A 72,089-nucleotide genomic window follows, 5' to 3' on the forward strand; every position below is an offset into this window, starting at 1 on the left:
TTCGGAATGGAGATTTAGTAGAGGAGACCAACATGAGCCCCCCACCTGGCTTTGAAGCCCAGTTTGGTCAACAGGTTTATAAACTCCAGAAATCCTTATATGATTTGAAATAGTCACTCAGATCATGGTTTGACAGATTCACTACTTTTTTCAAGTCTCAACGATACAGTTAGGGACACTCTAATCATACTTTATTCACAAAAGTTTCCGAGATAGGAAAGATTATAGTTTTGATAGTTTATGTGGATGACATCGTCTCGTCTAGAGATGATCAGGTAGAAATCAATCAACTTAAGCAAAAAATGGATAATGAATTTGAAATCAAGGATTTGGAAAATTTGAAATATTTCCTTGGGATGGAGGTGGCCAGATCTAAAGAAGGCATCTCTGTGTCTTAAAGAAAATACACCCTTGATTTGCTAACCGAGACAGGTATGTTGGGATGTCGTTCGTTGACACTCCTATTAAATTCAACTGTAAACTAGGAAACTCTGATGATCAAGTTTAGGTTGATAAAGAACAATATCAGCGCCTTGTAGGTAAATTGATTTACTTATCTCATACTCATCCTGATATTTCCTTTGTTGTGAGTGTTGTCAGCTAGTTTATGCAGGCTCCCTATGAGGAACACATGGAAGCTGTCAAAAGAATTCTAAAATACTTAAAAACGACACCTGGTAAAGGGTTGATGTATAGAAAGACAGACATAAAGACTATTGAGGCATATACTGGCTCGGATTGGACAGGATCTGTTGTTGACAGAAAGTCTACCTCCGGTTATTGTGCCTTTGTTTGGGGCAATCTTGTAACTTGGAGGAATAAGAAGAGAAGTTGTTTGACCAGGAGCAGTACTGAGGCCGAATATAGAGCTATGATTTTGGGAATATGTGAGGAAATTTGGCTCCAGAAAGTCTTGTCTGATCTTCATTAGGAATGTGATACTTCATTAAAGCTCTTTTATGATAATAAAGCTGCTTTAGTATTGCTAACAACCCAACTCAACATGATAGAAATAAACATACTACTACAAAACTGGGTTTACTTTACGCTTTTATAATGGATATACTTGACAGTTTTAATAAAAACTGTCAAGTAACATAAAAAAGCATCAAGAATAAGAAAAAGTGAAAAAACCCATATTTTTGTTTTTTTTTGTTTTAAATACTTAACATGTTAAAAGCGTCAAGATTTATTTTAATTCCTTGACATTTTTTAAATGTCAAGTAATATATATTTTTCAATAACTTTTCCCTCTTTTAATTTAACTTTCTTAAATTTCCCCTTTTCCCCCAAATTTTATAAAAAAGCCCTAACTTTTTTCCCCTCATATTTTTATTTCACGATCGAAGACACAGCAGTCGCACGCAATACCCAATTGTTTTCACGATCGAAGACAACAGCCGCGCGCAACATTCATCGTCTCTTCCGTCTGCCTGTTCGTTCGTCGTTTCTTTTGTCTGCCCGATGCATCATCGTCTCTTCTGTCTACTCGTTGTGTTTGTCGTCGCTTGCAAGCCGCCACCTTTGTGTTTGTCTTCCATCTGCCCATTGTGTTCGTCGTCTACTCGTTGCATTCGTCCACCGCCTTTCACAAGCTGTCGCCGCCACCACCGTTTCTACCTTTTTCAATCAATTTATGATCTTTTTCAGTCCAGTCTGCCGTCATCAATAGGTTATTAGCTCATTATTTATTTCTTTATTGTTTTAATCTACACAATTAACACAATCTACACTTTTTTTGTTGGGAAATTCATAAATTAGTTAAAATCATTCTAGTAATGGTCATAATGTGGACTTTTTTGTTTTCTCATTACTGTTTAGTTATTCACTATTTTTTTAGTCTACAAATTTAACATAATATGCAATTCATAAAAACGTTTGTTTTCTCATACTTTTTGCTTAGCAGTTTAAATCATTCCCGTAATAGTATCTCATTGGTTGAAATAAGATCTCCTTTTAGTTTTTCTAAAATATAGAATAATACATTTAATATTATGAAACGATCATATATTTCTTAGTATTTATTACGTTTTCTTTTTAGTTCTTTAATTCAACCCATAGTGAGAGTGAAGAAGAACCAAACTTATTTTTTATGTATAGATAAAAGTACAAGTTGGGTTTATATATATATATATATATATATATATATATATATATATATATATATATATATATATATATATATATATATATTTGTAGTTAGAAAAGAAAATCTTCATGTATGTCGCTATTTTTTTTTTTGTATTAATGGTACCAATAATGTTATGAATTTGGTTATGGCCTATAGTAACTTGTATTCTTTTGTTAGTAGGAGTTCGTAATATTTTGTTAGTAGGAGTTGCTAAAATTTTGCATTTCTTGTATTCTTCCATATGAATTTCTTGTATTCTTTCATATATTATAATTCAAATTGATAACCATTACTCAATAAATTCTCTTAGGACTTATACTTATGGATAGATCATGGATGCACAAGAGTAGGTTATCCAAAGATTATGAGTTGGGTATAGAAAACTTAATCAATTTTGGATTTTCTAATATGAAAGATGTCTCTAATCATTGTCCTTGTTTGAAATGTGGGAATTGTGAAAAACAAAGTCGTACTACTATTAGAGATCACTTATATGTCAATGGAATAGATGAAAGTTATAAAATTTGGTTTTGACAGGGTGAACAACTACCTAAGTCATCCTTATACAGAAAATCTTCTAAGTTTGACACCTATATGTATGAAGAGAATGATGCTGGAAGTATAAATGAAATGATTGAAGTTGCTCATGAGGAGTATTCAAAAGATCCAAATGAATTTGAGAAATTGCTTAATGATGCCGAAAAACCACTATATGAAGGATGCAAACATTCACCAAGTTGTCCACATTAGTCAAGTTGTATAATTTAAAAGTTAGGTATGGATGAAGTGATATTAGCTTTTCAGAACTACTAAAAACTTTAAAGGAAATTTTTCCTACTACCAATAAGATCCCAATATCCATGTATGAAGCGAAGAAAACTCTAGGTGCACTAGGAATGAATTATGAAAAGATTCATGCATCCCCTAATGATTGTTGTTTGTATAGAAGAGAATATGCTAATGCAACTGAATGTCCTGAATGTGGTGAATCAAGGTAGAGGTATGCTAATAATACAAACGGAGGTAAAAAAAACAGATTCCTAAAAAGTTGTATGGTATTTTCCACTGATTCCACGTTTCAAAAGATTGTTTCGAAGTATTGACAATGCTAAAAATTTGATTTGGCATGCTAATGAGCGAGTATTTGATGCTAATTCATGCATGCCCTAATCATGTTGTGTTTAAATGATTGTTTGAATTATTTTATACAATTCAAGTAATCAAAGTAAATATTTTGGGTTTCATATCAGATTGATACAAGGACCTCATACAATCAACTCGAGTTGGATGAAGTATGAATGGAGCTTGCTGAATTTTTGGGTGGCCACATGTGATTATGGTGGATGCTAAGTTCTTTTGTGTTAGATAGACAAATTTTGTTGATACTGGATATAAGTGAACTAGTTTTGTTGTTATTTTGTTGATACTGAATATAGGTAAACTAGTTTTGTTGATAGTGGATATAGGTGAAACTAGTTTTGATATGGTACACCTTTAGACTACAAATATTTTTGTTTATATCGACATTGATGGAAAGTTTAGACTATTGTTAGAAGTTTGGACTGCACATATATATGTTGTAATTAAGTATGTAATCACCTACTTATATATGTGGTTCATTGATATATATATGCAATTTTTTTTATGGAAAGTTTGAGTTAATTTCAATTGTTCAATTAATGTGTATTTTAATATTGTTGAACTTCAAAACATGTGCATGATAAAATATATGGGTATTTTAAAATATATATAATTTTTTATTTGAAAAAAGAACTGGACATGCAAAGTGTCAGGGACATAATTGTCCAACGTATTATTTACCGTTGGCCGTATGCCCGAATACCCCCAAATCACTTTATCTTTATGTCTTGAAAGTAGTTTAGGTTAATTCTTTCGTTTAGGTGTTGCCGAGTCACAGTGTGACATTTCGGCTTTTTCATATGCAAGCCTGCCAAGGCCAAAATTCTCAATATGTACTATAGGGGGTACATGAACAGTCCGACCCCCGCCCAAGCTTTGTCGCACTCTTTGCATGCTGAGTTATTTTCCTTGCAATTGACAGTCTTCAATGCTTTCTTTATGACGTTTTCAACTATTTACTTTCTCTATCCCGTTTTATAAAAACATTTTCCCAAGAACGGGGAGGGAGGCTACGTCATACCGTGAGTTTGTCCACGGATTCCGATTATCGAACGGCTGACTTGCTGATTGAGCTAAGCAAGTGCCGCACAATCGTGTTGAGAAGTTACGATTGTGACAAGTGGTATCAGAGCCAAATTGGCTAATTGACGATTACACAGAAACATGTCGTCGTCGAATCCATCGGGCAAGGCCCAAAGAGACCGACTAGTAGAGATAGAAGAGCAGATGCTCTACCTAGTCGAAGTTCCCGACTCCATCCGCTACTTGGAGTCTCGTGTCAATGAAATTTCTGAGAAAGCTGACACGATCGATGTGGTAGCTGGCCGTGTCGAAGGGTTGCCAATACAAGAGTTGTTGGCAAGGGTTGACGCCCTAGAAGAAAACACCAACGCCAGAAGAACTATTAACTACGAGCGTGGAGAGAGTTCCTCAGGCTTTGCTGCCCACATGGAAGAACGTGTCAGCGAGCTTGATAGCGCTCAGAAGACACTATTAGAGATGATAAACGGCATGTCGGAGGATTTTAGAGTCACCCTCGATGTCGTTAGAAATGAAATCGCAGACGTAAACGCAAGACTGAGTCTCACGATGCGAGCAATGGCAAACCAAGCTCCAGCTGGAGGAGCAATTTTGGTTAGTAAAGTAAAAGTCCCAGAACCAAAGCCCTTCTGTGGGGTAAGAGATGCAAAGGCCCTGGAGAACTACATTTTCGACCTTGAATAGTACTTCAAGGCTACAAACACTGTCACCGAAGAAGGCAAAGTGACATTGGCAACGATGCATCTATCTGAAGATGCAAAGCTATGGTGGAGGTCCGGATACGCAGACATACAGGAAGGACGTTGCACTGTAGATACTTGGGACGCCCTGAAGAGAGAACTTTGCTCGCAATTTTTCCCCGAGAATGTGGAAATCCTGGCTCGGCGAAAATTGCGCGATCTAAGACACACTGGCGAGATTCGAGAGTACGTGAAACAGTTCGCAGGGTTGATGCTAGACATTCGGGATATGTCCGAGAAAGACAAAGTTTTCTATTTTGTCGAAGGGCTGAAACCGTGGGCGAAGGCCAAGCTGTATGAACAAAGGGTCCAAGACCTCACGTCAGCGTATGCAGCAGCCGAACGGTTGTTTGATTTGATCGGTGACTCTCAAGATGTGAAACGTCACCAAAGTTCCTCACCTGGGAGGAATAGAAATAGTTGCCCGAGCTCTTCCAAAGCTGTCGGGAGAGACAAACGTTCTGGTAAGGACCGCAAACCTTACCAGTCAACCACCGAAAATACATGGCGAAGGCCGAATGATCGAAGCCCAACCAAGCGTCCTCTCAGTTGTTTCATATGTCAGGGGCCCCATTTGGCAAGAGAATGCCCGAATAAAGTCGACTTCCATGCATTTCAGGCCTTACTAATTGCAGATTCAGACAATAAGTCAAATCGTGCTGAGGACGAAGCGGACCTGGTAGATGGAGGCGAGAAGACTCGGATTGGGGCCATAAAGTACATGTCGTCTCTCCAGAAAAAGTCAGGGGAGAGACACGTACCAACAAAAGGGGGCCTAATGTATGTTGACACCTGGATCAACCAAAAACAGACTAAGAGCACAATGGTTGATTCTGGTGCAACCTACAACTTCATAACGGAGGCGGAAGCTAGACGTCTAAAGCTCCGTTGGGAGAGGGATTCCGGAAGGATGAAGGCCGTGAATTCCATTGCCCTACCTATCGTCGGATTGGTGAAGCGAACGACGATGAAGTTGGGAGGATGGAAAGGCCCCGTAGACTTTGTGGTGGTAAAGATGGATGACTTTGATGTAGTACTGGGGATGGAGTTCCTCCTTGAACATCAAGTCATTCCAATGCCCTCAGCCATTTGTCTAGCGATTACCGGATCTTTCCCCACGGTAGTACCAGCAAAAATTTGTCAGCCTAACGGGTTTAAAATGATATCGGCCATGCAACTAGACGAGAGTCGCGCCCAAGAGGAACCACCACCTGTGGAGATCCTGCTTGGGGCGTTGGAAAAGCCGGGGGAGACAGTCCCCAAGGACACTCTGGGTGTCCCAGAGAAGTGCCATGGTGTGATGCCAAGTAGTTGGCCCAAGTCCTCGTCGAGGCGAAGGAGGACCGACCATGGGATAGAGCCGCCGTCAGAGGCAAAAGCGCATGCGAAGAATGCTTATCACATGGCGCCTCCGGAGTTAGCTAGACTTCGGAAACCATCAAAGATGCTGTGGAATACAGGATTTTGTAGATCTGTACAAGCTCCTTATGGAGCCCATGTCCCTGCCCTGAAGAAGAGGGACAGAAGCCCACAATAGCATATTGACCGTCGTACCCAGAGTAAGCTCACGGTCCGGCATAAATGTCCACTCCCCATGCTCACGAGGCGGGGGGACTGCCCACGTGGAGTGAAGCATCTCTCAAAGTCAGACGACCGACCGAAGCAATGTCGAGTAAGAACAACGAAGGCAAAGGGACTCGAGAAACATTATGTCTCTAGGCATGAAGAATACGAGTTCCCCGTGGTGCCGCTTAGTCTTACTGATGCCAAGGGAGGAAAGTGTTGTTCTGTGCAGGGTCAGATGAGCATGCTGAGTCATGTAGGGGAGTGCCACCAAGGTGGGTCGTCGAGAGAAGAAGACACTCAGTGGAGCGTGAACCTCGAGTGTCAGGTCGCCTTCAATGGTTCAAAGCAAGCCATGGTCGAGGGGCCAAGTCTTGGGTTCGTCGATGCGACCAAGACTCCTGAAGTTGAAGCTGAGCAATTCAATTGTGTGCTCGGAGAATACCTGCATCATTGTGTTGATGGCAGACAAAAGAATTGGGTTCAACTGCTGAAGGTAGCCCAATTCGGTCATAGTGCTCAGACAGACTCGCCGAGCAAGAGAAGTCCGTTTGAGATTAAAGATAAGAGGCATCCTGTATTACCGCCTCTCGCTGATGATCCTTACGTAGGGGACCACCCTCAAGTTCACAGAGTTGAGGAGGAATGGGAACAGATGGCCGACATCGCTCGAGTGTGTCTAGAAAAGCTTCAAGGCCGATGGAGGAGGGGGTAGATCGAGAGCGATGCCCTCTTGAGTCCGAGTGGAAGACCAAGCTCCCATTTAATGGTGCAACAATGTCGTACGATCATCTGTCAACCTGGACCTGGGGGAAGACAGAGAAGTCGAGCAAGCCCTTGCTGACAGAGTAAGGATTGGTAGAAGGCCCACGAGGGAGGTACATAAATTCCTGGTGCAGCGGGAGAAGCCCCTCGTGGAGGTAACCAGTGGAAGACCTATCGAAGATTTTGAAGCGTGGATGCAGAAGACCGAAGAGCTCCAGCTTCGCCAGTTGACGAGGACATCAACCGTTTAAGTAGAGGAGAATGTCAAGAGCATAATTGTCCAACGTATTATTTACCGTTGGTCGTATGCCCGAATACCCCCAAATCACTTTATCTTTATGTCTTGAAAGTAGTTTAGGTTAATTCTTTCGTTTAGGTGTCGCCGAGTCACAGTGTGACATTTCGGCTTTTTCATATGCAAGCCTGCCAAGGCCAAAATTCTCAATATGTACTATAGGGGGTACATGAACAGTCCACCCCCGCCCAAGCCTTGTCGCACTCTTTGCATGCTGAGTTATTTTCCTTGCAATTGACAGTCTTCAATGCTTTCTTTATGACGTTTTCAACTATTTACTTTCTCTCTCCCGTTTTATAAAAACATTTTCCCAAGAACGGGGAGGGAGGCTACGTCATACCGCGAGTTTGTCCGCGGATTCCGATTATCGAACGGCTGACTTGCTGATTGAGCTAAGCAAGTGCCGCACAATCGTGTTGAGAAGTTACGATTGTGACACAAAGCATGTCAAGAGTAAACAAATTCTTGACATGTAGAAAATGTCAACAAACATTATATACTTGATACCTATAAACTGTCAAGTATAATCACTTGACGCATAAACACTGTAAAAAATAATGCCCCCTATTTTTGACACTGGATTAGTTGACGCATAAAAATTGTCAAGTACAATTATATACTTGACGATTTTTACCTGTCAAGTATAATTGTATTTGACACTTAAAAACTGTCAAGTAAACTTCCCTTATTCTTGACACTGGATTACTTGACACATTGAAAAGCGTCAAGTAAACCAATACTTGACAGGTAAAAAGCGTCAAGTAAACTTAGTTTTGTAGTAGTGACATGTTGAGATTAATCGGCATTTCATCAAAGAAAGACTTGACAATGAGAGCATATGCATTCCATACATCCCTTCGAGTTGACAGGTTGTTGATGTCCTCACCAAGGGGCTTATCAAACCAAACTTCGACTTTTGTGTTAGCAAGTTGGGTCTCATTGATATTTACGTCCCAACTTGAGGAAGAGTGTTAGAATTGTTAGAATTAGTGAGCTTAGCCCATTAGGAAGATTTACCCTAAATATTCTTTCCTTTTTTATCTCTTTGTACTTTTCTATTTATTCCCTCTTGTACCTATTGTATGATTATCAGAAAATAATGAAACTAAAAGCATCGTGGTTTTTCTCTTGGTTCTCGAGTTTCACGTAAGCTAGTTTCGTGTTTGTTGCTTTCAATAATATATATATGCCCTATATATATATATTCACGAAGATATAAATGTAAGATTTCTAAAATAAAGAAAAATCTTTTTATCTTTTAGAAATTAATTATCTTATCTTAAAAATATAATCTTATAATATTTGTCAGACAAAAACCCAACAAAGTATAGTCATACGCCACCCATACACCCACGAATTTATGAAAATTTTCCCTTTTTTTTTTCGATAAAAAATAGTTTTAATAAATTAAAAGTATTTTACAAATTATACCTACCATCTACCGTTTTCAACGCTACTTTTGATTATTTGTTATTTTAATTATTTTTGTTTTTAAAAAAGAAACTACTTTTACAATTTCATCTAAATTATAGGTTTTGATTCTCATCAAATAATTATCTGTCTACGAGAAAATACAAATATTTTGTCGGTTCAGAGAGCTTATATCACCATTATTATTTGGATTGTACATGTATATATATACCAAACTCGCATCTACTTAAAAAAAATGTATTCAAATACTATTTTGATTCCTAAAATACAAGAGATAAATTAAACCTTTTCAAAATATAGGAATAAAAATAAATAAGAAAACCTTCCTACATACAAAAGTAAACCAAATTAAAAGAAACGGATCATAGCAAATTATGTATAACTTATTAACCCTTTTTCAAAATTATTCAAAATTGAAAGCTGGAATAAAATTTCACTTCATGAAAATAATATAATTTTTTTGAAAAGACGAAAAAATAAATTTTTATCTCAAAGGATGATATAATGATTTTTTTTTTTTAAAAAAAAGAAAATAGAAAGGACGTTTCTAAAGCAATAAGCATGCATGAGGTGCTAAATTCATAGTTAGGTTAGATCTGAACTGAAACAAAAGCAATATCCGAATCTTAAATTCTAACTCTCAAACAGATTTCATCTTCCCACGGGTGTGGATCAATAAATTAAATTCAAACAATAAAAAAATCACAAACCAAAACAAACACAACAAGAATCGCATCAATAAATAAAGAAGTTTAATTTTTCTAAATTACAATTTTCAGTAGCAATTCATTGTTACTTAATGGTCGGAATTGGAAACGAAAACGATGGGCGGTTCCTCCTTGGCACCGTTACAGTGAGGGGAAGCGGAGACGGTAGAGACTAATTGAGGTTGGAATTCCTTGTGGTCAAGCTTCACCGAGTGGATCTGGGAATGTTTATAGAAATGTCCGGTACTACCATTCTCTCCAAAAACAACTAACAATTTTCCAAATCCAAGTATGAAAAGTACGATAATGTATAATTATAGCTTAGGAAAAGGTAGATTTCTTAGGAAAACAGAAGAAAAAACTAACCTGATGAAACATTGCCAATGGCAGGTGACAAGTTCCAGGGAAGGACGATGGGCAATGATTGCTGGTAATAGACGGCATTTGGAGATGGTCGGCGGCGTTTACCGTCAAGGTTGAGGGTGGAGTTCGACAATTTGATGGTACAGAGGATGGACGGTAGCATGAGGTTGTAAGATTTCTTTTGCATGAGGTTCTTTTTATACAAGGGTTTAAGTAGTTTTATTAAAAGATATTTTTAATAAATTTGAATAAAATTTATTTGAATAAATTATTTTATGAATTTACCTTTTATGACAGCAAATAATTGTCATGAATACTCCGAAAATAACATTTTTTTTCTCGCTAAAAACGTGAATTTTGACATTTTATGATAGTCTTTTTCTTCTCTAATTTCAATTTGGGATGTATACAACTGTCATAATATGTCAGTTTTCTTGTAGTGCGAAACTAGTTTGGGATGCCTTGTAGAAAAAATGATGACACCGAGGAGGTTGGATCAAAGAAATATGTTGTCAGCTGTTACCTGAGGTTCCAAATAATGATTGATGACTGATCAATGGAGGTCCAGTCCTATGCGAAGGTATATCCCTTGATGAACATTTTCAAACTGTTGTTATTGACAAGTTGTCTTCTTTGTGGGAGGATTTTAAAAGCATACTCTAACCTGTCCTAGCTACTCTAAAATCTTTGTGGAAGGATTTGAAAGAAGAACCATAAGGAGAAGGTAAACTTTGTACCAAGAAAACCTGTCCTAGCTACTCTAAAACGTGAACAAAAGCTTAAGGGAAAAAAAAGGAAAGGCAAGAATCGAGGATCCAACATCCAACAGGATTAGAAGAAACATAAACACCCCTCAAGAGAAATGATACAGTTTCTTTTTTATAATTGTAATAAACTTGAACATATATAACTAAAAACTATAGCAACAAGAATCATCCTACCGGTTAGCCAAACTTGTTAGAAGGACCATTAATTGTCATGTCACAAAAATAAATGTGATCGATGGTTCTAAAGGGTGGTGGATAGAAACTAGAGTCACATGCCATGTCTTTTCATAACCTTAGTCGTTTTCAAAACTTATAATGAGATTAAGGATAAAAATATTCTGTTGGAGATCACCACTTGATGAAGGTTGCTGATATCAAAGAAGTAGAGCTCAAGTTTACCTCTAGGATGAAACTCACACTAAAGAAAGTCCTGCATATTCTAGAGATAAGGAAAATTTTAATCTTGAGCTATCTCCACAATAAAGTTAGCTTCACTCAGACTATATGGACAAATCTCTTTATTGATAAAAAATAATGTTTTTGTGGGAAAGGATTATGTCACTGATGGTCATGTTCAAACTGAATCTTGAAATGAATAAATTCAAATCTTCTGTGTATATATTATTCATTTAATGTTTGACATGTTAAACTTGGTCATGCTAATAAATGAATAATTACTAACATGGATAGATTAGAAATGATTCCTAAGTTACCCATGAATGAATTTGAGAAATACCAGTATTGTCGTTAGGCAAAAATAACAAAAACTTCACATAAATCCGTACTTAGGGAATCAAAGTCTTGAGATTTAATTTATTCTGATTTATTTGAATTTGATGGAATCCTCACTAGGAGTAGTAAAAGATCTTTTATTCCTTTCATTGATGATTGTTCTGACTTCACATTTATTTACTTGCTAAAAAATAAAAATGATGCTTTAGATGCTTTCAAATCATTTGTGACGCATAACCTAAAAAATTAGCATGATAGATAGGTTAAAAAGACTTTATACTTATAGGAAAACTAAGTATGACTGAAGCAGTTTTCACACTTTCTATAAATCACATGGAATAATACATGAAAAGATTGTGCCTTACTCTCCTGAGATGAACGATGAAGTCGAGAGAAAAAATAGGACTCTAGTAGTCTAACTCTAGTTAGAAATCTTATCTCAATCGAGGAAGCTAACCTAGAACCTAAAAGAAGCAAAAGAACTAGAAATGTTAAGGACTTTGGGATGAACATTTCTAGACCTTTAATGTAGAAAAAGACCCTAAAAACCTAAAAGAAGTTCTTGTCCTCTATAAATGTCAACTTCTGGCAAGAAGCTATAGATGATGAGATTAACTCTTTTGAGTCGAACAAGATTTGACATGTAGTAGACCTACCTTTAGGTTGTAAAGCCGTAGGTTGTAAGTGGATTGTAAATAAGAAATTCAAATCTCATCAGACAATATATAAGTTTAAAGCTAGGTTAGTAGCCAAAAGGTTTAGAGAATCAGAAAACATAGACTTCTTTAACACCTTATCCCCAGTCACTAGGGTAACCTCGATCCATGTACTATTTTCTTTTGTTATCCTAAACAACCTCTTAGTATATCAGACGAATGTTAAGACCCTCTTTCTCAATTGGAAACTTGAGGAAGAGATTTATATGGAACAACCCGAAAGCTTTATTATACATGGTTAAGAAAACAAAGTATGTAAGTTAGATAAACCTCTTTATGTTATAAAATAAGCTCCTAAGCAATGGGATGGAATTTTTTATGACCTAATTTTGTTTAAACGCTTTAAAGTTAAAGAAAGTGACAAACACATCTATCATAAGTTTGAAAATAATCTGTTGACCATCTTATGTTTGTTTATGGATGATTTGTTAATTCTTGGGTTGAACTTGCATGTCATTAATGATGTAAAACTATATTGAGTGCGAATTTGCCAATTTAAACTTCAACTTGAAAAACTTAGGAGAAGCTAGTGTAATCTTAGGGATAAAAGTAACTAGGCCAGAGATGGAATTTCTTTGGATCAATCTCATTATACGCAGAAAAAATTCTAAAAAAATATAATTACTTCAAATGTAAACCAACTTGTACTCCTTATGATCCTAGTGTAAAGTTGTTCAAAAACACTGGTGACAGTGTTAACCAGTCTAAGTATGCGAGCATAGTATGCAATCTCATATATGTTGTTGATTGCACTAGGCCTAATAAAGCTTATGCTGCAGGATTGCTCTCTAGGTTTACAAGCAAATATAATAAAAACTTACTGAAAGATGTGTTCAAAGAAACAAAAACTTCAATGAAATGGAAGTCATGGTAATGGTTATTTTCATCTCATCTATTTTTGAACAAAACTCTTAAATGTTTAACATCCATGACAAGAGATTGTTCAATAAAGGGGATAAAGGGGATAAAGAAACATGTACTACGAGTTTAAAATTCAAAATTATATTTGAAAATTAAAATCTACTATAAAACTCAATTTAATTTTCAAAATATTAACTCTCGAGATTCATGGCAACTCAAACTTATCAGTTGGAACAACAATTTTATTTAACATTGAAATTTAGCTGAGTTATATATTTTAACCAACTAATTACAACTCTTGATTATTGTTAATAATAACTACATTCATCACAAATAGATATGATAATTAAAATAATATGTTATTTTAAAATTAAAACAACTTTTTAAAATTGCAATTTGTCTGAGATTTGAACATTAAAAAGAACTACTAAACTTTTTTAAATATTCAAATAAACGGTTAAATTTCAAGATCTTATGAAAAAGTTATGATTAGAAAGATGTTATAAAATTAGAAATTAATTACAGTCTCATAAGAGCATAAATCGAATTAATTACACTACAGTGATAAATGGGATACATATCCAAGCAATTAATTAAAGTATCATAAGCGCAAATATTGAAATAATTACATTGCAATGAGAATAAGGATATTTTAGTACTTAAGAATGTATGGTACACGTGACATATATAGATTTTGCTAAAAATCAAAAGAAGACTATTTTGCCATATACCAAAATGAAACTTAAATGGATGTTATATACCTAATTTTCCATTCAAAGTACTTTTCTATTTTATAATTAGAGATAATTGCCTAAATAGTAAAATAGTAAATAACAAACTGAAAATTAGTAAATCCAAAAAATCTTTTGATTTATAGCAAAATCGTCGACTGCAGATTTTTTTGAATTTTTTATACTCGATTATACCCCTTTATATAGGACAATTAGATACACTTTATATGTATAGGTTAAAAAAGGAGACAGAATATCACAGATCGTGAATACAATGTATTTATAAACAACAAGTTTTGGTAAATCTTAACTAAACACGATATTTTCTTGCTAGAGAAGATTGCACAACCGTAATTTCTACCAGATTTTGGGATTCTTAGGATTTAAATCAATTAATTAATAATTTATTTCTATAATTCATAATAGATACGTTTAATAATAATTTGAATTCAATTTTTAGATAATACCCCTAAAATAATGGCAAATATAAATTCAATAAGTTTGAATTCTTTATATTTCATAATATTTATCAAAACTTTATTAAATAATATATAACATATACTTTTAATAACAATTTAAATTTAGATTTTATATCATTCCATAAAATCGTCAATTTGAATTCAAATCGTAAATAATATCCCTAAAATAATGGCAAAGATATGTTAGAATTTATGTTTTAAAACTCGTAGTTTGAAGTTAAAATTATATTCTTTTCAATAAAGTGGTTATTGAGGATTTGTTAGTGAAAATAAAATACTATAATCTTGAATTCAATTAACTAAGGTCCTGAGGCTATCTAGTGTATACTTGAACTTTATGTAGAGACATAAATGTGGATCAACTTCGAGTTTATAGCCCATACGGTCTATAGTGTATGAATAAGGTTGGGCGCCTTAATCCAGAAACACTATGGATGTGACCCGCTCTGAAGTTAGAACAAACGGTGTGATCATGAATTTGCATAAGATTGGAATCATGAAATAGTCGCTTTTAATTTATAACACCGTTGACTATATAAACTGTCTATTTCAATTATGATGACATATGTAACTTAATCTTAATCTTGAGTTAACTATGAACTTCTGTTCAAACAGTATTATCCTTAGATCTGTATAGGTGAGGGTAGCTCAACGGAGCTGGCCTAATAAGCCTCCCATTTCAAGGGTAAGACCGGGTGGATGGCTAAGGACATAGGGTGTAAGACAAAATTCACTTCTACCTGCTTTAAGGTTAGTAGATAGGTTGTTTCCTTAAGGACTGAATCCAAGTCTTGAACAAAGGATCCTGCCCTCTCATTGGCTCGAGAGGGATTTGATTTATAGGTTGGACCTTAAACCGCAAATGTTCAATAGTGGAACAGTGAGAATTAAGGAACAAGATGTAGTCTCGAGGGTATAGCGGTAATTTCATCCAACTGAGGTTACGAAAAACCTGTGAAGGATTAACTTAATGATCATGATTATATCACTTGGACACAAATATATCTATAGTGAGGGAAGTGCAACTACAGGACTTTAGTGGAATGACTCATTAGTTAACAAATGTTGATTAGCTCGATCTAAAAGAGTTCAGCCAGTTAATCTCGGATCGTTGGAGCCTATGATATATAGGTCCATTCGGCTCCCATGCTAGCTCATATGGAATTAACTTAGAACAATATGATGGAATAATTCGGATTGTTCGAATTAGGTAAAAAGAGAGAAAATGACGAATATATGTGATCTAAACGTCGATTATCAATTTGTTATAGAACTTTATGTTTAAATGTGATTTAAATATTAAAAATATGAATACAGATTCATATTCAGAAGCTTGAAATTGATGAAAATAGTCAAAGTTATAAAAGGTGAAAATATTGACTTTTGACTTTGAAAAGTCAAACTTTGACTCGCTTTATATTCAAATATGATTTGAATTTTGGAAAAATGAATGCAGATTGATACTTGGGAGGTCGAAATTAGTCAAGATGGATAAAATGGTAAAAAGTCAAAATTTGACTTTGACTTTAATGGTCAAATGACCAAAATGCCCTTGGATTAAGTTAAGGAAAATTCCAACATTTTGTTGGATAATCTCACTAACACTTAGTGGGATAGGTGGCTACATGAGATGTAAATACCAAGCCACTAAGTTTCATTAATGGTTAGTGGATTATTAAGTATTGAGATTTAATAAACTAATTACATGCAATTTTGTATGTAATTAGTCTATTTAAGGGGCAATTTTAAAATTGAATAACATTTTTTTGCAATTTTTTTTTGTAATTTGAATTACAAAATTAATTTTTTTCCTCTCTCAAATCTTAACCTAATTCCCTCCTCCAATGTCCATTCCTCTCTCTCTCTCATTTTTTTCCTTAACTTAACGGGTCCCATAACCCGATTCTAAGTTCGAAAAATAGTAGGTCAACTCTAGTGGTGATCTCGGATTCGTGATCATGAGGAGATTTCGAGGATTGGGGAGCTTCAAAGGTAAGAATTTCTTTTAATCCTAATTAATGTAATTAGGGCTTTTTTAGCATGTTAATCACTAAGTGTTTAGTTGCATATAGAGTAATTTTTCGATCCTTATTTCGTTGTGTTTGTATGCTATCCATCAAGATAAATTCTTAATAGCAATTTGAATTTAAAAATTTAAAATTAAATTGTTATAGTTTAAAATTTAATAACTTATATTCCAAAATATTTATAAAGAATTTATTAAATAATAATTATACAAATTTTTAATAGGTAAATTTTTATAAATATAACAAACTACTAAAATAATATTTACTTCCCGTGTAATAAAGCCCATAAAGTTAGCCATTTCTTTTAAATATTTCAGGTTTTCCCTTCCGTCTTTATTCTCCCATTCACTACGATTTTTTCTATCGTATTTCTTTTTTTTTTCTTTTTTTTTTCCACTGCGATCGATCTCTTTTCATCGTCTTTCTTCTTTTCTTTTCTTTTCTTTTTTTTTACGTCATTTAGATTTAGGTAACCAAATCTGATTTCTTTCTATCGTCTTTCTTCTTTTTCTCTCTTTTTTTTGTATAAAGAATCTTAAAAAAATATCGTTTAGACTTAAGTAGCATAATCTAAATGATCATGTAAAAATAAATAAATGATCTTGTACCAAAAGAATTTAAAAAATCGTTTAGTTAAATCTAAATGATCGTGTACCAAAGAATCTTGAAAAAATAAACAATCGTGTAAACAAATCTAAACGATTGTGTACCAAAAGAATCTTGAAAGTTTTTGTTTAGCCAAATCTAAACGATCGTTTACCAAATTTTGAAAAAAAAAATCGTGTAGATCTCCAAATCTAAACGATCTATAACTAAATTAAACAATAGAATTGAAAAAATAAATCGTTTAGATATGGCTACCCAATCTAAACAACCAAATCTAAACGATCGTGTACCAAATATATTACGTGCGTTGTTGACGATGTGGTTGACGGGACATTTTTGATATTTTTCATTGCAGGTCTATGATCTTTTTCCATTTTCGGAATTGTTCTATACGGTGTAAATATTTTGCCGCTTTGCTATATTTTTTACAAGACTCCTTTTTAATAACAATTTGCATTTAAGATTTATTAATTAATTTTTTAGATCGACTATATTTTAAATAATTTATTAAATAATACACAATATATATTTTCAATAACAATTTGAATTTAAATTTTAGATCCTCCCCTAAAAAAATGTCAAATGTAAATACAAGATTTTCAGTGTTTTTTAATATTTTAAACAATTTATTAAATAATTCATAATATATAATTTTAATAACAATTTGAATTTAAATTTTAGAATTGTAATTATGCCTCAATGAAATTTTTGTAATTATTTGGATATTCTTCTTTTAGGTTTTATTTGAGAAAAGAAAAGAAGGAGATTGAGAAAGATGGGGCAGTCGATGCAAGAGACAAACACAGTGAGAGAGAAAAAGTTTTTCTTGCAAACAAGAGAGGAGAAAAGTGTGGTCGACGAAGAGGAAGACGTCGGAGTTTCGACATAAGCAATGACGAGCTTTTTTTAGCAGCGTTTATGACATCCGATGTTGGTCGTGGGTTTGCAGCGAATTTTGATGTTTCGGTGTTTGTTGGAGTCGGATTTAGTCGACTTTCACGAGTATAGCCGCAAGCAAGAGGATAGAAGAGTCGAGCGGCGTTTTTGACGAGTTTCACGGTGAGTTTCATCGTGGGTGTTCTGTTTTTCAGTCGTGGTTCTTCTTGGGGTTTACAGTGGGTTGTTTGACACATGAGTCTCTAGTCGGAGGAGCCGACAAGAAGAAAATCCCTTGAATGAAGACTTTAAAGGGTTTGAAGGGGACAAAATTGTGAGGTAGCTCCAATCGTTTCTACCTTAACGTTTGAATGTCTGAACGCGTACGATTTGAATAAGATATGAAACAGTTGTAGAAATTATGTGAAGCTTTGATAGTGATAGGTGTTAAATGTGTGTTGGGAGTTTGATTTTAATTATAGGGTATTTGTGGTTTCTTGAATAATTGTATTTAGGATTCGATTTTTTTACTTAGTAAGAGCATTTAAAGATATTGTTCCAGTAATTTTCTTTCTATATTTTTCAATTTTTGCTATTTTATTAATTTAAATAAAAGTTTGTCATTTATCTAAAATAAATTTCTATTTTTCTTGAGTCCTTATAATCATGGGTCAAAAGCCCAAAGTGATTCCCAACTTGAACTTAGACTTCAAAACTTAAGTAAACACTCCAAACAAGTACTTAAGATCTAAAATTGCTATTTCAAAACCATACCAAACTCAAACCTTTTTTCCTGTTTAACTTTGTCTAATAGTCTTACGTATTAAAGAAAACATAAGATTTTCAAAATAAAAGCCTTGTAAGCTTTTCAACAACTTTTGAACGGTAGAATTCAATATGAAATTACATTTTAAAACTGTACCACCAAACCAAACTATTAAACATATGTATGCCACCCAATTCCTAAATTATTAGATTATAATATATATCAACAAACGTAGAGGGAGAGGTGAAGAATTGGAAACAAAGATATAATATAATATATGTTAAGATCAACATTGTTCCTTTTTTAAACATTTGACTTTGCAATCAACAACCATGGAAGCATTGATGCAGAGGGCAAACGACAAAATAATGAAACAAATTTGCTTTTTCTTTTCCTTTAAAGCATCATTTGGGTTCCACAGAAAGAAAATAAAAAGAAAGAAAGAAAGAAAGAAAGAAAGAAAGAAACATATGCAATCATCTAAAAGCAAATATGTGATAAATGGAAAACGAGAAAACAAAAACTAATGTATTAAACTTCTAGAAGCTTTAGCTATTTACTATGTGTATATTTTACTTTTTCAAAAGTTTAAGGCAATTAGTAGAACAAAGTTAAATTCAATTATATTATATAGTTAATTTTGTTTCCAAACATTCTAGAAACAGGTCAAACAGGCTCTCTTTTCAAACTCGTATTATTTGTTAAATTTAATGAAGGAAAAGAATCAACTTTTATCTCTACATTTGAAAATGATATCAATTTTTCAAAAATACTTTTGTGTGTAAAATTTATATAATACAATTAAAACTTAAGTAGGTCATGAATTAAATTTATTATTTGGCCTCTTAATTTTTTTAACAGATCATATCTCAATTAATTTCTATTTATTACTGTACCAAATAATAATCGATTAAAACTCGTTTCATTATATCGAATTTTAATAAATTATGGTTATTTGTTTTTTAATACTCTTTTATAATTTTTAACACAGATAGTTATAGTAATGCAACCTATCCTTCTAATATAAGAGGAAGCACTACTACAACTTTGGGTTTCAACGACGCAAAATATGTGTCATAAAGAGTTTCAACGACACACTTTTCGCGTCATTGAAGCCACTGTCAAGAAAAGCTCTTTAACGACACTTTGGAAAATGTGTCGTTAAATATGATTCGATGACACTAAAATTGTGTCATTAATACCTTCACCTTGACGCAATAAATATGTCGCTGTCATCTATAAAACGACACCAATATAGTGTCATTAATACTCTTACATTGACGCAAATTATGTGTCACCGTTATCTATACCTTGACAAAAATATATTGTCATTAATACACTTACATTGACGCAAATCAAATGTCGCCGTTATCTATACCTCGACACTAATATACTGTCATTAATACTCTTACATTGACGCTGTAATTGTGTCATCGTTATCTATACATTGACACAAATATATTGTCATTAATACACTTACATTGACGTAAATCAAGTGTCACCGTTATCTATATCTCGACACTAATATACTGTCATTAATACTCTTACATTGACGCTTTAATTGTGTCACCGTTATCTATACCTCGACACGAATATATTGTCATTAATACCATTTTATTGACGCTTTAAATGTGTCATCGTTATCTATACCTCGACACGAATATATTGTCATTAATACCCTTATATTGACACTTCAAATGTGTCACCGTTATCTATACCTCGACCCGAATATATTATCATTAATACCTTTATAACGACACTAATATATTGTCATTGTAAATGTTTCGTTACACATAGTTTTTGCCAAGAAATGTGCTTTGACGACACTGTTGCTGTTTACTAAAGGCTTATATGTCGACACATGTTTGGTGTCGTTATTATTCTTTTTCGCAGCACGTATTTCCTGTCATATATTTCTTCCTTCAAAATAATTAATTACTACATTTTAACATTATGCACATTTGTTTGGAAAGATATTTATATTGATAATAAAAAATGTAAATTACATTGTCGGTAAAGGTTTTCCAATAATCCAAAAGATAAATTAACTGTAATATATGTACGACCTAATCTAATCAAACTAATGTAGGAATGAACTTGATCGATACCATGATCCATCTATTCTTCAATTACCTACAAAGTTGAAGAAAATGAACCTTAGTCAACTTTCATTACGGAAAATGCATAAGCATAAGCATAAACATTAAGTACATTCCAAATAGGAACTTTTTAACATAAACGTCCAAAGTTCATACAACCAAGGTTCTTTATAAAAGACCCATAAAGAACACAAAAGATAAAAGAAAAACACCGACTACATAAGCATAAGCATAAGCATAAACAGAGAATCAAATAAATATGTTTCAATTCAATCTTTAAAGACCTAACAATATTCTGATTTAAATTTAAAACTTAAGCATACACGTATCCTTAGCCCCCCTTCAAAGTCATTTATAAACTTAAACATTAACTTAGCATCTCACTCACTCCTTCCAAGGTCATTATCAAAAATAAATGTATCACTCCCCTCCCACCCAAGTCATACAACCAAGTTTCTTAGTAAAAGATTCATAAGGGAAGCAAAAGAGAAATAAAAACACCAACTTCATAAGCATAAGCATAATATATAAGTAATGCAATAATTTGTTTTGATTCATTCTTTACAGACCCAACAATGTTTCAGTTTGCATCAAAGAACAACTTAAGCATAAACGTACCCCTAGTCCCAACCCCCCGCCCCCCCCAAGTCATTTCTAACCTTAGCAACTCACTCCCTCCTTCCAAGGTCATTATTAAACATAAATGTATCTCCCCCCCCCCCCCCCCCCAATTTCCCACTCCCTCACCCCTTCTAAAGTCAAAGTTGAGCTTAAACATGAACTTAGCACTCCCACCGTCCCGCTCCCCACTTCCAAGGTCATTAATAAACCTAAACTTACAACATGCCTCCTCCATTCCACAAACACCTATGCTACGAATAAAACTACATTTTATTCGTAAAACATGTGTAAGCAGAACCAACAAAATAGCTAGCTTATCAATGACTACCATAACTGCAGGATAGTCAACACAACTATGAACAGAGATCCAGAGTACATGTCAACATGATTCCTCAAACATATGTCTAAAAATCAACAAAATAGCATTTCAATGACTACCATAACTGCAGGATAGTCGACGCAACAACACGTGTTGTAATAAAATCCACACAAAAATTCATATAAAGTTGTCTCGTTTACAAATTTTACCTTTGAGATTGGGAACAGAAAATATATTTGTTAACGAATTCAGCCCACTCCGTTCTTACGACATCTAAATCGTCCTGTGAGTATGTTGAGGTTGATCCTTCCATCTATTCATCATTTAAAAATGATTTAATATGCAACAATTGTACATAACATAAGTAGTTCAAAAAGGTAAAATGAAATACTTACTACTTCAATGATTGTCCTGTTGCTTGACAATATTATATCCCGCATGAATCGCATCACATAATACCCGCACTCCACAATGCCACCTTGCTTCGGACACTATCCATCAGAGAAAAAGAACAAAATACCCATGATACAGTTGCAAAACATAAAGTATGTTTACCTATTTCTTCTACTAAATCCCCATTCCTCATACCTTGATTATCCTCCAAACAGGCTTCTTCTTGTTCGAAATGTCGAAAGCCCTAAGAATGCATATCAAACAACGTAAGTTACACAATCATTGTCTCATATGCATATCAAAGAGTACGGTTCTTGAAAGGTTAAAGAGAAATTATATTTTTCACAGAAAAGAACAGTACATTTATTAAAATCAAGTGTAATTATCATTCAGCTTCCACATTAGATAATAAAGAAACTCAAAACTCGAGATTGAGTTTCCAAAAACAAATTCTTTGAGAGCACAATGACAAAAAAAAAACCTCTTTTGACTTTCAACCATCTCAAATCAATCATAAATCATAAACTTAAATCGATACCCACGTCTAAGACCCAATAACATTTTCTAAGTTACACAAAACAATGCTCAAAGAGTTTACCGGAGCTATCATTTACTCTGAAACCATCTCAAACCTCATTCTTATAATACGAACCTAAACACAACAAAAGTTTAAAAGTTGGACCGAAAACCACATCAACAATAAACTCGAAAGGGATCAAAGTCTCGATACTCACCGAGAATTTACTAATTGAACCTTAACCAGGACAATATACTAACACCATTCAAAACTCGATAACTCGAATCTTAAGACACAGTACCATATGTAAATAAAACGAGTCAAATGGACTGTAGGTAACAAGAAAATAGCGAGAATAATGCTGAAACGCCACAACACGAGCTGGACATGGAAGATTAAATGAGATTATGAAGCGCGAGGAAGTTAAAAGATAGCAATTATACATTTACATATTGCCATCTTACTTTTAAAAATGAAAGGAAAAATAAAACACGCATTTTAGAATACTATGAAAAGTTCACACTGAAGCACCAAAGTTTAGAAAAGTTTCAATAGTCTTATTCTTCATACAGAAGAGAAGATAATCTTTGCATGCATCAATCACATTAGTTTCCAAGATGGTAAGTTCAATATAACATCAAATAAAAAAATGTGTCTAATGCATGAGCTGATGAGCATGATCTTGGCAGTTACTTTCTCTTGGATGGAAAATTAGAGTTTCCTTGGATGCTGGGAAACTATAAGAAACTATAAAAAGAAAGTTCCCAAAGAAGTAGAGGGGTAAATTTAAAACTGAAAACAAAACCCCGTATTAGCGTAGTTCATACGGTTAATAAGTGATGGTTAAGTTAACTATACAAGTTTAAACCGAGAATATTTCAGTTTATAGCTAGGAACCAAGCTATCATATTACTATACACCCTTTTGAACACCAGATAAGCAGAAAAACCATATCCATCTCAAGATCTTTGACAAATGTAACAACCAAGTAAATTTTCGCCTTTTTGGTGATGGTAAATTCAATAACACATTAAACCAAAATACAATGAATCTGTGACAAAGCTTTAGCATAATCTTCGAACTTGGATCATAGAAAACAAAATAACAGACCCAAAGGATGAAGCCAAAATAAGAATGATGACAACCACAATTGATCCACTAAATATGAGTGATGATCTAATGCAACCAAACACCCTGCATTCCAAGGAAGCCTTAACATGTTTGTGTAACCTAATTCCAGTCACAAGGAAGCCTTAACATTCCAAAGAAGCTTACCGGGTAGTCGGAACCAAATGCTAAGGATGCTTTGCAACTTAAAAGTGATCTAAACCAGAAGATGTTCGGGCTGCCAAGAAAAGATTAGATCATCAATAACCACATCTACTTTCATCAACTTTCATGTTTGTGTAACCTAATTCCAGTCACAAGAAAATTAAATAAATCAAGCAAAAGTATTTGAGTCATTCGGGCCAACTTCTCTTAAATCTAATTCTGGGAGTTGAAGATCTTTTTAAAATATGTATCTTCATATTACAATAGCATGCATAATTAGAGATATGAGCCGAAAGAGAACATCAATGGCATATTGAAAGAGAACAACATTGGCATCATAACATAACCTACTTGAACACCTTTAACTTATGCAGAACATAGTTATCAAAGAGCAGAAAAACCCAAATGAAAAAGAGGAAAAAACGAGATCTTAATTATCAATTACTCAGGCTAACTATTACTACTCAAGGTGGCAACATTCTTCTCTCTTATCTCTATCATTTGCAAGTGCTAGGATAAAGAAGAAAGTCAATTTTCAATATTTAAAAGTAAACGTATATGATAAACATCGTGTAGTAATCATATATGAACTTAACTTTCAGCATAAAAAATGCCAATGGGAGAAAAGAGAATGATGGAAACGAACCAGCAAAAAGGAGCGTTCTAGGAATGAGGATGAAAGTAGCACAGCTACAGGGAAATCGAAGAGAGGATGAACCTTATTATCATGTTTGTTTTCAGTCTCCTTAAAACCAAGATTCTGAGAGTTTGAAATTCCACTTCAAGTGCATTGTCAGTTAGCTATGTTTATTATATTGTGGTTTCGGGGAGAGGGAGGGAGGGAGAGAGGAAGGGAGGGAGGAAGGGAGGGAGAGGGAGGGAGAAGGAGGGAGTGAGAGGGAGGTAGGGAGAGAGAGGGAAAAAACCTATCTTCTTTTGGATTTATGAAAAAAGGTTTTGCATACCAAAGGTTCCTAGAAAGTACAAGGTGTTCCTTTAGTCTGCTTTCTTCAAAGGGTTTAATTCGATATGATTACGTTCAAGAAGTATCACCTCTTATTTGTATCCAACATAACCATTCTTTCCCAAAGTACACACCTCTTCTTGAACTCCCATATCTCTAAGGCTATAGGCAAAATTTACAAAAGTCTCGAACTTTAGTTTTGTTTGCCCTTATAATGTTATGGATTCTCTTCTTCCAATGTTGGTTGTTCAAAGATTAGGAGAACCTTACTTCATGCACCTTATATTCCAACTTTGAAAGACCAAGGAGAAAGCTTCCAGCCAAAGCACAAAGCCAAGGTTCGACACCTAGGGCCTCAATCGATGTGGCCATCCTTGCTACATTTTCAGACCAGCAAGATATAATAAGATTATTTCAACAAACAACTTTTCAATCTACAGAGTTATCTTCCTAAATGAGGTGAAAAGAGAGGGATCAAACGTACTTCTATTGAAATTCTTTTAAAATATAATTATTCCCTTTCAATTAATGGCGTGACTAAATCGAAAATATTAAATCTATTTGTGTGTAATGGTGTGACTAAATTGGAAATATTAAATCTAATATGTGTAAAGTGTGAACTTTGTGGTTCCTGACAAATGAAAAATGTACTACACTAACATTATAAATTTATTTTGTAAATTTGTTATTATGGTACAGTTAAATAATCCCCTCCACGTATTTAGAAATGTTTGTTTTCTTCACAGGAGAGTTGGGAACAAGGAATGAAAGAGTGGTCACAGCAAAAAATTATCCATAAGCAGAACTTTTCTGTTCCATCTCGTGGAAATACAAATCTTAAGGCTAAAGGTCTTTTTATTTTAATAATATGTGGCACATAGGAAGTGTGTTTGTTGAGCTATGTTGATCATTTTGCCAATCTTGATATCAAAAGTTCAATTACCTAACCCAAGTATTGCCAAATATGTGCATACATATATATATATATTGTCGTGAATATCCTAAGAGCTACAATCTTTTCTTCATTTTCTGAACGAGATTATTGATATCAACCATGACTACAAGAGATTTTAATAAGAAAGAAGGTTAGAAAACATGATCATAACTAATCGATTGACTCGATCTTAAACAGAATATCTATACAACAAACCTCAGCCGAACCACTTAGTTTTAGTTTCACACAAAACAAACACAAGTCAAAACCGAGCTCCTAGCTAGACCAAACCCACTACGAATTTTGGTCCATGTGATCGGATGTTACTCGCACTCTAAACTCAGCTATTGAAAATTGCATTAATTAGAAAAGGGTGTCAATAGATTTTGAAGAAATCCAAAAAAAAAACAACGATGAAAAACAAAAATTGCAGCCATAAGAGAAAGGTAACTAAGAAGAAGGGGAAGAAGAAGAATAAGAAGAAGAATAAGAAGAAGAAGAAGAAGAAGAATTGTTAAAATTATTATAATTTACCTTAGAGTTGAGTGTGGGATTACGAAGAAGTTGATAGAGGATTGGCATTTTTAATTTGCGGGATAATATTATGCTCTATACACAACCTTATAATTTACCTTTGCTTCCTTTTATACACAAATTTATAATTATGTATATGTGAATGAGAAAGGTGCTGTCTCACAAAGAAAACAACCACTAACTTACAAATTAATTAATTTTGCGATGCCTTGATATCTACATGGGATGAAACTTTGAATAAAAGATAAAGCATCGAAGTTAATTCTAAAAACGACAAAACAAGCAACTACACCAACCTTAGTTCCAAAGGGGCCAACAGGATGATTTATGTCAAGTATGTCTTTTCCCTGCAAACGTTAAACCAACTAAAATGAGACTTGCATCCAATACGAAAAACACATCCATCAGAAGCCAGCTTATAAAAAATATGAACATAAACCGCTCAGTTTTTGGATTGAGAGAGACGACGTCGGCGGCCGGAAATCAGATGCGAGCGGGGGATGATGGAGGGAGAAAACGGCAACGATCGATCGGGTGGTGGAGGGAGAAATCGGCGACGATGGTGGAAGGCTTATACGGCTGAGCTCGATCGGTTGGTGGAGGGAGAAAACAGCAACGATGGTGGATGGGAGGGAGAGAACGGCTGAGGTCGGACGACTTTGAGAGGTGGGTGGCGGACGGAAACGACGGCTAAGGTATGCGAGTGGTGGAGGACGGAGGGAGACGACGGCGGAGATTGGATTGAGAGAGACGGCGTCGAAGGCAGGGAGGCGGCGCGAATGGTGAAGTTAGGGCTTTTTTTTGACACTTGTAATTTGTGTCAAGAAATATTTTTTTTTTTACTAAAATTTGAATAACCTTTTAATGACACTTTAATTATGTCGTTAATTAGCGACGCAATATTTTTGTCAAGGAAAATTGTGTCAAGAATTAATAAAATTATTTTTTTATTTGAATAAGTTTTTAATGACACATAAATTTTGTCGTTAATTAGCGACGCAAATATTTTGTCAAGAAACATTAAATAACAACGCAAAAAATGTGTCGTTAAAAAGTCTGCATTTGTTAGTTTTAACGACACATTTTTCTTCCACCCCACTCTTTTTTACTTTTAACGACACAATAATTTGATTACTAGTGTCGTTGAAACTCAAATTTGTAGTAGTGAAGTGTGGATATATCAACTATCATTGCGTTAATCCCTTTTTCTTTATTTTCTTTTTTTCACATTTATTCATTGAGTTATGATTAAAAGATAGTTCATTCTTATACTTATTTGTTTGGAAAAAAACAAAAAATAGATATTGTTTGAACATATGTATGTAGTTGTTGAGATGGCAGAAAACAAGTAAGCTAAACCTCAAGTGCAAGCCATGTCAAGATCTCTCCATTGTCTTCTAAGCAGCTTCCTTTTAGGTCACATTGGGTTGTTTTCTTCTTAGGAAATTGTTAGGTGACCAACCAAATTATAACATAATAATTAAATAAATTAAGGATTAATTGCGCATTATTAGTTGCATTGTGTATGTTTGGGTCAAAGAACTTTTGTATTTGGTATAGGGCTTTCCACTTTACCCACTTACCTAATATATTAGGTGTTGACTTTACAAAATAAAAAGTAAGCATGATATATAAATGCAAGTTTTTATAGTATGTGAGGTTAAGAAAAACTTATATATATAATGTACGTGATAGAATAAACTCACATACAAAACATAAATTCTAACTTAGTTTTGAATTATACAAGTTCAACTTTGTAAAATAATTATGTATCTATATTCTAAATTTAGAATTTCAAACCAAATTTCAAAAACAATAATGCTAATATTTCTTCCATCAGTTCAAAAAAAAAAAAAAAAAAAAAAAAAAAGAGGTTATGTACTTATTTGGACTCAAAGCTATAATTTGAGCACAAGTAACAAGTAACAAATAAAGTTATTAACATTTCTTGGAACAAACTTTATTGGATGTAAATCTAATAGATAATGAAAAAAAAATTGAATGATTCGTCAGGTCACAGATATTTAAACAAAATGCACAAGATGCAATATTGTAACAACAAAATGACAACAATCAGAGTCAAGTAAGAACATAAAAGTTGATAACATTGTTTAGTAACAACCAAATATGTTTTGTTGAAAAGATTAGACGACTCCCTAAAGAAATTAAATATATGTTGCTTCCCGAGAAGAGGGTCGGGCGAATGTGTTCCAAGAAGATAAGGTTGATGTCCCAAGGAAAATATCTAACGTGATGTGACAACTGGCTTATGTGTCGAGCTTGGGTTGGCTGTGACGAAGCGATGAAGTGACATGTGTAAAGCACGGAAAGGACCCATGGAGGTGAAATGTCACTATAAATAATAGACCACATACCAAAAAAAAGGAAGAGAAAATGCAATTCGTTCTAAGAAATTGTTAAGAGAAGACTTTGAGTGTTGAAAAGGTCATTGAGCGAGATGTTATTGTATGATATTGTGTTTTACTGTAAACTCATGTGTTGGAAGTAAGTTGTTGAACTATTGCGTTTCTTGATTATTATTGAGACAATTGTGTGATGTGTGGTGCAATTGAGTAATCGCAAGACACCAGTGGAAATCGCAGGTTTAATGCGAGACATTGGTGAAAGTAAATCCTAGGTCTAAGCGGGTAAATGCTGGTGAAGTGAATCCCAGGCCTAGGCTATGAGATGCTGGTGAAAGCGAATCTCAAGTCTGAGAAAAGAATGAATGTTACAAGACGCTGGTAGAAATCTCGATTCAATCGTTAGACGTTGGTGAAGTGCATCCCAAGTCTATGCGATTAGATGTAAATGAGAGAAAATCCCATATCCTTGTGGCAAATAGTGATGCCTTGATGATTGAAATGCACGGAATTATTTGATATTGTTGTGTTGTATCTAATCCGATGAAAACTTGTGTTTATGATTCTGAACTATGTTGAATATTGTTAATAGTATGAAACTGTTATTCCCAAAAAGAAAGGTACTTTTTAAACCCTGTCACTCACTAAGTCTTGGACTTTCGTTTTAAGTTTCTCCTCCCCAGGTTGTCAAGCATTGAAGCCAAGTAAGGAATGGTGGTCAGGTGTGGAAGCCAAATAAAGGAGGGAAAGGTGGATTTCTATGTAAACTTGTGCGGCGAGCAAAGTCATGTCTTTCCAGGTTGCGTTTAAGGAGTCAGTAGGTAAGAACTTCACTATTTAACGCTAAGGGCTACAACATAGTTCTAAGGGGTGCCAAGGGCCGAAGATGATGAGTGGAGGAGCTGAGCCAGGGAAATGAAGCCCTAAAGATTGTCCCTAAAATGGTTGCTAAACAATCAGGGAGAATGATGAAAATGAGGTTCTTATACTCTTAAACACCTTGAGGAGAAGAGAAGTATCCTAGTGGAGGAAGGAAATTGGATTAGAACTTAAATTTCAATTTTGTATTCATTAAGAAAGGAATTTAATTTGTAAAAGTGTATGAACTTTTTGAAGTGTTAAGTTAATAAAGAAAAGTTACGTATTTTCTGCTGCATTATTACTTGTACTTGTCGCTTAGTAGTAAGATTCGTGCGAAGTGTTGAAAAGACTGGGCGACGAAGTAAGATCTAAAGGATGTTTTTTTCGCTGCGATAAGTTTGTGAAAGTCTCTAAAGTCCAGAGTAAAAGTTTTGCTATGAGACGGGTGAAAGAAGTTGTTCCGCTTACTAAGCGTTCAAAACGTCATCTCACGGCGAGATATGCAATGAGTGTCTAGGTGGCATGCCCCCATCTGGTCGTAAGAAGTGACATTTGGGGTAGGGCGTGACACATAATCAGTCTCACTCTGTGTCTGTGTCACATAAAGCACTTCTACCACACGATGGTCAGCTTCAACAAATTAGGCTCTTGTACTTGAACACGTCTCCTTTGGACTGGTGTAGGAACATAGGGCACATCATACATATAATGTATATTCTTTATGTACCTCTCATTATCAATACATATATTAAGAACTTGTTGTGGATCATCAACAACATCAAGAAATCCAATGTTGTTCAATCTTTGTGAATTGTTAAAAATAATTTATAAAATATTAAAATGAATTTATATTAAAAATAATTAGACAATATTTAAATATGTACTAGTTGACCCACAACTACTCTAGCTCCAAGCCAAGTGATGTAGAGCCTCATAATATTGTTATTCTAATGGTTGTATTCCTGAGTTAGATCTCTGTTAAATTCCTTAATTGAATCCCCATTGCAATAAATCTTCTATGATATGATAGAACATCTTACTTTAAACCAAACTTCCTGATCACTCTATTAGGATGATGCCACTAATCAATGTACAAGCATATAAAAGGGACTAATTGTTTGTTATATATCTTGATCTTTCTTATAGAAATTGTGCAAACTATCCACGACCGTTTTGTATGACTCTCAAATAATTTGTAACATAACGTAACATTGAGGGTACAACATTCTCATATGTAATCAGGTCGAAAAAGGTCAAACATGTACCTATATTGAAACATTACATGTGCGTAGCTGACATGGTCACACAAAATTGATCTATCCACCTGTCTATTGTTGAATGAGTATTTTATATTTTAAATTACTAATTATATCAATCATATAATAAATATTGGTTAAGCTAAAGACCATGTTCCTAAATACTATATATTACGTCCATGTCTGAGTGAATGTAATTGAGAAAAGTTCATGTTCATAGTCATCGAAGTCCATCTCTTCAAATTCATCATTTATTTCTTTTCTAAAATCCCTATAGTCATTGTTTAATTCAAGCCATACTCACTTTGACTTAAGTTTCTTTTACTTAAACATATATGACTAAATAAAAGTAAATTTATAAATATGAAAATAAAAGGGGCTCTTGTATTTTAAAAGAGAATAATTTTTTATTTTATTTATTAAGTGGTTACTAAGATTTTAATGTTGTAAAGAAAACATCTGAAAATTAGTTGATGAAGATAAAATCAGTAAAATAAGATTTAAACAAAGTATCCTTTTTTATACAGAACATTAGAAAGAATAGCAATAGACCAAAAGAAAAGCAAGCATTACTTGAGGACACTCCACCTATTCAGTGAGGATGACTCTTCACCTATTTTACATTTTAGTTCATTTTTTTCTGTCTCATCTTATTTTGTAATTTATTTTTCTTTTTTCTATCATATTAGGATAAAACTCGTCCTATTAAATTACTATTTAAAACCTCAAGCTTTCAAAACTTATATCTCTCACCTGCAAACAAAAATAAATAAACAATGATAAGTTTACCAACTATTCTATTTCGATATTCTTGGGTGAAAATTTTGTAAAAAAAAAATAATATATTATTTTATTCTCTAAAAGCATTCTCACATTGATAAATTTAGAATGTGGAGGCTCTTCGTATACCTATTGGTTGGCTAATGGTTTTAGGCCCTAAGGACACTCAAGTTTTGGAAGGAAGGAGGAGATAGGCAAATGAGCATATGTATTTTTTACGAATTAATTCTTTGACCGTTAAACGTTTTATTATAATAAATTTGTGAAATATTTTCAAAAAGAAAAATTATTATTTAGAAAAAGAAAAACTAAGAAAAGAAAAAGAATGAATGGGCCATCGTTTTAAAGGTTTATTTTCTTTTTCTAATTTAACTTGGGTTGTCTCTGCATTACCTGATTTTGCCTGAGTGATTTTGACGCTGTCCCTTTCTTTTTTTTTCTCTCTCTCTTTTTATTTATTATTTAATTGTTTTAATATTTGTTTTTTTTCTTTTTCTCAAAAGCATAACAAAACGACAAAATATTTATATTGCATAAAATAACTTTGGAAACAAAAAAAACCCACAGGCCAACTATCAAAATTGTCCTAGTCAACACATGAGAAATCTATCACACGCACGCGTGTAATTCCTTTTCTAAACGATCATGATGCACGATCATATAGAAAATGATACATGATAGTGTAGGGGTATGATACATGATCGTGTAGGTAGTATCAACGCTGACCACAAGAACATGTGTAATTTTTCTTCTAAACAATCATGATACGCGATCGTATAGGTAATGATACACAATCACGTACCGAGATCTAAACGACTGTATACAAAATCTAAACGATCTTGGTTCAAGATCGTGTACCAAAATCTTTTATATTTTATACACAATCTTATACTAATATCATTTAGATTTGGTACACAATCATGTACAAAGATCTAAACGATTTTTGTTCAAGATCATGTACAAGATCTTTTATATTATTTATTTCATTATTATGCTTTCTTAAACTATGTTTTTCCTTATATAATGTTCACGTTAAATTGATTTTGGGTTATAACTAACATTTTTGTACGTTCTTAAGTCATTAATAATCTTTTAAAGTTATTTAAAAATATATATATATTCTTTTGAAAAAAATTACACTTATGTATTTTGAACACTTAAAAACTAATATATCGTTTGAAAGGATTTGTTAATCAATTTTTTCTAATAACTTAGTTTTGTAAGGGCAAAAAAATTCTTATTCTATAGAATCAAGTTCGATTATTTCTAAAATTCTTGTGGTGATTGATGACATCTATACAAAAAAATCGTCTAAATCTACCCAAAAAAAAAAAAAGATTGACCTCTCCTTTTAACTCAATTTATGTGCTCAAATGATTGAAACCCATTTTGGGTTGAATTTGTAACCTAACGCATACAACGTTGCTCCATCTCACATCATTCACAAATTAAATGAAAATTTTCATGCTTATGTCATGCTTATAACCCTTAAAACGTATGTTTAAGGGAAGAATTGAATTAAGAAGAGAAAAAAAAAAAGAAAAGTAAGAAAGAGAATTTGATCTAAAAAGTGGAATAGTTTTGTGCTTTTAAATTAGAAGCGAAGCAATTAAAAGCAAAGCAATTTAAGAGATAGAGAGAGAGTGTGTGAAAAAGACTATAAAAGGAGAAAAGTTGAGTTTGATTAGAAGATGAGAATTAAAGAGAATAGAAAGAGAGGAAAAAAAATGAGAGTTCTTGTAGTTGGAGGAACAGGCTACTTAGGGAAGAGGATTGTCAAGGCAAGCCTTTTGGAAGGGCATGAGACTTATGTAGTTCAAAGGCCAGAGATTGGACTTGACATTGAGAAGCTTCAATTGCTCCTTTCCTTTAAGAGACAAGGGGCCATCCTCGTTCCGGCTTCTTTCTCCGATATCCAGAGCCTCGTTGATGCCGTGAAGCGTGTAGATGTCGTCATCTCCGCCCTGTCCGGTGTTCATTTTAGAAGCCATAGCATTCTCCTTCAACTCAAACTTGTTGAAGCCATTCAAGCTGCAGGGAATATCAAGGTCGTTTTCTCTTTTAATTTTCATTAATAAATTACACGATCCATGAAATAGACTTTCTGTAATCTCTATCAACTTGAGCTTTTAGGGTAATCAATTGTATTTGTACAGAGATTCTTGCCATCAGAATATGGAATAGATCCATCAAGAATGGGAAATGCAATTGAACAAGGAAGAGACACATTTGATCAAAAAATGGTAATAAGAAAAGCAATTGAAGAAGCAAATATTCCATTTACTTATGTGTCAGCCAACTGTTTTGCTGGTTACTTTGCTGCTAACCTCTCTCAAATGGAGACTCTTGTTCCTCCAACCCATCAAGTTACAGTTTATGGTGATGGAAATGTTAAAGGTAACCCCCCACCCCCCACCCCACAATACACCAATTATTACTGATCTTATCCAAATTATTACAATATTACCCGTTCTCTCGCTTTTTTCTAATTACAACAATTGCCCCCCTCACGTAGGAGAACATAAAATTGCACATAGTTGTTTTGCAACAATAATTTTCTTTTTCAAATAATTCTGGTTGTTTTTATTTGGGAATGTCTAAATCTTCTTACCAATATTTTTATCGCTATATTTATTAATATTTTAATTTTTTTTATCTAACATATTTGTTTTATTAAGTTTACTTTTCTAATTGATATAATTTAAGTTATTTTTTAGGTTTTTCAATCATTCAAAAGAAAAAAAAAGATAAATTTTTTATATTTGATAAAACAACAAAATTCATTACACATTTGATTGTTTTATGAAATATAAATATTTTATCTATTTTTCTATTTTTGACTATTTCTCTTATTTTTATATACTACTTCCTTTAATAAACGAATAAATATTAGGGAGATTCTTTTAAATGAAATAAACTTTCTAAAAATATCTACAAATATAGCAAAATATCATAATTTATATGTAATAAACCAGGATTAAATTAAGATAGGATAAATATCTTAACTAGTCGAGTTCTTGTTTACTAAAACTTCACTCTAACTTAACTGCGATTTAAATACTAAACTCAAGTTAGTTGTTAGAATCTAACATCTAAAATTGTAAACAATTATTTTCTATTTAAGATTCTGAAAAACTGAACCTAGTTTTGAAAGGAATTTCTCTTTTATAGGGGCAGGTGGCCAAATGGTTAATTAATGTTTTCACTTCAGTTCATAGAAGACAAATACTGAACCACTTGGTCCTTTGTGCAATTGTCTTTCTTTTTTCACCTTTGAGTGAGTTTATTTGTGTTGTCATCAAAGATTTGCTTCATCAATGATTCTTGATTTGAATAAATAGTGATAGATTGTTGATTTGTCTATAACCTTTTTATTGAAGGAAACATGGAGTTTTCATAATTTTTTAAAAATATTTAATTAGTTAGAATCGACCATAAATCCTATACCTTGACCTTGTACGTTCTAGCCAAGTTGTTTCTTCAAATCTCGAAATCTTGTTGTTTCTTTTAAATGAAAATGATGAAAGTGGTTTAAACTTAAATAATGATATGTAAAGTTTAACTTACAGTTATATACGCGGACGAAGATGACATTGCAAGGTACGTTGTGAAGGCAGCAACTGATCCTAGAACATTGAATAAAACAGTGTATATTAGGCCTCCACAAAACATTCTCTCCCAAAGAGAACTCATACAGATTTGGGAAAAGCTTTCTGGAAAAGTATTGGAAAAGATAAGTGTTTCTGCTCAAGACTTTCTTGCTAATATAAAAGGTAAACAAATTTTTGATTTCACATAGTTTTCTAGAAAGAAACTATTGTTATTTTCACGTTTCTTGTTTCAACGTCTCGAGTTTTTACATTTCGAGAAACAATAAAAAGAGAACATTAAAGAAAAGTTATCAAATAAAAGTTTGACCAATGTTAGAAAGAGATCCTCCGATTAGTAAATTTTGAAATAATTCTAGAGCCTAAAATGGGGAAAAAAAAAAACATCAAGCATGAGAAATTAAAGAAAGTGTAAAACCAAAATAGTAATGCAGCTCGGACGTATCTTAGTTAGCATTCTTTTTTGTACCATCCGACAAATTGCATGTGGTCGGATATATAATTAAGTGAGCATCGATTAAAACAGTTGTAAAACCTAGAATGCACTTTAATATTCACTAACAAAAATTATCTAAGAAATGAGACTTTCTGAATAATGTATACTAAAATGTCATTTTGATTTTTATACTTTGAAATTTGTTTAATTTTATCACTTGGTCATCCATATTAAATTTAGTTATAATTGTCAATAATTCGGCATATTGTAATGTACTTTGAAAGATGAAGTTTAAGATATATAGATTGAGAGACACTGCAAGGATGAAAGTGGAAGAAGATTCCAAATATAGATAAGAAGAAAATATATTAAAATGTAAATTTGATGGTGCAGATCTGGACGAAGCACAGCAGGCTGGAGCGGGACATTTTTATGAAATATTCTTTAAAGGTTGTTTGACAAATTTTGAAATAGGAGAAGGAGCTGAAGAAGCTTCAAAGCTTTTTCCAGAAGTGAATTACACTACCATGGATGATTATCTCAAGATCTTTTTATAAGAATAAATTATAACAATCAAAATTGTTGCTAATTTCTGCTCTCTTTTCTTTTTCTTTTTCTTTTTCTTTTTCTTTTTCTTTTTCTTTTTCTTTTTCTTTTTTAAAGAAACTTCTATTATTATTATCTTGCACCTTGTTTTCCTTCTTGCATTTCTTTTTCTAATAAATATATCAATGTGCTTTTTGAATTAGATGGTGTAAGTTCTAACTTCAACACAATATACCAAGATGTTTGAATGATTTTCGCAATAAATCTTAGTTAGAATAACACACCTTATCCATGGAATGGTCTTTTTTAACATATCTTATTCACGAAATGGTCTTCCTAGAGATTGTGTTTCTCTCTCTTGACCTTCCATTAGGTATCTTGATGGAGAGGCAGAGAGAAGACCGATGCATACGGTTCAATCAAGTATTTAATTAGGATATTATCTTTTACTTAATGAATCTAATAAATAATATGCTCAAAAGATAAGACAGCAAACAATGCACATAGGCCACATTAATAATAATATTATATTTAAATAAATCAAGCTAACAGGTTTATGATATGGATTAGGATCCAATATGAATTGTATTAGTAAACTTTAATTTTTTTTTTTTACTTAGTTCTTTATATCTGTTTGAAGGATAACAATTGTTTGAAGGATAACAATAGAATGGGTTAAAATTGTTATGCAATCTAAAGAGATAGTTGCAAATATAGCAATTATACTTAAAATATTAGCATATATAGCAATATTTAAAAAATTACAAATATAGTCAAATCTATCAAAGTCTATCTATGATAAAGTGATATATGGTTGATAGACCATGTTAAAAATATTAGCCTATCACTGATAGACTAATTATAGAAGCCTATCACGATTATATTTCCAATTTTTTTAAAATATTGCTATATAGTTAATTATTATTTTTATAACTGCTTTCCCATTATAATTATCCTAATCTAAAACATGTGTTTCAATTGAACAATTTGGACTCGATTTGTAATACTCAAACTCTTTTGTTGTCACACAGTTTTCAACCACCCATTTTTCTACCGTTTTCATTGCTTTACAATTCTATTTCTTTTTTGCCTTTGACTCTTCATGCATCCTAAAATCTCTTAGATTTTCAATAATCTAATTACATTCGAGTTTTGTGGACCGATCATCCCTAATTGTTAAACCTAAGTCTTGGTAATTACAGAGATGCATTAAATATGGTTCTTGAAAAGATAGAGGTTGAAGTTAATGAACTTTAAATTTGATAGTTGGGAGTAAGACTTTTGGAATGAAATTTAAGATCTTTCAAATTTGTGATTCTTGTGATAGAATGTATGTAAGACATTCAATCTAACCTTAACCAAGTTTGATTTTGGAGTGACTCAATTTAGAATAAAATTTCCAAATCTTACTTTTAGATTTTCAAAGTTTTAGCTTTTTTCTATTGGTTGATTTAAATTTTCATAAAGAGGTGTTAGTTTATTAGATTCAAACATTTTTATTAATTTCGCAATATAATTTGGACCTTTGGATCGAGGATTATGGTGGCCTTCTCAATATCTTGTTTTTGAGAAAGATTATTAATTCACTGTTAAACCTTATGATAAATCGTGTCATATTTCAAAGTTTCTATGTTTTAATTTGTGTGTGTTATCCACTTTTCTTGTCGTATTTTCAAAAGGAAAAGAAACTTTGAAAAAACTCGAAAGAAAAAGGGAAATCGTCAAAAATTGACAAAATATTGGGGTTTTTAAAAAATATAACAGAGCGGTAAAATATTTATATTACATAGAACAATTTCGAAAATGGAAAAAGTCCACAGGCCCACACAATAAAAAAGTACCAAAAATGCCTCATCAACACGTGATTAATTTGGCACTCACATGCGCAATATATTTGGCACTCGGTACACGATCTTGTACCAAGATCGTTTAGATTTGGGTAACATTTCTTTCAAGATTCATTTGTACACGATCATTTTGATTTGACTATTCTTTGCTACATATGTAACGCCCAAAAATCAGGTAATTTTAAATTTAATTATCTTAATTTGATTTAATTATTTTGAAATTATTGGGGTGTTATTTTGAGATATTTGTGGAGAATTATTTAGGGAAACTTTCCTAAACATAACAAATGAAATATTTACGGTCTGTGTAACAAATCCCATAAAGTTAGTCATTTTTTAAATATTCTAGGTTTTCCCTTTCATATTTTTATCATCTCTCCAATTTTTTCTATCGTCTTCCTCTGTACACTTCTTTTTTAGATGCGATTTCTTCCATTTTTTTAGATTTGGTTACCTAAATCTATTTTTTTATATCGTCTTTCTCTCTTTTTTTAGGTGCGTACATATCTTTCTTCCTTTTTCTTTTTTTTTTTTTTTGTTCATTCACTACATGTATCGTATCGTCTTTCTTCTTTTCTTTTTTTACGTTTACATTAGCTAACCAAATCCGATGGTGTATAAGAATTTTGAAAAAATTGGTTTGAAAAAAAATCGTTTATACCAATTTTTGAAGAAAAAAATTTGTTTAAATTTGGGGTAGCCAAATCTAAACGATCATGTAGCCAAATCTAAACGATCGTATACCAAATTTTGAAAAAAAAAATCGTTTAGATTTGGAACCCCAAATCTAAACGATCGTGTAGCCAAATCTAAACGATCGTATACCAAATTTTGAAATAATGGTTTAGATTTGGGGTAGCCAAATCTAAACGATCGTGTACCCAAATCTAAACGATCATGTAACTCAAATAATTAAACGATCGTGTAACAAATTAAACGATAGAATTGAAAAAACAAATATAAACGATCGTGTACCAAATCAAAACTAAATGATCCTATACCAAATATATTATACCAAATTTTGAAAAAACAATTATTTAGATTTAGGTTCTCAAATCTAAACGATCGTGTAACCAAATTTAAACTTAACCAAATTAAACGATCGTGTAAAAAAAATAAAAGATCGTGTATAAATAATCTTGAAAAAAAATCATTTGGATTGGAGTAGCTAAATGTGAACGATCGTGTAAAAAAAATAAATCATCGTTTAAAGAAATTAAAACGACCATGTTCCAAAAGAATTTAAAAAATCGTATACTAAATTAAAAAAACCAAATCTAAACGATCGTGCAATCAAATTTAAACGTAACCAAATTAAACGATCGTATAACAAAATTAAACGATGAAATTGAAAAAATAAATTGTAGTCATATTTAAATGGTCGCGTACCAAACAATAACCAAATCTAAACGATCGCAAATATATTATGGTATTTTACACGGTGGGCCTCTGGGCTTTTTCCGTTTTCGGAATTGTTCTATAAATTGTAAATATTTTACCTCTTTTTTATATTTTTGAAAAGACCCCTTTTTTTATGGAGGGTAAATATTTTGTTTTTTTTACTATTTTTATAAAAAAAACCCTTAGAAAAACGGAAATTTTCATAAATATAACAAACCGGTAAAGTATTTATGGATCGTGTAACAAAGTCCATGAAATTAGTCATTTTTTAAAATATTTTAGGTCTGCCCTTCCCGTTTATCGTCTTTCCTCTCATTCTTCGTCAACGATTTTTTTTATTTCTTTCCATCGTCTTTCTTCTTTTCCTCCTTTTTTTTCCAAATTATTATTTAGTTTAAGATCGTATATCAAATATAAAATATCTATTTTTTTCAAACTTTTATTTGGTTATTCAAGATCATATACTAAATATAAAAGACTTGAAAAAAACGTCGTTTAAATTTGGATAACCAAATATAAATGACCGTGTACAAAAAATAGCTAACTTTAAACGATCATATACAAAAACAAAAACATAAACGATCATGTACCAAAAAAATCTTTAAAAAAACGTTTAGCCAAATCTAAACGATCGTGTACCAAATAATCTTGAAAAAATAAATGATCGTGTAAACAAGTCTAAACGATTGTGTACCACAAAATCTTGAAAAAAATCGTTTAGTCAAATATAAACGATTGCGTACCAAATCTTGAAAAAAATCGCACAATCGTTTAGATTTGACTATCCAAATCTAAAGGATTAAATCTAAATAATTGTATAACTAAATTAAACGATCGTGTAAAAAAAACTAAAAGAAATAAATCGCCGAATCTAAATGACTAAATCTAAACAATCGATAGCCAAATCTTGAAACAATCGATAGCCAAATCTTGAAACAATCGTCAAACCTAAACAATCATGTACCAAATATATTACGCGTATTGTTGATAGCGTGGATGACATGACATTTTTTGTATTTTTCGTTGTATGTTTATTGGTCTTTTTCTATTTTCGAAATTATTTTATACAATATAAATATTTTGCCGTTTTGTTATATTTTTTAAAAGATCCCTCAGAAAAACATGTATACTTTTAAAAATTGATTTTTGTTTTTATAATTTAACTAAGTACTTCTTTTAAGACTCTAAGTGTTTTTATAATTTGATAATCTTATTTGGTTTTTCTTTCTTTTTCATATTTCTAAATTATGTTTTATAAACACTATTTCAAGTTATTGGTTCCTTATTTTATTTATTTTCCTTTTCCCTTTTCAAAGTAATATTTTAAAAAATAAAGTTTTGAAAATTCAGCTTATCATCCGTTTCGTAGTCATTTTATTTTTGTTTTTTAATATTAAGTATATAGATCATACTACTTCTACTTTCATATACTTCTTCATTTATTATCTACTTTTTATCAATGATTTAAAAAATCAAGCAAAATTTTAAAAATTAAAAAGAATAGATTTTTAAGAACTTTTTTGTGATTTGAATTTGGCTCGACCATTATACTTAATAAATATGCAAATCATTGTAAGAGGTGCAGATGAAATAAGATTGATTTTCAAAAACAAAAAACCAAATGGTTACCAAACGTGAACCAATTTTAACTAAAAGAAATTGACCTTATTCCAATGAAAAAATTTGTCGGCATATCTTGAAAAACGCATCGACTTATCTTATGCTGACAACATATTCAATAAACTAGTATATTTTGCACTTTACATATATGTATATGTATATGTATATATATACACTAGGGGTGTAATTGGGTTGGGTCGGGTCGGGTTTTCTTCAAAACCGATCCGACCCGAAATGTACGGACTAATTTTGAAATCTGACCCGACCCGACCCACATTCGGGTTGGGCCGAATGGGTCAGGTCGGGTCGGGTTTTTTTTTTCCCTCCTCCTCCTCCTCCTCCTCCTCCTTATTGATGAAGCATAAAATAAATAAATATGGGTATAATTTACATGAATGAAAAATTTATTTAGAAACCACTTCAATGAAAATAAATATGGGTCCAACATTATACACCAAAATAAACAATTAGCTCCTTGAAACAATTAGACACATAACTTTGTCCTAAACAAAGTCTATGAGCAAAATGCTTATTCAAGTCCACTTATTGATGAAGCATCTTTATCTCTTTTAGAAGAAGAAAAATAGAAGCACCCAATAAGGTGAAGGAAGATCGAAATTAAATATATAAATTCTCACAGTTCACACTAAAAATGAAAATGGATAAACCATGAGAATAAATAATCAAAGGCAACGATAATGGTGACAACACAAGCTTGTCCATCTCCCAAATGATAATCAAAAGCTAAATAAAGTATAGTTAGTTCTTTAATTTGTACCTAGGAGAGAAAAACATATATCTGCACTTGGATAAAAAGTAAAAACTGCACATAAAGTATATTACTAAAGTATATTACTTAAAAATGGAAAACAAAAAACAAAGGAAAATGAACTAAGAATCTTCTGAGGACATACATAGCGGGATTAAAGAGTTGATAGTAGAGAAGCTACTGGCCCTTCAAATTAGAGTTTACAATTGTGAAGGTATGAATTAATGAACATCTTCACGAGACCACCTTGTTCGTATAACCCAAAGTGCTTCCATCACTGAGCTTCAAGACTCTAAAAAAACAAGATTCGATATTTAACAAGTTAACAATTTTAAAAAAATGTAAATAAAGATTTGAGAGTAGGGATTTAAACCATAGAGTCATTATTTAAATTCTCAAATGCAGCTTCCATCTCCTTTCCTATATTTATGAATTCTAGATCAAAATGACAAACAGTTAGCTTATATAGGATAATTGAAAATTTTAAATGCGTACTTCAAAAAGAATATTATTTTCATCAATTTCTTCAGCCCCGTCAATTTCTTCAGTCATGTCATCCAAAGGTTTAGACTGAATCCAATTCTGAGCACAAATGAGTGCCTCTGCAGTTTGAGGAGTTAAAGAACTTCGAAAAGAATCTAACACCCGTCCTCCAGTGCCAAAGGCGGACTCAAAAGGCACAGTTGATATAGGAATACTGTAGATGTCCCTAGCTACTTGGCTAATGATCTTAAATCGAGAGGAATTCACCTTCCACCAAGTTAGCAAATCTAAATATTCATCGCCCATACAATCTATACGAGCCTCATCCAGATAACGAGTCACCTCTGTTTTAGCATCATCTAGACATGTTTTGTTACTTTGTTTAAATCTATCATGAACAGTAGCACGTGCCTTATAAGATCCACTAGATGAGATAGAAGGTATTTCACTTTGACTTTGAAAGCCAAATCATTCGATAGGTGTACATGATTGTGTTTGTGAATATTTTTCTTTTGACATTCTCATATAATAATCATCACACAATCGACGAAATGCTTCTTCAACCTTATTCGTCCATATTTTTGCACAATCTTCCTCCAAAAATTCATTAAAACAATAATTCACATAAGCTAGCTTGTACCTAGGGGCAAGAACTACAGAAACATACAATAATAAATTGGTGTTCTCACTTGTAGTTATACCCCAATACTTGTTGAATTTTGTCTGCATGCTTAATGTCATTTGACTCAATAATGCATTCTCATACGATGAGTATTCACGAATTATTTCTTGGATCAAACAAAGTTCATAAAAAAATATGTTTGAAGTCACAGACATAAATGCAAAAAACTTCATTGTTACCTCTGAAAAAGTCTTTAGGAACTTTACAAACACTTTTGCATTATCTCAATCTTCAGTAGTAGGAATATTATTCTTTGGCAAATAACTAGGGTCATGCTCCTCCAATCTTTCAAAAGTCTTTTGACACTTAATTTCTCCATCCAGCATAGTACAAGTAAAATCCCATCGTGTCGGAACATCCATTGTAAGACAATTTTTTGTTGACATCTTATCTTCTTTTGCAAAATCTTTAAATATTTGCAATCTAGCAGGAGATGACCTAACATACTTCACAACATTTCTGATTCGAATGATAGACACATGCAAATCTTTTAAGGCATCACTAACAATTAAATTAAGAATATGGGCACAACATCTAATGTGAATAAATTCACCATCCAACACCAACCCATTTCTATCTTTAAACTTTTTAACCAAGTAGGCAATGGCTACATCATTTGAACTCGCATTATCAACCGTTACAGTAAAGAGCCTATCAATACCCCAACCTTCTAAGCACTTTTCAATGGCTCTACCTATGGTATCTCCTTTATGATTAGCTACTTGACAAAAGTTCAAAATTCTTTTGTGCAAGTTCCAATCATCATCAATGAAATGAGCCGTTATAACCATATAATTAATATTTTGCACAGAAGTCCACGTATCCATTGTTAAACAAACTCTTTGGCCACTTCGAGTTAATGTATTTTTTAACTTTTTTTTCTCCTTCATATACATTTGAAAACAATCTTTTGCAACGGTTACTCTTGATGGAATCACAAACTTTGGATTTAATGCCCGACAAAATTGGTGAAACCCTTCACTTTCTACGAACTTAAATGGCAATCCATCCAAGATAACCATCCTAGCAAGCATTTTTCTACAATTTTCTTGAGTGAATGATGCAGCCATCAAACTACTTTCAGAATCTCCCTCTCCTTCAACATTATCTTCCAATGGATTTACATACATCTTACATTTCTCTAAATGTCTTTTTAAATTAGTGGTACCATTTCTTTTGGAATCACAAGCATATGAAGCCCCACAATGTTTACAAGCAGCCCTAGGATATTTAAGATCACATCCTTCTACTTTTATAAAATGTTCCTATACCGATGATGGTGGTTTAACCGATTTTCTTTTTCCTAACACTGGACTAGAACAACTCTGATTTGAAGTCTCGTCTACCGAGAATGAAGTCATCCTAATAATCATCAAACAAAACACATAGAAAAAAACACTCAAATCAATAACTACGAGTTCTCATACAACTCTAATTTTTCTCCTCCATTTTCCTTTTGAGGAGGGAGGGACTGTAGAAGACAAAAAACGAAGCATACATGTTCTAACGTTGCAACCTCTTCAAGAGTTTGGGAATTAACAATGGTCGCCTGTAACGTAAAGAATGGATTGATCATAACGTAGAATAAAATGCTCGTAGCTGTGTTTCCCTGCATGCATTTATACAATGAATAGAATTAATAACGCTACTGAACTAAAATATAAAAGAGAAGAAAATTGCAAAGACCAACAAATTTGCTTGAAGGAGGGACAACAGATCAAATTATCAAATTATCAGATTACCAACACATCCACCAACAATACTAGATTAACTAACGTAAGCACGCAGATTACTAAAAGGCAACTTCAAACTTGAATCAATATTAATAATATTATCAAGGTGATTGTTCAAGGACGTCCACCAGACCTCTGCAATATGAAAGAGTTCTTGAATTTTAGTTGCTCACCCATTTAACATATTTTGAATCATGTGATGAATTGTATGAACAATGTTATAATTTAAACAGAAGTAAATACATCATATATTGGCTGGAGAAATTCTCACCGAAGCATAATTCTTTCCCTAGCACCTTTTAGCTGCACAACCTAAACAAAAATAAAGAAACCCCCCAAAAAATCACTAGTGGGCTTGTCTAATTTTTCATCACAATTGAGTTTTTCTCCCAGCATTGCAAGTTTTCAACCACTTCAAGCCTATAAACATTAGATAATCGAAAACCCAAATCCCAAATTCTAAATAGTTGCAAGAAAAAGAAAGATGCATTACAACAAACACCGTACGGGCGATTTCTCAGATTCGATACAAAACATAACAAGAATACCTCAGCGGGGAGAAGATGGAAATAGAAGCATCTTGAAAGAGAATGATTGGAGGGGTTGAAGAGGTGGGTTTCAATGGCGGATTTGAAGCAAAATAGTGGAGTTTTGTAGGGGTTTTGGTTTAAGCGGAGCACATGATTGATTGTTGAATGTTGCGTCTAAAAATTAAAGAAAAATAAATAAAGAATTAGGCATTATTGAAGACATCAGACGACTTTATAATAAAAAGTTGAGAAACTTTAGTGCAATTTTAGCTTCGTTGAAGTGGGCATTACCCCATACAAAAGGGGCATGGGCATGCAAAAACAGGGCAGCAAACTTGGTTAAGGTAAAAAAAGACTGCAGACTAGAAGATAAGTAATAGTTACAAGTAGTTTACTCCAAATTGCAGCTGCAAAGACTATATCAATTTCTAATTTTCCAAAAACACACCCACCTTCCAAAAACTCAAGTGATGAAGACGATGGAATTGCGAGTGACGATGGAATGGCGAAGTGATGAAGACGAAGAGATATGCCGAGTTTGCAGACGAAGAGGTGAAGACTGAGAGGAGTCGAACTGTCGAAGACGAAGCAAAGTCGACGAACAAATTTTTTTTAACCTAATCGGTTAATTTTAAACCCGACCCGACCCGAATCAAATCAGTTCGGTTCGGTTCGGTAACGCAGTTGTTATTAACCGGTCCAACCCAAACCGAACCGAATCGGGTCAGGTCGGGTCATCGGGTCGGGTCGGTTTTTTCACCCCTAATATACACACATATACACACCGATTTCTGACGACATATTCAATAAACTAGTATATTTTGTACTTTACATATATAAATGTATATGTATATGTATATGTATATGTATATATATACACACATACATACATACATACTTTAATTTCTAGAAAATCTAAACTTAGAATTACAAACTTTTTCTCCACAACCAAAACAATAACAAATTACAAAACAAAACTAAATAATCCAGCTAATAAACCTATAAATATCTACATTTTACATTTTAAAAAATATCTACAAATGGAACATAAGTCGCAACCTACAAGTTATCTCACATCATAAAAAACAACATATAGACTCACATTTCATACTACATCTAAACTTACAACGTGAACTTTTCTCTACAACCAAAACAATGACAACTTACAAAACATAACTAAATAAGTCAACTCGTAAACCTATAAATATGAATATAAACATAAGTCTCAACTTATATTTCGTCCCACATCCAAGAAAACAAATCTACATTTACATTTCATCCTACATTTTAGACAGACTTGCATAATAAATGAGAACATATCTCCCTAAAAAAACATCTCAATTTCTACCATAACTGCAAAATAGCAGCAAATGCTCAAACAAACTTCCTATGAAGAAAATGATAGTGCATACCTATTGTGAAGTTTCTCCTTATGACGCCATAAATTGTTTGATTAATCCTTTCAAATCATCAACCTCTGCCTTCGTTGCCAGAAGCATTTTCTTTGTTGTATTCTTTGCTTCTCTCTCTTCTTGAATCTCCGCCTTTTGCATGTCAAGTTGTTCATTCAAATTTTTCATCTCAATTTCTAGTTTAATCTGTTCACCTCCAAAGAAGAAAATCAATAAGCATTTTTTCTTTTTCTTTTTATTTAATTTCTTATAAAACCAATGTTCAACGAGTTTAAATGAGAACAAAGGGCTAAAAACAAGAAAAACATATTGAGATATATAATTCTTATGCAAATCAATAAATAGCTCCTTTTAAGAATAATGAGTTTCGCTTCGCCACTACAAGAAATATCAGCAACAATAGCATCAAAAAAACGCTATAGATGATTTTCGATAGCGTTTTTGAAATGTTGTCGTAGCAAATGTTATTGAAAGTCCATGACTTTTCATAGCGTTTTTTCAATGCTATGCAAACAACTATAATATGTCACCAACGATAGCACAAATATTATGCTCTAAATGCTTTTTATAACATGAAGAAAAACGCTATCGAAACGTTTTTATAACAGTTTTTATTACGTCGAAAAATAGCTATAAACTTTCAATAGCGTTTTCAATAACATTGGAAAAATGCTATAGAAGACGTTTTATAGCGTTTTGTTTTGCGTTAGAAAAGCGCTATAAAAAGGTTTTAATAGCGTTTTTAATAACATTTCAAAAATGCTATAAAAGATTTTTTGTAGCGTTTTTTGTTACATTTGAAAAGCGTTGTCAAAATCATTCAATAGCTGTTTGGAAAAATGCTATAAACAATTTTTTGTTCCGTTTTATTATGAAGGTTGTCATCGTAATTTGCCATACTATGGTCTAATTCACATTCATCAAAATATACAATCATAATTATAACCAAAATATTCAAATTTATAACATATACAAAATCATCAACCCTAAGTTTCAAAGTCTTTAACTATTAGAACAAGTAAATTGTTAATTCAATTAAAATGACTTCATAACATATACACTAAGTTCTAAAGTCCCAAATTTTTGTAGCAATTGTTAAATTATCCAACATATATGTGTTGCTCCACTGTTTTCTTCACACATCAATCACCTAACAAAAAAAAATAAGAAGAAATATCATTATCTAATTCTAACAATAAATTATTAGTTGAAGAACTTAATAAATACCTAATTCACAAAGTAAATAAAATTTCTTACATACTTTGACTTTATCTATTGGTCATGCTACAGTAGTGCCCAAAGCATCATCAATAACAATAATGTTGGAGGTAGGCCTCCATAAGAAGGAATTTGGTATTTTCACTGTATCAACCCACACACGAACTGCATTGGGGCCAAGAGGTACATGGTGGACAAGAACAGATGGATCATTGGAAGACCATCTACCTTCAACAATGACTTCTCCTAAACCAATCCAATCTAGTAGCAAGCACTTATGGGGAGCGTTGGTAGTAACACTCTTTTTCAACAATATTATGGTTAGAAAATTCTCAAACAATAATAATTTAAAATAGCAAAGATGATTAGATTTACCGGTGGAGAATTTATGATTGGAGTAGGAGTATGAGTACGAATATGTGCCGATGATGGTACTCTTTTAACAAGATGATTAGAATTGTCATCACTTGTTTTTTCCTATATAAACAACAATGTCAAAATGTGCTATAAAAAAAATTAAGAACTTTTAAGAGTGTTAAGATAAATTTACCATGTCCTTTAATAAGGAAGTTACCACACTTTTCAACTCATCTACATCCAAAGTAAGGTTGCCACATTTTTTTTCAAGAGATGTAATGGTTTTATCTTTGTGAATTGATATAGAAACCTTCGATAGAGTCACAACAAATCTTAGTCCTCTTACATAGCCTTGATCGGGCCCAAGAACTCTACTAATTGCATCATCAATTATAGTACTTGAAGAAGCCACACGATTTTGTTCAATACGCTCCTAAACAAAAATCACATTAAGTATGCAAAAGTCATGGTGGATGGGGGTGGGTGGAGGGGCATAAGACAGTCACAACAAGCCATTTACTTAAAGGAAACAATCTACTACTCAATGGACTGCAACTACTCAATGACAAACAAGCTAACAAGAGATTGAAACATAATAAATGGCAGCAGCAACACTCATTACAAGAAATTTGACCTTTAATGTCGGTTTAAAACGGACATTAAAGGGTTTTAATGTCACTTGACAACCGACATCTTTGCGAGCGTTATTAAAGGCCTTTAATGTCAATTGGGCTTTAATGTCGGTTTAAAAAGACATTAAAGGCCTCTTTAATTTCGATTTAAAAACGACATTAAAGGCCTTTAATGTCAGTTTTCAACCGACATCTTTGATAGTGTTATTAAAGCCCTTTAATGTCGGTTGGGCTTTAATGTCGGTTTTAAACCAACATCTTGGATAGTGTTATTGAAGCCCTTTAATGTCGATTGGGCTATGATGTCGTTTTAAAACCGACATTAAAGGCTTGTTTTTGTCCATTTTTAAAAATTTATATTTATTTAATTGTTGTATTACTGTCCATTTTTTATAAACCAACATTGAATCCATATAGATAAATATTTTTTTCTCGCTCCAACAAATTAATAAAATTAATATTATTTTAGAAACTATAATATTTATCTTTTAAATTTGTATACACAAAATGAAAACTTATATTGTGTTTATATATACATTCTACAATAGTACATGAAACAAGATCCTAATACAAGACTTAAATAAGAAATCCTAAACGTCTTCTCAGTCTTCAACCTTCAACGATCGTCTGGCTATCTACACAATCGCTTAGCTTTCAATCTGATGACTTCAATCATTCTACAAGCAATATCAAAATAAACCATTTATCTGATGACTTCTGATTTCTATTATCTCCATTATTGCAAACAAACATGTCAAGCATAGTAGTAAGCAGTTCTATAGCCTGTGAGGACTCATAGGAGAAAGAAATGGTCCCCTGAAAAGGGAGGAATTAACAGCCAAAATCATTAACTTTCATTTACACCACATATAGCACACACAGGCCCTTCATGTTGTTTCTTCTGATTGACTACTTTGTTTTAGCAACATCACTTAAATGACAAAGAAGCAAAAGAATATGGAATATAAACAAACCCAGCATTCACTCTTCTTTCCTAAGCTTTAAGATTCAAATTCCTTAGTTTATGATTCTTCTAATCACAACCAGACAAGTGATTGATAGCAAAACTTCGTCATAGGGACTATTGGAAAGATGCCAACAACACAAGAACCCTACATCTGCGGCGGGAATGGACGATAACCTGAGAAACCCATGTGACACTTTGGTAGACTGACTTGAGGCCAAGCTTGTCAAATAAAGCTAACTTATGATGAAGTGGATTTCTAGGGGTGGTGACAGAACATAGGATTTCCTATAATTTTGGGACCGGCTACATTTGGTATGTTAGTGTATGGACATCTGGGTGCCTCTTCTAAAGATGATGATATAATTTGTACTGTTGCTTCATATCATAGAAATTAAAGCAAAAAATAGACACATCCAATCATGAAACAATCTAATTACCAAAATGCAGAAATTTTAACTCTCACCCCAATGGAAGAACAAAAATCTGTAGTTACATTGATTCCAAATCCCAAGTAACCCTGCACATATAAACACATTGATTTTTTCTAATTGATCATGGGTCCCTTATGGATTTCTTACATACATATAAAATCAAAACACTTGGAGAAAAACACATGAACGGTGGGAAATTTTCACTTGATTCTACACCAAATTAATAAATTAACCGTAATAAAATAAAAGTGTACCTTGAGGGTAAAGATGAGTCCCTGCACACCACATCCATTCAACCGTAATAAAACCTCGTTAAAAAGATTCAAGAGAAAGCATTGATACTGTAGCAGCTAAAATATTAGTTCTTAATTAACTCTTATAGTTGTATGTATTTTTTTCATCTTAAATGGGTAAACACACAACTTCTATAGTAACCTACTTTTGTTGTAACCTCGAAACTCAATCCAGCAACTGTTTCCTTTTTAAATTTCTGCATATAAAAGAGATTGTAAGGTGCGAGTTTCATTTGTAAAATCTTTAAAAAAATTGAAAAGCTAAAAGGAAAGAAAAGTTTTTGTACTTATAAACAAATGGTACGGATTCAAACTAAAAGAATGCAAATCAATGATATCAATCCATTTCCATGTAAAATGTTTAGTAACTTGCTGAACTAAAAGTAGCATTAATATATTCCTAGATGATTCTCACTACTAACATATTATTATTTTTACTCCTAACATATTAATAAATTCTACATGCTAAAAAAGAAAAAGGAGAGAAAAATGACAGAATTTCATGTTATTTTTTCTTATAAAAAATCATCATTTTCTCTTTTTCGTTTGGAATTTCATACTATGGTTTTCACATTTTTACTCTCGTTTGAATTTAACCTCATTTAATTGAAGTTAAAAGGAGACTAAAAATTGTCAAATCTCCATCTTACACCTTCCAAAAGTATGTTTATAATAAATTTCAAATTTCAAAGATACAAAACTTATTGTTGTAGATGAAATTAGACCAATGAAATAGGGGTCAAATAAAAAATGAACAATCAACATTGTAAAACATACAAAATTAGGAGATAGGTAAAGATAAAATCAGATAAACCTATAAGTTTCTTCATTTGAGAGTTCTCCATCTCTAACTTTGGTATTAGAGTCAACTTGTCAATCCAAATCAGAAGAGAAAGAGAAGTTCCAAATAGTTCATTTTCTATCGGCATTATCAGAAGCTTAGTTCCTTCTTAATACCATAATTAAAAAAATGAAAGAGGGACAAATTCCTTGCCTGACTCCATGTCTAAAGAAGGTCGAGTAATAATGGTTTGATTCGTTCCTATTCATCAAGACGAGGGGCTAACCTCATTAAGATACGAGGTGACGAGTGAAGCAAGTATAATCACTATATTTGAAAACAAAGATTCTTTATTTCATAAACTATAATAATAGAAGAATGACATACAAGACTGACGAGTCAATGACTCGTCATTCTTCTTATATGCTCAAACTCTCTTTACCTCATTTTTCATGCCAAGAAAGAAGAATCTCAGGTGATAGGATAAGAAACCTTAACTAGAACCCGAAACCCAAGGAGATGCGTCTTGTCTCCTTTCTTAAATAAGAAGCAAACACAGTCTTATTCGTTTGAAAGTCCTGTGACAGGATTGTCTAGAAATTGACCCCGATCAACCAATTTACACCCTAACATGAAGTAGTATTCCTTAACTTTCAAAATTATATTTATATAGTTTACATGACTTAAAAAAAATGAAAAAACAGAAGGTGTGTAATAATAGAATAGGTTCCTAAGGTTTCAATAGTTCCTCCAAAGTTTCCAGCTATTGGCAAGAAATTATAAGTGCAAGTTTGGTATTTTACTTTCCAATAAGAAAGATTCTGAGTTAAATTATACCATCTCTCTAAATTCTGGTATCCCAACAGGATTTTTCATTTTTCAAATTTCAACTTTTTTTTTGTTGGAGTTCATAACTCTAATGCTTTAGAAGCAGGAAAGGTAGAGATACCAAAACCATCTCTTTCAAATTCAAGTTTGTAATTCTTCATAAAAATTCAAAAATTAAAACAAAAAATTTCAATTCAAAAGCTCAGTCAAATTACCTCACAAATTTCAAAGGGGACACCAAAAAACAAGATAACAATCTCCACTGTCGGATGTGGACCGCCCCCGCCCAATGTCACCTAAACTAATATCCGACGCAAAGCGCCACACTCATCCTCTTGTTTGGCTCGCTGCCTGACTCTGTATTGTAGTTTCAATCACCGTCATAATCGGAGGCATCGTCGTCTTCATCGGTTACCTAGTCATCCACCCTAAGTTACACGATCAATTTAGTAACCATGACAGCCTATATACACGTTTAGATCTCATCGTGTTGATTGTACCATCTTCTAGCGAAACTCTGGAAAGTAATTCAGAAACCTTTTGCTTCCGAGCTCGTCGATGCCATTGAACAGGAAATTTTGCACCACATCCTAATGGTTAGATGCAAAGTGAAAGAATGAAGATTTTTTAAATGATACAAGAAATATGACGACGAACGAGCACGAGCTGGGTATGAGAGATGGCTGTGATGGTGGGGATGGCGACTGATCAGAGAAGAGAGGGAAGAAAGTGATGAGATTGAGAAAGGAAGAAAGGGAAGAAATGTTGAGAGAAAACCTTTCTTTCGTGGGGTTTGGTAGAGAAGAAAGGAGAAAAGAGTAAAGTAAGAGAGAGAAAAATTCAACTTTTTACAAAATGAAAAAAATAAAAAAGACCTTTAATGTCGGTTCTAAAAAACATGATGTTTAATGTCGGTTTTAAACCGACATTAAAGATAGAGCTTTAATGTCGGTTTAAAACCGACATTAAGCATCCACCTTTTGAAAACCGACATTAAAACTCATTTTTCATTTTTTCCACTCGACATTAAAGACTATATTTCTTCTAGTGACTACTCAAAGAAGCCACACGATTTTTCTCAATACGCGCCTAACCAAAAAGCACATTAACTATGCAAAAGTCATGGTAGAGGAGGGTGGGTGGAGGGGCATAAGACAGTCACAACAAACCATTTGTTTAAAGGAAACAATCTACTACTTAATGGACAGCAACTACTCAATGGCCAGCAAGCTAACAAGAGTTTAAACATAAAAAATGGCAGCAGCAACACTACTCAAAGAAGCCACACGATTTTGCTCAATACGCGCCTAACCAAAAATCACATTAACTATGCAAAAGTCATGGTAGATGGGGGCTGGGTGGAGGGGCATAAGACAGTCACAACAAGTCATTTACTTAAAGGAAACAATCTACTACTCAATGGACAACAACTACTCAATAGAACGAACTTCTCTAAGGCCTCCTAAATAAAGGAGGATATATATATATAAAAAGATGAACATTGCAAATGGGAGAACTTACATATAGCTTGGTGAGTGTAGAAAAGAATGGAACAAAGTATTTGCAAAGATTGAAGTTATTGTTGCAAGCAAAATGCAATGAACAAAAAATATACAATGATTTTTCCAAATAAGAACTGATTTCAAATTCCTTTATTAATTTGTTCCTCCAAACAAGTGGAATGATTTAAATCAAGGGATTCCACACAGGAGGTTAAGGCAGCGATTCTACATGTTTTTTTCAATTCATCTCATTATAGGTATTCATAATAGTAATTTATTATATTTTTCTGATATCTGTAATTTTTCTCCACATTGGTATCAACTCTTTCTATTGTGTGGTTGAGTGTACAATTTTATTGTTTTGAGAACAAAATTCGATCTACTAGATCCCAAAACAATCTATACTATAATTTTGATCTCAAAACATGTAAAAACTAGACTACCATATCGGGTAGGCGGTGCCATTTATTGTCGACGATTAAACAATCCATTGGAGAATATCACTTCTACCAACAACATTTAAGGACCTCCATATGTTTGTCATCGACGCAGACAAAATTTCTTATAGTATTTTTAGTCCTGTCATGTAAGTAACTTTTGGTTTTGAATATTCATATATAATACAAGTGTTTAGTTTACATCACAAACAAAACTTATAATAAATATAATTTTGAAATTGGATCAAACACACCAAACAAACTGACCATAAATACTTAATCAAGTATTTTTTTTTTATTTATTTAGAAAAACTATGTTTTTTAGTTTTTAAAATTTAACTTGAATTTTCAAACCTCTTTAAAATTAAATAACAAAAAAGAAAAAGGAAAAAACATAGATAGATAGTATTTATTAGATTAGCTTTAACCAAATCAAAGAGTTATCCAACTGGAACAAATTTAATTTGATTATGGAGTCATTTGTTTTTTATTTTTTTCCCTCTCCTTCCCAACCACCCCACTATCCCAACCACCCCACTACCCCACTACCCCACTACCCCACACCTCAATCTTATTATATTTAATTATTTGTAAAATGAATTATATATTCTTTTTCTTTTTTCTTAATCCATCAATATCTTTATTTCATTTTCAAACATTCTTTATTGGTCAATTATTCGTTTTTGTCAATTATACAACTTTTATACTAGTTGAGTTATATTCGTGTTCGAAAAAAAAATATCACTTTTAACTTTGCAGTGATGAGATTTGATTTGATTGAGAATCCAATCAAAATTGTTTATATAAGTAAATGTGTTCAAATTAATCATTTTTGTTGCTGAACACATGATCTTTTAGTTGATGGTTCATTTTGTATGACAACAGTTATGCTCATGTTTTATTAGTATACTTGCATTTCAGAATAAAAATATTAGTTTGATGTTCACATATTAGACTTTGTTAGAATTCACAAGGGAATTAACAATTTTCATTACCCGATATAAACCATTAAAATGCATATAGGAAATATATTAACAAAAATAATATTCTATTGAAAAATAAGGTACATATTATAATTGAAGTATTACTTCCTATTTTGCATGAATTTGTGTTTTTTTTTTTTTTTTCTCACTTAAAATTTTAGATGCTCTACTTTGAAATTTTGTTCAGTTTTTATCCATACAGTTTTAAATGTTACAACTTATTCAACGTTGATTTCTTTAAAAAAACACAACTTTTAGTTATTGACTATTTAGAAAGAGATCAAACTTTTAGTTATTTATTTACGTTTTTTTACCATTGCATGCTTGCATACATTTTCTTAATATTTAATCAATTTTGATAAAAATTAAATTAAACGAAAGAAATTTAAAATTAGCGAAGAATACAAATACTAAAATTAAATATTTGAAAATTTATAAACAATACAGTATCTTTAAGGAAAACTTTCCTAAATATAACAGTTTATTGAAATATTTACGGTCCTATGAAGCCTATAAAGTTAGTCATTTTTAAATATTCAAGGTTTGTCTTTCTATATTTTTCTCCTCTCTCTGCGATTTTTTAATCATTTTCATCTGTGCTCTTCTTTTTTAGCTGTGATTTCTTCCATTTTCTTTTTTGTTTTTAGATTTGGGTAACCAAATCTATTTATTTCTATCGTCTTTCTTGTTTTTCTCTCTTTTTAGATGCGTGCATGTCTTTCTTCCTCTTTTTTCTTTCCTTTTTTTTTCATTCACTGCATGCATTGTATCGTCTTTCTTCTTTTCTTTTTTTACGTTTAGATTAGGTAACCAAATCTGATGGTGTATAAGAATCTTGAAAAAATTGGTTAGGCATTTAATTAGGATAACCGAAACTAAAAGATTGTGTATAAAGTATATTAAAAAAATCGTTTATACCAAATTAAAAAAAATCATTTAAATTTGGGCTAGCCAAATCTAAACGATCGTATACTAAATTTTGAAAAAAAATTTGGAACCCCAAATCTAAACGATCATGTAGCCAAATCTAAATGATCGTATACCAAATTTAAAAAACGATCGTGCAGACATATCTAAACGATGGTGTAACCTAATTAATTAAACGATCGTGTACCAAATCGCGTTACCAAATATATTACGCGCATAGTTAACGGAGCATTTTTGGTATTTTACACGTTAAGCCTCTAGACTTTTTTCATTTTTGAAATTGTTGAATACTTTCCTACTTCTTTATATTTTTGAAAAGGTCCCTATTTTTAATCTATTTTTTACATCTATTATATTCAATCTTTACGACAATTATTTTTTCTTAGACATTTATTAATTGAGATTAGACAAAATAACATACAGTTTAAACAAGATTTTAAATGGCTCACTTTTGCCGAGTTTAAAATGGCTCAATTTCACGAGAAAGGAAATGAAAATAACCATAATATTTCTAAGAATTATACATATAGTTACATCAGCAAACGAATATTGAAATTTTATTTTAAATGGTAAAATTGAAGTTTTATATTTATTTTAAATGGTAAAATTAAAAATTTTATAATCTATCAATTATAGATATTATTTAAGACGATATAATAAAATTATCGTAAATGATAAAATTATTGAAATCAAAATCAAAAGCTATCCATTATTAATGTCTATCATTGATTGATTTTAAAATTTTGTTATATTTTATAGATATAGGTTCATTTTCTTATATTTGAAAATTTATTATGAATTAACATTATTGATTATATTCTTTTCTAAAAAGTAGAATTAATTAAAGTATATTGTTGCTTTTTTTTTTTTTTTTGCATGATTTAAAAATTTTATCGATGTCTAACCAACAAAAAGAAAATGTAAAAAATGTCAATATATAAACAAAAATTTAATACTTGAAATTTAGGGATATTTTAAAATATAGCAAAATGGATGAACTTGTCTATAAATATAACAAAATTTTACTTTTCATCCATTTGTAATAAACTCACATAGATAAAATGACAAAAGTAAGGTGAAAAGTCCATTTTGCTCATGTGGTAAAAAAACTAAAATTAAAGTGATTTCCCCCTTCCTCTCCTGTAAGGTGTATTTCCTTGTAACCTTAATACTTCCACAACTATTCATCCTCTCCTTCGATGAACGTTGGTGCAGCAACGGTGAATGTCGGAGCAACGATAACTCGTATTACGACGAACAACAGTTAGGTTGACAACTCGTAAACGAAAATACCTTAGTATGGACAAAGAATGTACCTCAAAGAAGGCAAACAACTGGACTCGGTTTAAATTTTGAGGAAAGGATTGGTTTTTCAAATAATTGCTTCAACTGCGAACAACCAGGACATTTTGCTAAATACTGCCCTAACTTGGGAGTTCAAGGTAACCGAAGGACTGAATTACAATCAGTCAATCAACCTTACCGCCTAGATGAAGCAGAAGTTACACCTAGTGGAGTTAGAGGACCAAGAAGGCCCAAGTGGCAAGGAAAGGTTTGTACTATGACACAGAGTAAGGCCAAAAACAGCCTTCACGTGATCATAGGTTCGTTGATGATTTGTAACTCTCCTACTCTCGTGTTATTTGATTACGAAGCCACGCTTTCTTTCATTTCTCTGTCGCATGTTAACTTTTTGAATCATAAGATAGAGCCTTTAGAAAGTGGATTATTGATTAGTACACCTTCAGGAGAAGTGTTTATAGTATAATAAATATGTAAAGGTTGCGAAGTAAAGATTGAGAATGTCGCGATGAAGGGTGACTTTATTCTGTTTGAGCTAGATGAATTGGATGTGATTTGGAAATGGATTTCCTTACTAAGTACCATAGAGTATTGGATTGCTCCAATAAGAAGGTGGTACTAAGAGAACCTGCAAAGTTTGAAGCCAAATTTGTAAACAATAAGAACATAAAATTGACATGGATCATAATTGACAGGGATCATATTTTTACTTAAGGTGAGGAAGTTAGTAAAGAAATGGCATACCGCCTACCCGATACGTGTGGTAGATACCCAGGCACTGAGAAGTGATCCAAGCAAAATGTCTATAGTATGTGAATATTTAGATGTATTCTCAGAGGAAATGAGTGGTTTACCCCCGAAGAGATGGAGTGAGTTTACCATTGAAGTTATACCTGGAACAACACCAATTTTCCAAACCCCTTATCGCATGGTACCAAGTGAATTGAAGGAATTGAAAAGCCAGTTGGAGGAATTGCTAGAAAAAGGTTACATTTGGCCTAATACTTCACCCCAAGGAGCCCCTATCATGTTGTAAAGAAGAAAGATGGATCGATGAGACTGTGCATTAACTACTGACAACTGAACAAAGTAACATTTAAAATTAAGTTTCCTTTGCCACAAATAGATGGCCTCTTTGATCAACTAAAGGGGGTCTCAGTATTCTCCAAGATAGATTTGTGCTTATGCTACCACCAAGTAAGAATTAAGGAGCCAAATGCACCAAAAACAACCTTTAGGACGCGTTATGGGCATTATGAGTTCCTGGTAATGCCTTTTGGATTGACAAATGGCCCCTACTTTTATAGACTTAATGAATAGAGTGTTCTATCGTTACTTAGACCAATTTGTCATTATCTTTATTGATGACATCTTGGTTTATTCACAAGACGCAAGAAGGCATGTTATACACCTGAGGATTGTCCTACAAACTTTGCGAGAACAGAAGTTGTTCTAAAGGTTTAGCAAGTGTGAGTTTTGATTGAATCAAGTGGTATTTCTTGGGCACGTTATATCCTCGGATGGGTTGAAGGTTGATTCTTAGAAAGTTGAGACGATTGAGAATTGGGAGCGCCCCAAAATGGTTTATGAGGTTCGAAGTTTTCTTAGTTTGGCGAGCTATTACAGACGTTTTGTTGAAGGATTCTGCAAATTAGCCCTACCATTACAACATTTACAAAAAAAGGTGACGGAATTTGAATGGAAAAATGAGTGCGAGAGGAGCTTCCAAGAGTTAAAACGCAGACTTACTCTTCCCTCATTCTCGCATAGCCTACGCCTAAGAAAGAATATAAAGTCTTTTATGATACATCTCACCAATACTTAAGATGTGTACTGATGCAAAAGGGAAAGTGATAGCCTACACGTTCAGATAACTAAAATTACATGACCAAAAGTACCCAACGCACAACTTGGAGCTGGTTGCCATAGTCCCTACGTTAAAGATTTGGTGACACTATCTTTCTAGAGAAAGGTGCAACATTTTCATGGACCATAAAAGCCTCAAATACATATTTGATCAAAAGGAGTTGAATTTAAGGCAAAGGTGTTAGATGAAACTTATTAAAGATTATGATTGCACTATTGCCTATCATCTTGGAAAGGCTAACGTTGTGCTGACACGTTGAGTAGAAAATGCTCAAGCACATGAAGTAAAGGGAGAATACCATTACTGAGAGAGTTGAGAGGTTGTACAGAAATCTTGAGCGTAAGATCAACCGCAAATTTGGTAGCTCAATTTCAGGTTAAACCCATCCTCGAAGAAGAAATTGTTAAGGAACAACTTGAGGATTCTACATTAAGGAAGTTAGTTGAAGAAATGAGATGCGAAAAACGATCAAACTACGCGTTTAGAAGTGATGGCACGTTGCTAAAGGATTGAAGATTATGTGTTCCAAATAATAAGGCATTGGAAGAGAGTATTTTGGAAGAAGCACATAGCTCAGCTTATGCAATGCATCCTAGTAGTACTAGAGTGCACCGAACTTTGAAGGCCCACTATTGGTCCCCAAGTATATGAAGAGAAGTAGATAAGTTTATGGCAAAGTGTTTGATTTGTCAACAAGTCAAACCACAACGTCAGAAGGTTGGCGGGTTATTATGCCCTTGCCAAGTCCTGAGTGAAAATGGGAACATATAACTATGAACTTCTTATTTGGAGTGCCTAGAATGCCAAGTGGCTTGGACGAAATTGGGATGATTGTGGATAGATTCACTAAAACGGCAAGTTTGATCCCCATTAAGCAAACCTTCCCATTAGACAAATTGGCTAAGGTATATGTTGACAAGGTCGTAAGCTAATATGGGACTCTCGAATAATTTCTTACCAAGATTCACGCTTTACTTCAAAGTTTTGTCCAAAATTACAAGAATCCTTAGGAACCTGATTATGTTATAGTACTACGTTCCATCCATAAACTGGTGGCTAGTCTGAAAGAACTATTCAGATATTGGAAGACGTGTTGAGAGCATGTGTCCTATAGTTTAAAAGAAAGTTGGGATGAGCGTCTTTCTTTGGTTGAATTTGCCTATAATAATAGTTATCATTCTAGCACTGAGATGGCTCCTTTTGAGGCACTATATAGATGGTATTGTAGAACGCCAGTTTGTTGGGAGGAAGTAGGAAAGAGGAAGCTTTGGCCTAGAATTAGTCCAGGTGATGATAGAAAGCATTAAGGTAATTCAAGAAAATTTAAAAATTTCCTACGATAGACAAAAGAGCTCTACGAACAATCATCGACGAACGCTGCAATTCGAGATTAAAGACAAAGTTTTCCCTAGACTGTCACCACGGAGGGGTTTGATTCAATTTTGGAGAAAAGGAAAGTTAAGCCCATGGTATATAGAACCTTATGGAATTCTAGCATGCGGCGGACTAGTGGCTTACAAACTAAAATTGTCCACGAAGTTGTCTAGGACTCACAAAGTCTTTCATGTTTCCATCTTGAGAAAGTATGTACCGGATCCCTCGCATGTCCTCCAAGAAGAAACCCTAGAAGTGCAAGAAAACTTGACCTACGTGGAAAGGCCTTTGGGCATGTTGGATAAAAAAAAATCAAGTATTGAGGAAAAAAGTAATTCCCATGATCAAGATTTTGTGGAGCAATCATTGCATCAAAGAAGCCACTTGAGAAACTGAAGAGCTAATGAAGGCTAAGTACCCACAACTTTTCACATATGACTCGCTAAATTTTGAGAACAAAATTCCAATAAGGAGGTAGTATTTGTGAGACTCTGATCCCGATCTGCCTTTACATGATAAAACTCCATGCAGTGGAGATAGCCTAAGCAATAAGAACATTTGTGCGACGAGGAAGGACTACGTAGGGGATTCTTGTTGAGTTATAAGCTTAATGCACCATGAAGTAATGATGTCAACCTCGCATAGGGGACTCGATGACTGCTTTAACCTTGCCATCCAAATACAAGATAAGGATATGGTAGAGACATGTTGTGTTACGCCATTGAACCAATTCTCACCACCGGCAGAAACAATCATTTTGATATGGAAAACTTCTCCGAAAAAATCTATAGATAGATGGATTATGACCTTTTTGAAGTTGGTTTTACCCTAAGCTTACTTAAGAGAAATTAGAGATAACTTCCAAGGTCTCCTGGAGATTCTAATCCAGCCTGAACTCAACCAAAAAGTGCAAGGAAGCTCGAGGAAAGATAGCTGATTGTGATTGTGAGTGGTTCTTACGAAATGTTTTCTAAAACCAAAAAGGATTTCTGAAATGTGTTTAAATTAAAATGTGTTTAAATCCTTACTATGCTTTTACTAAAACTATGAACGATGTGATTTCTCTTATACTTCCCAAATCTTACAATGTATATGATTTGTGAGTGAATTGAACTTACATAAGAACTATAATAATGTGATAAGATGATGAGTAATTGATAAATGCCTAAGATTTAAAATAAAATGTTGAAATAAGATGATCTTTGTACCCTATGAGATGAGAATGCCCTATTTAGGTTGTGCATCTTGAGTAGGATGCCTTATCCTTTATGTGTGATTTGGGACAAGATGTTCTATTCTTGTTGTGTGATATGGAATAGAATGTCTATTCATGTTTTGTGATCTTAAATAAGATGCCTCATATACTTGTTGTGTGACATGGTATGAGATACATCTTGCTTGTTGTGTGATCTGGCATGAAAAGACGCAATATCACATAGTGGAATTGATGGAACTTGCTAAATGAGTCAAGATTACTCTATATAGCTATAACTTGGTAAAAGACTGTGGTAAACACTTGAGTTGAGGAAAGGGTACAAAAATGTAATTGAACATGCAAAATGATTCTATGAAGAAGAGAGATTCTACCTTGTGCGAAATACATACTGTGCAATATGATGAATAATGAAAGAAGTGATTCTACCTTGTGATATATGAATTATTGATCAAATTGAGACGTTGAAAAATACCCCGAATGATTTTTTTAAACTCAAAGATATAATGAAAGACTTTTATATTATTTATGTCACTTGATTTGATTGAACGTGTCTTATATGTTAAGGCGAACTTGGGTTATTGAAGGTGTTGATAAAAGATCCCACTCACTAGACATTTTCGTCTAAGCTTTCAAATGTTTTCTTTTAATTCCCCTCCCCTCAAGTAGCGAAAGACATCCAGAATTAAACTTGCAGTCTTGATCGCTTACTATGCCTTTTGAAAACGCATCATTTTGGTCGTGGTCAATGTCAACTCGCATAACATATAGTATGTAACACTCCAAGAATTAAGGTAATTTTTAAATTTAATTATCTTAGTTTAATTTAATTATGTTGGAACATTTGAGACTTATTTGATTTTGGGATGAATGTTATTGATTTAATTATTTTGGTGAGATTTAAGAATTTTGATTAATTTATATATAAATATATATAATTAAAAAATTTTGAAGAGAAAAATAATTATATTAAGGTATATAATTATTCAAAATATTATATTATTGATTTTGAGAAGATAAAGAGTTGATTTGATATGAATTAATTGAGGAGAGAGGATTTGTTATTTATGGAAAAAAGAAAAGGAAAAGGAAAAATAATATTAATAATAATAATATTGTAAATATTATTATTACTATTATTATATAATTACTTAACCCTTCGTGAAGCATGCACCACTCAAATCTCACTATTCATCATCTTCTTCACATAAAAAACCCTACCCGCCACTAACACTCTCTAGCCATCTCTGTTTGGTGTCACTTCACCATCCTTGTCCGTCGCATCCTCACTGCTGCAAGCGCTAACGTCCGATCTCCGTTCACAAATCGAGCAAGCCAAACATCGTAGAGCATCCTCCTTCTTCATCTACAACGTTCTCCTCTGATCTAACCAAACCACGTGAAGTCTCCATTTTGCGTGTCGTCCACCTCTATTTTTGTTCAGTCGATTTATCTCTCCATCAGCCTTTGAACATCGTAGTCTCGTTCGTTCCCTTAAACCTGAGCAGATCTCTTCTACTCTGAGTCGTGCAGCCAACCACCAGCCAAACCGAGCTCTTCTCCTCCAACTGTAAGCCGAGCCAAAATATTTATCTCCTTTCCTTCTAATGAAGTCGCCAATGAGCTTCTTGCCCTTCCTTGCAGCCATTTCAGGCTTGTAGTCATTTATTGGTGAGTTTTAATGTGGGTTTTGGTTTTTAACCATCAAGTGGTAATTTTTAGCTTGAAATAAGTTAATGTTGGATTTATTGTGGAATTTTTCTTGCAGGTTTAGCTAAAATTTAATTAGAGACTAAGCTGTGAAATTTTTCTAATTAAGGTTAAATTGGGTTCAAACTCAAATTTGGACAAGTTGTTTTGGGATGGTTTTTAGGGTCATTTTCCAACTACTAATTTATTAATTTAGTTATTGTTTTCTCTTGCTATTTAGGATTAGTTCCTTGGAGATTTGTTTCTTTGAAAACTTTGCCTGTCAGCTAGGAATTTATTTTTAGCTAATCTTTCAGGTAAAAGATTCTACTACTAGACCTCGAAAATAGAATTAAGAGCTTGCATGTATTTATCGTTATGTATTAATGTAGCTAAGATACATAATGTGTTGATGTTGAGGACTGATATAAATTATTGATGTTGATGACTGCTATTGATGAGTGATATGGATAATTGATATGTTATGATGCATGATATATTAATCACATGATAAGGACGTTATGATTTATATTCATGCCATATTATGATATTTATAATATCCTACATGCCATGGTTGGGTGTTTTGTTAACTTTGTCTATTAGGGTCGTACCTACATAGGTGTCCCTCGGGATCACTACCTTTTCGCATATTTATGATTGTGTGAGTTCGACCAACCATCAGTCTGTCATGACATGTTTAATGAGTGGTCTGACGAGGCCACTTACAGCCCAATGTCTTAGGTATTCCTTTGGGTTCATCAATAGACCAAATATGTTCCTATGAGATCACTAGATTGCTTGTGTTCGGAAGTACGATAGTTTTGGGTACTTCCTTGCAAAGACCCTAATGGGAAGCTAACAGTCACCTAATAAGACTAGTAGAAGGTTCCTTATTGATTATATGTTTATACACACTGTTTTTATGTGTAATTTTTCAAGTAGAGGTAGAGGAAAGCTGGCGAATGACAAGAAGTGACAGCGACTTGCCATAGGGGAAATTTTTATGCTTCCACTTTTATGTTTACAGTATTTTGATTTTTAGAACTTTTATTAGATTTATTGAACTCATAATTTATTTATATGTTATTTTGCTTTAAAAGTTAGATAGGGCCTAAACTAGGATTTTATCCTCTAGATTTTACTTCTATATTATGTTTTTAAATTATGATTTATAAATGAGTATTTGAAATTTTCATTTAAAATTTAGTGTTCTCTTTCATTTTTAATAATAAAGTCTTTATGTGTTTTAGTAGTAATAACCTCAGTTTAGTATAAGGAGTTCAGTCGTTACAGTTAGTATCAGAACATGAGTTTTTAGGTTTTGTAGACTGACTTACAATGTAAGTTTTTTATTTTTGTCCCCGTGGCTAATATGGTCCTTCCTCACTCGTCAGGTATGTTTTATGGTACAAGTTTATGAATATGTATATGACTTTTCCTGTATTAAACTAGATTAGTAAATGTTATGACTTTATTATGAAAGACTTTTATTGGTAGAATTTAGGAAAAATGTCACTACGCAGAGGTGTTCATAGAGGTGGTAGGGAAGGCAGATGAGTTGGGCGTAACCAGCCTGAAGTTCAATCTGTTGTGCAAGTTACTGACCCCGCTTCATCGGTTAGACAAACGGATTTTGTTTCAATGGAGCAAAGGTTTAGAGATATGTTAACACAGGCGTTGGCTCAGTTTCAGCCAGCCCCTATTCAGGCATAAGTTGCATCTGTACAGGATTCAATTGTACCCTAGAATGTACCAGATCAATTATCAGCTGAGGCGAAACATCTATGGGATTTCAGGAAATACGAACCACTGTCTTTCGATGGATCCTTAGAAGATCCCACCAAGAAAGAGATATGGTTGACTTCTGTAGAAATCATATTTCGTTACATGAGGTGCCTTGACAACCAGAAGGTATAATGCACTATATTCTTATTGAGGAGAGAGGTAGAGTCAAGTGGGACTCCACAGAATGGATGCTAGGTGGAGATGTGAATCAGATCACTTAAAGACAATTCAAGAAAAATTTTTATGCTAAATTCTTCCCTGCCAACTTGAAAAATGTCAAGCATCAGGAGTTCCTAGAGTTGAAGCAAAGTCAGATGACTATGGAACAGTATGACTAGGAATTTGATATGTTGTCCCATTTTTCTCCCGAGTTAGTAGGGACTGAGGCTATCAGAGTCGATAGATTTATGATTAGAGGTTTTAAAAGGGAGCTCTAGGGTTTTGTTCGAGATTTTCGGTCAACTACCCAAGCTGAAGCATTGTGCCTCACGGTGGACATGAGTATACACGAGAGGGATGTTCTGCCCAAGACTTCAGAGAAGAGGTCAACCTCAGGACAAAAGAGGACGGCTGAGCAGCTGTCTACTATAGTGCCACATAGAAAATAGGGAGTTTTAGGATTTCTTATGCTTTTGTGATAGTTTTTATTGATGATATCTTGATTTCCTTTAAGACAAAGGTTGAACATGACGAGCATTTACATAAGGTTTTGGAAACTCTTCAAGCCAATAAATTATATGCTAAGTTTTTAAAGTATGAGTTCTGGCTGAAGTAGGTGTTTTTTCTTGGCCATGTAGTATCTAGTGAGGGAGTTTCTATGGACTCAACAAAGATTGAAGATGTTATTAGTTGGCTTCAACCTTCTGCAGTCAATGAAGTTCATAGTTTTCTGGATTTAGTAGGTTATTACAGAAGGTTCATTGAAGTTTTCTCTCGTATAGCCAATCTTTTGACTCAGTTGACCAGAAAATGGACTCCTTTTGTTTGAAACCCAACATGTGAGAGCAATTTCCAAGATCTTAAGCTGAAGCTTTTTACTGCACTAGTCCTTACTGTGCTAGATGGGTCTGAAAGTTTTATGATTTACAGTGACACCTCTAAGAAAGGTCTGGGTTGTGTTTTGATGCAGCAAGGTAAGGTGGTTGCTTATGCCTCTTGACATTTAAAGAGTCATGAGCAGAATTACCTTACGCATGATTTAGAGTTGGCAGCAGTGGTTTTTGCACTAAAGATATGAAGGCACTATTTGTATGGTGAGAGGATACAAATCTTTACTAACCATAAAAGCTTGAAATATTTCTTCACTTAGAATGAGCTAAACATGAGACAACGAAGATGGCTTGAGCTAGTAAAGGATTATGACTGTGAAATTTCGTACCACCTAGGTAAGGCAAATGTGGTAGTTGATGCTCTTAGTAGGAAAGTATAACATTCAGTAGCACTTATTACTAAACAGGTTTCTTTGCACAGAGACCTTCAGAAAGCTGAGATTCTAGTTTCAGTGGGGGAAGTCACCTCATAGTTGGCCTCGTTGTCAGTGTAGCCAACTTTGAGACAAATAATTATTGTTGCTCAGCTAAATGATCTTTATTTGGTTGAGAAGCGACGCCTAGCAGAAACAGGGAAAGCTAAGGAGTTCTCCATATCCTCTAATGATAGACTTATGTTTAAGAGACGATTATGTGTGCCAGCAGACAATGCAATTAAGACTAGGTTATTCACCGAGGCTCATAGTTCCCTATTTTTATGCATTCAGGTAGTACAAAGATGTAACAGAACCTAAAGCGAGTTTACTAGTTTCGAAATATGAAAGAGAAGTGGCAGACTTTGTTAGTAAATGTTTGGTGTGCCAGCATGTGAAAGTATCGAGACAATGTGAAAGTACCAAGACAGAAGCGAGCAGGGTTGTTGCAACCTTTGAGCATACTAGAGTGAAAGTGGGAGAATGCATCTATGGACTTCATAGCGGGACTTCCTTGGACCCTAAAGAGTTATTCAGTGATTTGGGTTGTTGACGACGGGCTCATGAAGTCAACACATTTCATCCCAGCAAAATACATTTATATTGCCAGTAAGTGAGCACAGTTGTACATGATTGAAATAGTGAGACTGCATAGGGTGACCGTATAATTATTTCTGACATAAATGCCCGTTTCACTTATAAGTTCTAGAAAGGACGTCAGGTTATCTTAGGCACGAGATTAGATTTCAGTACAACCTTTCACCCTCAGACCGATAGTCAAACAAAGTATTTGAACCAAATTTTGAAGGATATGCTACGAGCTTGTGTGTTAGAGTTTTCAGAGAGTTGAACTCCCATTTGCATTTAATGAAGTTCACTTATAATAGCAGCTATCAGGCTACTATTGACATGGCATTATTTGAAGTTTTGAATGGTAATTGTTGTAGATCCCCTGTTTGTTAGGGTGAGATTGGTGAGCAGAGGATATTAGGCCCCAAGCTAGTTTAGACCACCAATGAAGCTATATAGAAGATTTGAGCCCGTATGTTGACAGCACAGAGTAGACAGAAGAGTTACGCTAATGCACGGCGTAGGGGTCTCGAGTTTGATATAGGAAAAATGGTTTTTCTGAAGGTAGCACCTATGAAGGGTGTTCTGAGATTTGAGAAAAAGGAAAAGTTGAGTCCACGTTTTATCAGGTCATTGAGATACTTGAGCGGATTGGTCTCACAGCTTACATTTTGGCGTTGCCTCTGTTATTTTCTACAATTTATGATGTATTCCATGTCTTTATGCTAAGAAAATATGTAGCAGATCTAACACATGTAGTTGATTATGAGCCATTACAAATTAATGAGAATTTGAGTTATGAGGAACAACTAGTTGAAATATTGGCAAGAGAGGTTAAGCTGCTTCTAACAGAGGTATTGCACTATTTAAAGTCCTTTCGCGGAACCATAGCATTGAAGAAACCACTTGGGAAAGGGAGGATGACATGAGCGCTTAGTATCCCAGGCTATTCAAGGATTAGAACTTTCGAGGAAAAAAGTTTCTCAAATGAAGGAATATTGTAACATCCCAAAAATTGAGGTAATTTTTAAATTTAATTATTTTAGTTTAATTTTATTATGTTGGAATTTTGGGTGTTATTTAAGAATTATTTGATTTTGAGATGAATATTATTGATTTAATTATTTCGGTGAGATTTAAGAATTTTGATTAATTATATATAAATATATATAATTAAAATTTTTGGAAAATAAAAATAATTAAATTAAAGATAATATAATTATCCAAGATATTATATTATTGATTTTGGGAAGATAAAGAGATGATTTGATTGGAATTAATTGAGGAGAGAGGATTTTTTATTTATGGGAAAAAGAAAAGGGAAAGGAAAAATAATATTAATAATAATAATGTTGTATATATTATTATTACTACTATTATATAATTACTTAACCCCTCATGAAGCGTGAACCATTCAAAACTCACTATTCATCATCTTCTTCACACAAAAGAAACCATACCCACCGCTAACCCTCTCCGGCTGTCTCCATTCTACATCACTTCACCGTCTTCGTCCGTTGTGTCCTCGCCGCTGCAAGCACCGACATCCGATCTTCATTCATGATCTAAGCAAGTCGAAAATCATAGAGTGTCCTCCTCCCTCATCCTCGATGTTCTTCTCTGATCTGACCAAACCACGTGAGGTCTCTATTTCGCGTGTCATCCACCTCCATCCCTGTCCTGTTGATCTGTGTCTCCATCTACCGTTGAACATCGATGTCTCCTCCGTTCCCTTAAACCTGAGTCGATCTCTTCTACATGGAGCCATGCAGTCGACTACCAGCCAAATCGAGCTGTTCTCCTCTAACTGTGAGTCGAGTCGAAATATTTGTCTCCTTTCCTTTAAGCGAAGCGTCAGTGAGCTTCTTGCACTTCCTTGCAGCCATTCGAGCCTTGTAGTCATTTATTGGTGAGTTTTAATGTGGGTTTTTGTTTTTAACCATTAAGTCGTGATTTTTTTGCTTGAAATAAGTTAGTGCTTGATTTATTTTGGAATTTTTCTTGAATGTTCAGCTAAAATTTAATTGGAGACTGACACTACAAGAAGTGAGGCTACTCCCAACGCATAAAAACGTCGAAAGAAACATAAAATACGTCAGGAAATAAATTCCAAATTCTGAAAGAGACGTAGAAAAGAGAGTCGGAAGAAATGCATTAAGAGACATATTCCTGATGCGTCACCAACACGGCGTCGAGAGTATATGTCTCCCGAAGTCAGCATTTCTAACGTTATCCATGTGTCGGAAATAAGTCATCTCCGACGTCTACATGTCCGACGTCAGTTGTGCATAAAAAATAACCATACCTGATACGATGTTGGGAACCGTGTTCCCAACACTTTATTAAGTGTGTCGGGATACAGACCAATTCCTGACATATGAGGTGCGTCGAAAAATCTTTTAAATATATATTTTTTAAATGTTTTTTATCCAATTGCAGTATTTGTATTCATTTTCGATTCTAGTACGATTTATGCAATATTAAATTACATAAACTAAACAATAAACTAGTAAACACCGATATAATATATCAAATTCAACAAAAATTTAAATATGATCCGGTTTAACTAGGCTCATAATAAAGATCCATAAAAATAGTAAATGTTAAAAAAATACATATAAATCTATAAAAACTGCGTATGTCTCCTAACGAGCCTCTTGCGCCATTCTACACCGCGGGACCTACAATAATACAAAAGTGCTTAAGTTTAGTACATATGTATATCATCGTTGAATAATGTAATTTCAAGAACTTAAGAATAATGGAAATATATATATGTACCACAAAGCTAGGGATCATGGTGGTTCTTGTTGTGCTCGACTCATGTCTTCTATGAGTTTTTGCGTTTGTTCCACTTGTGAAGCTAACATCTCTTATGTCTTTCTTTGTTTTCCAATAGCTCGTTTAGCTTCATCAAACTTAACCCGTAATTGGAACACTACCGTGGATTGCGTACCTGAGGTCGTGGCACTACTTGCATTGGCCGTCTTGCAGGGCTTGGGCTTGAGTCCCCAACCAAGGCCTTTTGAGTAGCCCGATCGTCTACCCAACACAGTCTCACATATCTCATCCCTAGAGAGTAGCTGAGAACCATCTGGGGTAGGTTGGGACTAGAGTTCAAACATTTGATTCTACAACAAATTTAGAAATTAAGTTAGTAAGTTACAAATAAAGAGGAAAAATAAGAACAGAAGTGTTGGTTGAATAACTTACATGCACATCCTCGACAGCCTGTGATATAAAAGTCCCGTCTCAAACATGTGTTTGTCAAAATAACTCCACACGGTCGACTGGCTTACCTCTTTGCTCAGCAAGCTCGTGTTGTCGTTGTAGAAACAACTCTGACCCGTTGCTATGATTGTAATGCTACCTCTATCTAGCAGCCTTGTTGGTTCGTGATTGCTTATGCATTGAAACAATTATATTGTTTATTTTTTATACATATTAAAAGTTGAAAACAGAATTAACCATTACAAAGCACACCATTGCTCACCTGGAATGCATAACTCATGTAATGATCACAGAGGAAGTGTCAATCCTCCATACGTCCCACTAATATGTGTGGTAGGTTAGCAGGTGTCTCATCAAAGTCTCTGTACCTTTTGAAATGCATGTGACAGTCGCCCCTAAACTCTTTAAAAGTACTGAGCATTTGATGCTCAATGAATCTAGTCATTGCTTGATCGTTGAAATCGCATCTGTCTTGTCGAAACCGCTAGAGAATAACGACATAATGCCTGTGGACATAAAAAATAAACATTCATTAAGCAAATATGAACACATAATCAGATTCAAAATATATACTAAGTAAATAAATGGGTACGTGGTTCGTCACTATCATTCGTCGCTTGTTTCGCTTTGATGTGACAATTGTTCATCCTCATCGTCTATGAAGTTGCCAGTGACATGACGCAAAACCCGTCATTCACTACAAAAAATGGAGCGACTCCCAACGCATAAAAATGTTGGCATAAGTGTTAATAATGTCAGAAACTGAATTTCTGATGTAGAAACATATGTCAAAAGACCAGCGGAAGAAATGCGTCAAAAGATCGATTCCTGACGCATCACCAATAAGGCGTCGAGAATACACTTTTCCCGATGTCTTAAATGCATAGGCGACAAGGCATCCTCAACGTCCACAGTTCCGACATTAGCTATGCATCGGGAATAACTAATCCCGACGTTTATATATCTGACGTCATCCATGCGTCAGTAATAACCATCCCCGATGTGATGTTTGCACCATATTCTCAACGTATGTACTACGTCTGAAAATATTTTAAATATATAATTTTTTTATTTTTTTTGAAATATATTCCCGTAAGATTTATTTCCTGAAATATCCATATCCGTTTTCGATTCAATTAAAGAAATTTTAAAATAATTTAGTAAATTAGTAAATTACAAAATACAAGCATAAATTCAACAAAAAATTAAATGTCCATAATGCAAAGAAATTCAAAAAATGTAACAAAGTTTATAATGCAAATAAAAAATACTCTTCGTTAAATAAAAAGTGCAAAGAAAGTTGTACGTCTCCTACGCGCCTCGTACGCCATTCTACACCGTAGATCCTACAATGATACAAAAAGTGGTTAAGTTTAGTACATGTATATGCATATCATCACTGAATACTATCATTTCAAGAACTTAAGAATAATGAAAACATATATACGTAACGCAAAGCTAGGGATCATGTGGTGGTCCTTGTTGTGCCCAACTCATGTCTTTTATGAGCTTCCATATTTGTT

General features: G+C 33.3%; 1 protein-coding gene and 2 long non-coding RNA genes across 3 annotated transcripts; 1 reads left to right on the plus strand and 2 right to left on the minus strand.

Annotated features, from left to right (window-relative positions):
• Positions 1 to 20,746: 20,746 nt before the first annotated feature.
• LOC127149043 (uncharacterized) lies at positions 20,747 to 22,269 on the minus strand. Its single transcript, XR_007820266.1, has 3 exons — positions 22,172 to 22,269; positions 21,986 to 22,089; positions 20,747 to 20,870 (listed from the first exon to the last, which is right to left on the minus strand). It is a non-coding gene; the product is annotated as an uncharacterized LOC127149043 (long non-coding RNA).
• Positions 22,270 to 33,182: 10,913 nt separating this feature from the next.
• LOC103499247 (isoflavone reductase homolog) lies at positions 33,183 to 36,439 on the plus strand. Its single transcript, XM_008462215.3, has 4 exons — positions 33,183 to 33,698; positions 33,807 to 34,047; positions 35,220 to 35,423; positions 36,088 to 36,439. Exons 1-4 carry the CDS (start codon positions 33,342 to 33,344, stop codon positions 36,249 to 36,251), a joined length of 966 nt encoding a protein of 321 aa, XP_008460437.2. The 5' UTR covers positions 33,183 to 33,341; the 3' UTR covers positions 36,252 to 36,439.
• A 12,930-nt stretch (positions 36,440 to 49,369) lies between these two features.
• On the minus strand, positions 49,370 to 53,047 carry LOC127149044 (uncharacterized). The gene is made up of 4 exons (XR_007820267.1): positions 52,440 to 53,047; positions 50,577 to 50,812; positions 50,355 to 50,408; positions 49,370 to 49,601 (listed from the first exon to the last, which is right to left on the minus strand). It is a non-coding gene; the product is annotated as an uncharacterized LOC127149044 (long non-coding RNA).
• Between the last annotated feature and the right edge of the window lie 19,042 nt (positions 53,048 to 72,089).

The sequence above is a fragment of the Cucumis melo genome, chromosome 4 (genome assembly GCF_025177605.1).
Source record: "Cucumis melo cultivar AY chromosome 4, USDA_Cmelo_AY_1.0, whole genome shotgun sequence".
Lineage (NCBI taxonomy): Eukaryota > Viridiplantae > Streptophyta > Magnoliopsida > Cucurbitales > Cucurbitaceae > Cucumis > Cucumis melo.

What these genes read in the sequence shown, in the direction of transcription:
- LOC103499247 (XM_008462215.3), top strand. Translation starts at nt 33,342, where the DNA reads ATGAGAATTAAAGAGAATAGAAAGAGAGGAAAAAAAATGAGAGTTCTT. An exon ending in AAGCTGCAGGGAATATCAAG is followed by an intron (nt 33,699 to 33,806) that starts GTCGTTTTCTCT and finishes GTATTTGTACAG; the next exon opens with AGATTCTTGCCATCAGAATA. An exon ending in CTTTCTTGCTAATATAAAAG is followed by an intron (nt 35,424 to 36,087) that starts GTAAACAAATTT and finishes TTGATGGTGCAG; the next exon opens with ATCTGGACGAAGCACAGCAG.